We start from the raw sequence: 62646 nt of genomic DNA, 5'->3' as shown, positions 1-62646 counted from the left end.
CTTCCCGGCTTATCCTTTGTAGTGGCTGGGCGGCAGGGTTCACTAACCACAACTTCCCAGAATTTTCATAGCCACCCCTCACAACAAGTTTCCTTCAGGGTAAAGAGGTACAAGACAAGTAGTGCCACACATCATGCCCGTGTTTGTGTCAGTTCGCGCAGTGACAACAAATATCGATGTATATTCTGCGGTAGAATGAGGACAGATTGTTCTGTAAATTGTCGACAAAAATAACGTACAATTATGTATATAAGTTACAGCCTTTATTTGCAAGCAAGTTCGACGGAGGTTGAATGATACCTACCCCGCACTATTTTCGACAGCGCCTGTAAACTGAAACTGCTGTGTTCTCAGTCAGCTTTTTTTCTCACTGCACCCACGTGCATGGTACTGCGCGCATGATCCTGACGAAGCTTCTTTTCGTGCCTGTCATTTGTCATTCTGCCGGGATGGTGCGCCCTAAAATTGTGATGCCGAGCAAGTGATCAGTTCCGCGAAATTACACACCAGAGTGTAAAGTGCCGGTGTTTCGGTTTCCTCAAGAGGACGAGTTGCGACGAAAATGGATACGTGCGATACGCCGAGAAGACTTTCAACCTACACTGAACTCCTGGGTGAGCTCCTACTGAAGCATGTGCTGTGGTGCAGTACAAACATTCTGCTTAAGAACTTCTGTAGCCGACTGAATGACAAGATCGCGGACGCTAGCGCAAAAACAAAAGAAAGAAAGCTTCAAACGCTGAGCAAGTGAGTCACTGTGTTCACAGCAGGACTGGTGTTCTTTTAGTGCAATAAATCCGTTTAAAGTCATCATAAATGCATTTGTAGTGTTCGATCTACATGCTTTTAAAAGATAGCTGGCATCATTTGGATGTTTCGCTCCAAAAAAAAGGTTGCTTACCGAGAAGTCACAAAGACAGCCCTAATAACACATGTTTCACTAATCTAGACGTATTAATTCCCCTATAAATACTTTTACGCGCGGTAGCAAAAAGTAAATGGCGCAGGATTGACGTGAACTGGTTCATAAAAAAAGTTCGAGTAATTTTGTGGTGATACTTTTATCTGAATGTGGAGCAACATGCCTTCAAATTTAAGATAAGCGTAATAGTTCAACATGGTCGCATCGTTTCCTGCGAAATACGATAAATAGTCCTGACCCCTTCGAGTTTCAGCGTAGTGTGTGAAAAACTGCTTAATTCTAATGGATTAAAAAAAATTAGAAGTCGTTATTGAGGTGAAAACTTTTTAGAAAGTATAAAGGAGGCTATGGCACAATAGAACATTTTTCATTATCCTTATAATGGCGTCCACGAATGATTAGCCAGTTAGTCATATAATATGTAATGCTATTTTTCGGTCTTGCTTTTCATTACGCTCTCACAGCGCTTTTTGGCACATGGCAGTGACCTTGAATATGGTGTGGATGTTACAACAAAATATTCGTAATGATGCTGTTCGTACGTGACAAAAAAACATATTTAAAATAAGAACAGGTAAAATTCAAATTTAGCTTTACGTTGAGTCTTTTAGCATGTATTGCATTGTACTGCCCAAAAACTATCCAAAACGAGCTCGTGTGCTTCGTGTGTTAATGTTTTGTGCTTATAACTTCACTTCAAACCTGTCTAACTTCTCCTCGTTTGGGATTGTAGCTTAACAACGTTAGAGTTAGTTGCAAGTGCAGCACATTTAAATCCCACGTATACACTACAATGTAATGAATGAGCAGTCTCCTATTGTCTGATGGATTTATAGTTAGTGCGGTTAATGGTTAGACAAGAAAGTATTCGCGAGCAACAGCGCAAACAATTTTTGTGGCCACCGATATGTTTACTCAAACAACACAGCTTGGCGTTACATGGTCGGCTGACTATGGGGTCATGTCCAAGCACGGGAACAGAAACAGAATGCTACGACCCCACAATTTTCGCCGTGACACGGCACTAAACCTGTTCAGTGCCTCCGATTCCGTCCTCTGCGGGCGGCGCGCGGCCGCCCCAGCCGTGTGACGTCACGGCGGCACTCCGCAGGCCTTGAAAGTCTAGGTGGTGTTGGCTGATGCCACACTCTCTCCTCCCTCTCCCGCTCATCGGCTGATGTGGGTATAGGCCTGAGTGTCAATCTTGTTTTTTTCTTTTTCTCGCGGATGCGTTCTGTAGGCGGACGTTTCCCAGCTTGGGTACCCCCCCCCCCCCTCCCCCAGGAACGCATACGGAGGATGCATACAGGTTTTCACAAATTCTTAAATTGAGCTTGTGGCAGTAAAGCCTTGCTAAATGAACGTCGTCTCAGAACTGCGATCAAAGGCATCTCTTTTACACATCCAGCATAGTAAATTTCTCACGATTCTACATTAATTGTAGTGGTGGAAAACGAAATTTGTTTTTATGAAGGCGCAATAAAATGAGTGGGAATGAAATGGGAGACATGAATAGCAGTCAGCTGCTTTATTAAAACAGAACTTTTCACTCTAAATACAAACCGATTAATTATTGAGTTTGCAGGATATTCGTTTTCAGAGAAAATACATAAGGGTGATGCACTGTGCGAGTGGCAAGCACAACGTGCACATCGGCTTAGTAATGTGGGCATGCATTCGGTTTGGGGGATGTTGCCTGTCCTGCGTGGCAGAGGCAACGGGAGGGTGAGATGGCAGGCAAAGCCATAAAAAATGACATAATTTATAATATTGGCAACCTGGCGCATGCGACCTAATACAATTTACGTGTGTCATTCGTTATCAAAGTAGACGCACTTCGGTAGTAGAGCCCTTCGCGAAAAACGAAGCGCAGAGCTTTCTGTAGTGAGATTTACATAGAGCATCCACTTCCACTTCGAAGGGGGCTGAAAACCCACAAGCTCGACGCATCCCCCCCCCCCCCCCTTTCGGACAACGTCCCTGTGGCTTCAGGCGACTGTGTAGCCACCGTCAATCGGAAGGATTACTCCTGTCACCATTGACGCCATGTCACTCAGGAGGAAGAGGACGACGTCTGAAATATTTTTGGGTTCTGCAAAGAAAAAAAAAGAGAAGAAAATGAAGAGGAGCAAGAAGGAATAGGAATAATAGAGCTACTACGCGATGTGTTGTTACGCTGAGCTTACCAGGCACGTCACAAAATTATGAAGATTGTTTCTCTGCAACAAGTTTTTGCTACCAGAACTTTTTGGGGCTTTTAGTTTCACTTGGGTGCCCCCAGAGTTCTTAGTACGTGACATTAAGAAGTTCATGTACTATCGTGATAAATTGAAATACGAATAACGGAGCGCGTGGCTTTCAGTGCATGCCGCCGCGCATCCTGGCGACGGGCCGCGTATGCGCAGTGCAAACAAGCTACGAGAGTTCGTGACCAACCTTGATAGGGAAAGACCATCACATTTCCATCGTCCGTTGGACGCTCCGCACGAAATAAGAAATAAAGGAATATAGCTGCGTGCGCCGTTTTCACTCATCGCGGCCACCAGGGGCCGAATTCTCTAAAACGACGGGGCGTCGCTTTGAAGCGACGGGTTAGCGCCATTGAAATGCATGTGTTGTGGGGTCGGGGCCGTCGCTTTGCGGTGCTCCTCGTGAGGAGTGATCCTGAGAAAAGCACTGTGGCAAGGGCGCGAAGTGACAAGCGAAACGACGGGGGGCAGTGGGTGTCGCTTCGCGCCCTTGCCACACTGCTTTTCTCAGGATCACTCCTCACGAGGAGCACCGCAAAGCGACGGCCCCGACCCCACAACACATGCATTTCAATGGCGCTAACCCGTCGCTTCAAAGCGACGCCCGTTTTTTAGAGAATCTGGCCCCAGGTTAGATCACGCTTTAGTGAGCGGGCGCCGAACGCGGTGGGAAGACAAACCAAAAGGCTCACACGCCGAACGACGGTGTTTCCTTATCAACGTTGGACACAAACTCTCGTAACTTGTTCGAACTGCGCATACGCGGTCCGTCGTTAGGATGCGCGGCATGTACTATTATGAGCAATATGAAAGAAAACACAGGAACGCGCAGAAAACACCCTTACACCCAGTGATACGCAGCGGCCGCCGTCGGAAACAAAGTGCAAAGGGCGACGCTGTTCTAATAACTGTTCCCATTCCCGCCGTGCGTCTTATCGGCTGTCAAACGATACCGTATTATTGGCGAAATGACGTATGCTGCGGCTTTGTAGAATTGCCAGCGTCGCGGGAGTGCCAATAGCTCGTGGAACAGCGCCCTCCTTTCCCTCTTTGTTTTTCACAGCGCCATCCGCGTTTCGCTCCGAGTGTGTTCAACACTAGGTGGTGTTGGTCTGTTTCGAGGCTGTTTGCCATGCGTTCCTGTGTTCCCTTTCATATTGCTCATAATAGTACTGAAAGCCACGCGCTCCGTTGTTCGTATTCCAATTTATCACGATAGTACTTGTGTGGACTTCCCCGTGCATGGTTGCAGACTCAAGTACCAGTTGCGTTTCTGTCCTAAGAGTTCTCAGCGGAAAAAAAAAAGAGTAGTTTTGCAAGGAGAGATACACAAGCCTTCACCAAGAGTTCTTCTGGCTTACTTAATTTTTTTCTATGACAATTAGATCATGCCACTTCAAAACTGGCCTTATTAAAACACCGTTGTCTCTCTCCCTCTCTTAATCTCTCTCAATTGGTTCACCTGGGGAGCAAGCGATGCAGTCGTATTTGATGCCGATGTACAGGCTTTACTCGTTCTTCTGTGGGTCCCGGTAGTAAACTAGAGCTAGTCGTGCCCACGCACGAGCTTGTTTTCCGTGCGATGAGCAATGCCTCGGATGCCTCCTGCACCACGCTTGTATATATCCACAGCTCATAAAAAGCTGCTTAGGAATGTTTTTAAAAGCCAAAAACTCGAGGATTCACATCACTTCGTTCCAAATTGGATTGAACAATTCAAAGTAGTGCGCGTCCTTTATGTTGTCTGCAAAAGCATGCGCATCCGTTCGGTACATGCCATTTGGTTCACCCGAACACATACGAGCAGCATGCGTTTTCTTTTCTACTTTTACGTCTTCAGCCACTGCGGATCATGAGGATCGCGCACTATACTCATTGAGGGAGCGCTTACTTGCAGAATATTGCAGCGCAAGAATGTTGGACACTCAGCGCTCGTAATCAAGCAAGCGCCACCGGTACCCGCACCCTCAAAAGGACACTCTAAAAAAACATACGTGGATTTCCTTTGCCACATTTCACCGAGCTGACCAATTGAGGCGTCTGCACGAAAAAAATGGGCAAATAAAGAGACCCAAAAATATGATATGACTAGAAAAATGTGATCTGCGCTGTGGCATCATGCAATGCAAATCGTCATGCTTGCATTGCGCGACGTCCCAGCGGAGACCCCATTTTTTTTCGAGTTAAATTTTACGCTGGGTGTCGTCGTTGGCCTATTTCACTGCTCTGATAGCAGTGACTGGCCTCCTCTATGCATTGTGGGGAAGAAGTGCAGCTTGGTGGGCCAGTTGGTAGGTTTTGAAGGTTAAGAAAACCAGCCAAAAAACAACAACAACGCAAACATGAAGAGAACAGCCAACACATACACTCAGCGTGTGTGTTACCTCATCTCTTTGTGTTCGCGTCTTTTTTTTTATGCTGGTTTTCCCAACCTACATAGTGAGGAAGCAGGCTGGCGGACCTTCTTTTAGAGTGATATTAAGCCGAGCGTTATAATTTTGCGCGTATTTTACAAGCCCTCATGCCGTGGTGTGCGGACATCAAGTGTGCAACTACAAACTAAAAAGTGATAATAGGAGCTAGGGGGCACGAAAGCAGCACCGTAGTATTGTGTACTCCACCTGCGAAACGGCCGAGCGGAATCTTGGCCATCATGGCGGCCGCCTTTCCCGGCTCTTGCTCCCAGACGGCGGCTCCCATGGCTGTGTTCGTCACGGTCGGGTTCACCGAGTTCACTCGAATCTGCAGAGCGTGCCTAATCTTATCATAACGACCAGCAGGGCCGGAGAGCAACAAATATCAATACAAACACGCACGCACGCACGCACACACACGCACACGCACACGCGCACACACAAGAACGCACGCACACACGCACACTCACACGCACATGCGCGCACGCACACACAGCACTGCAGGCAAGTTTGGGTTGGGCACTGTTAGAGGATTTTTATGTCCAAAAACACATTGGAAGCATTATATCTGGACATGCAGAGAAAGACAATGTTGGTATAACTGGGCGCTATTAATGTCGTGCTATCCAGGAGGGCGTTGCTGCAACCTTGTAACTTAGAAGTTAGCATGGAGCGAGCAACATCGAGAAGCTTCACTTATTCTAACAAAGGCGAGCGTGGTTTTTATGCAGGGTGTTAGATAACTGAAGCCAGCCAAGAGGGGAAAAAATGAAACTCACGTTGTAAGGGCCCAACTCGAGCGCCATGACCTTGGTGATCATGTCGAGAGCTGCTTTGCTGCCGCAATACACAGCGTGCTCCGGTAGGGCTACAATTCCAGACTGGCTAGAGATGTTCACCACCGATCCCGGCACACCTCGGGACTTCATGGACTGGACGCAGATCTGCGCAAGGTAGGCACACTCTAATAGTTCCTACACACAGTAAGCTGTCCCATAAAACACCGTCTTAGTTTTGAAACCCGAAGCGTATGATGAACGCCGACAGTTTTCTCTTTTGCTTCAGTATTTTAGGCACATTGGCTCTTTTTTTAAATTTTTGGGCGCCTCAGTAATACTAAGACTTCAAACGGCATTGAACTCTCGTTTTAAAGCAACACTATACTTAAAGGGGCCAGGCAGACAAAATACAAGTTTGTTTTATTCGAAAGATTTCGTGCTTTATAGTTCCCCCAGCGCTTGTCCGGAAGCAAACGATGCTTTGTTCACTGAGAAATTAATCAACTTTACTTAAAATTTGGATTCTCCCACCAAATCGTGTGTTTTCTGGACGTGTGCATTGACATCACAAAAATAGGTCTTCAAGCTGCTGCGGAGCCTTGTTTACCAGTATTCAACCTAAGGGACCTTAATTCAACTTAGATATGGCGCCACCATACCACGAAGGGCCGTTTGTTTTTTGCCGTATCTGTACCTGGCTTGTTTTAAAGCAAAGCTTTACACCTCTAACAGCCAACGGTTCTTCCGCGGCGTGCGGGACAATAAACTCCCCACGCGGCGGAGGCAGCGGCGGGTGGAGGGGGTGGGGAGGTTTTAACTAACGGAGCACATTGTAGATGACGCGGCGAATTTACCCAGCGTTCCCCGCACGGAGGTGCCTACTCGCCGGCGGGCGCGTCGGCAGTACGGCTTTGTCCTCTGCTTTAGCGACGGTTGCTTTGGGCATCTTTTGGCGCAGCTTCGCGTCCGTTACCCACTTCCTTCGAACGGCTTGATTAACTTGTTCGACAGCACTTCCTGGGTAACCCGGACCCGACGGAATTAAGTGGTCGTACGGCAAAGATACGTTAAGGATTGGTTTGCAGGGCGGGAAAACAAAATGTAGAGACCACTTACAGACATATGGCTGCTAGAGAAACGCCACCTTTTGGGCACTGCTTGTCACAAATAGGACTCTGTTTTCTATATTGGAGAATACCAATTCGGTTGTGTTTTAAGAGGTATTACAAAAGGTGAAAGGAGCAACTGGTTATGATAAATAGCGATTATAAAAGTTCCCTCAGCTGTCTCGCAATTCTCAAACTTACTAAATTAGATAGTTTAAATCGGCATAAATGGGAATCACTAAGCTCACATGCCGAATTTTTTAGGTGTCCGCGCTTGTGTCGCGTGGTGGTGTAGCCCCGAGCTAGCTCATCAGGATGGCTAGGTTCCGCTGTCTCACACGTCGAAAGACGCTCCTCCCGTTTTCTTTCTGCCGACGCACGGCCGGGCTACAGCGGCGGCGTCCGCCGCCCTAGCCCGGCCGTGGCCGACGCTGCTGCGTTCGGTACGCCGCCCCCGCGAATTTCAGGTAACGGATGGCAGAATCTCTGGTTTCACTCTTTGTAGAGCCACGTGTGGGAATTCAAGTTACGTCGCATGGGCAATTGTCGTGGGTGTCGTTTAAAGCTTTACTTTCCAATCACCTTCACAGCGTGGATTGGAGCCAATTTTTTTAAATGAGGATTTGGCGGTTTTTCTTGGCACAGACCATAGAAAATGGAAGAAAAACCGACGACCAATCACAGTGGGCAGCGGAGAAAACCTGGTAATTGAGGACGCCCAGCAAACGAGTTGCCTCACAAATGGTCTTTCTTGATACTACTGCGCAGAGGTAACTGTTAACTCGAATAGTAAGCTGGACCAGCAATTTGCCTAATTCACTGCTTTGGCCTGTGTTATTGGTCCTTTGAGCGTTCTGCCACCAAGAAGTTATACGGTAGGCTGTATAATTAAAGTCAGGCATTCACTGTTCAAAATTGGCACTTTTGGAGCTTCGCATAATCTCGCTGGTGCATATCACAAACAAATATGGAAATTATGGGAGACAGAGAGGCGTAAAATGCAATAAGGTATGTTTTATCAAGTTTACTTGTTTCAAAATAAATCGAATAAAAAATTACAGCCTTCAGGGTACCGTCTTAAAGAAAGCCGGTGTTTACGCACCTGAGATATGTTGACTGCAGCCTTGTAGTTGACAGCAAAAATTCTGCATATAGGTAAGGAGACGTGTTGAGTTAGCAGACCTGCTATGCGCGTATTTTTCCCTTTCGGGTTGTCGAGCTAACACTCCAATCAATCAATCAATCAATCAATCAATCAATCAATCAATCAATCAATCAATCAATCAATCAATCAATCAATCAATCAATCAATCAATCAATCAATCAATCAATCAATCAATCAATCAATCAATCAATCAATTAATCAATCAACGGGAGGAACAGCCTCCGATACATGCGGCGTCATCTGGCTGACAAATTCGGAAGCACCGCGCATACGCTGTTCTTCCAGACGTTCGAGAGGTGCTGGTTGGCGGCCTGGGCAACGCGCGCTTCCTAGCAGAAAGGGGGTGCTTAGATTCGACGCAAACTTTTTTAGTGCGCAGACCTTTGGCGGCCGCTACTGTGGTTTGTCATTGGCGTCGGCGTCATAACCGAGCGAGCGAAGTCAGAAAGAAAGCGGTGGAGAAAAGTGTGCCGGATGTGTGAGGGGGAAGACAGTATATGCTGAGCCCGCACGAGACGCCCCTCGGCGGCGACGCATGGCGGAAGTGTGGGGGGGGAGGCATTGAGACATGCAGGACGGTGGCGACGCTCTGTGAAGTGACGCCATAGCAGTGCGTGCCATCGTGCGCTCGGCGATGATGTGCGTTCACTTCCTGAGATGGAGTTCGCGGTCCCTTCCTGAGACTCAGTTCGCGCCGCTGACGCACAGGCTTACCATCGCTGCCGTCGAGAGAACCCACGAGTGAGTGCTGCCTCAGCGCACTGCAGCACTCAGGAATGATCGATCTAATGTTACTCCTCCGTCTGAAGTAGCAAGCCCCGCCGTTTGTGGGGCTAACCTCTGCAGTATTCATTAAAGCTTTCTCTCAGGAGTAAGTGCTGAACAAAGAGTGAGGCAACCGGTGGATGTGCTTCGCGCCCTCCTCGTTACGTGGCTCACCCGAAACACGTAACATTTGCGCGGGAGGTTCAAACACGATTTGCAACAACATGCTCGGCAGCGGCGACGCGTTGCGAGATAATGGCAGAGTAGCGCGCGCTGCTGTGCGTTCGCTGATCACGCGATCACTTCCAGAGATGCAGCAGCTATGCGTCGGGACGGAGAAGACTGCAGTTCGCGCTGCGCAGACATTTCGCATTATGGAGTATAGTAATCATCAGCCATTTTTTTTTCTTTAATATTTGGAGAGATTGCGAAAAGTCGCGCTGGCCTCAAAGTGCCATCAAATATTAAACGCGGAGAAGTGAGCGTTAATGTTTCCAATTTCTTGTTTTTTTTTTTTTTTTTTGACAGTAGGGGATGGTGCTTAGAACCTGCGGGTGCTTAGAATTGAGTAAATACGGTAGGTCCGATGCTTGCTCAGTGAATTGGCGCTGTATATTTCTTAGGTTGCGCATTTTGCGCAGCTGCGCAAGGCAAGTTGCGGGGCCAATTGTCCGTCTGACAACGTCCGTTTTGCTTGGGCCGCTAAGTATGACTGTCCCGTCGTTCTCGATATATGAGGCGCTCACGCATGCTGTCATGATGACGCAAGTTTATTCAAAAATGGAATGGGAAGTTGAGCGCCAAGGCTATGGTATACGTCCTTTATCTTCCCTCAAATACAAATAAAACTTGCGTTCATAAAAAGAATGAGTTTGACGTGATGCGTGTTGCATGCCGAAATACGAACAACCGACCACCGGGCGCTCGGTTGTGTTCGTGTTTCTTTGCATTCCCCTGTATCGCCAGTTTCTGCACCTGCTAAGCACGTTTTTTTCTTTTTCTTTACTGACTGGCTAAGCGTGGTAGACTACGCAAATACGCCAACAAAGTCGAAGTACAGGGGAGAGAGAGAGAGAGAGAGAGAGAGAGAGAGAGAGAGAGATAGATAGATAGAGAGAGAGAGAGAGAGAGAGAGAGAGAGAGAGAGAGAGAGAGAGAGAGAGAGAGAGAGAGAGAGAGAGAGAGAGAGAGAGAGAGAGAGAAACTGCGAGGGGGGTGGGGGGGAGAGCCAAAATACGAAGAAAGGGAAGCGAAGAAAGTGGCACAAACACGATGTAGCAGTAGGGAAGTCTTTGATAAGTATCGCCAGGGGAAAAAATGAAGGGTTTTGTGTTCACACCACGTAAGCAGACTTAAGTGCCTCGAGGAATTTTTACGTCTAGCTTTTTGAGGACTACAATTGTTTCCCCCAGTAGACTTTAATTACTGCAAGAAGCTCGCGTTGTTCTTCACTATGTGACTACGTGACTATACGTGCATGTAATATTGATTACAATGGAGTCTGGACATTCGGGCTGTCGGCACAATTAAAAGATGCGGAATACCCACGAATCACCCCTAACGCATGCATCAGGAATTCAGAGCAGGATCACGAGGTTGAACTTGCTTGTCAATGGTCTCCGGTGCAATGTTTCCGAACAAGTCCAGTTCAGTGATGCCAGCGTTGTTCACGAGCAAGTCGACATCGCCGACGTCGGCCAGGGCGCGCTTGGTTGCGTTCCAATCGGCCAGGTCTACCGCCACCGGTATAACGTTGGGCACCTGAGAAACACAAAGGAGGTGCGAATTCATGCTTACCCGAGGGCGAAAGCGTGTTACTTTCCTTCCTCCAATAAAAGACTCAATCAATCAACTTTTCTGCATAGGTTCTGGTACCCCTCTCGTTTTCGCCTTCCTCCCTTGCACTTGAAAGATGACAGACTGCATTCGCAGCTAGATTGTTGATGAAAACTGAAGATCTATGTAGCTAGTGCATAATAAACTCCAGGTCGCGATCATACTGCACAGCCCACAGATGTCAAAGTTTGTAAGCAAAACGGACAAAATTTTTAACTGGTAAAGATTGATTGATTGATTGTAGGGTTTCATGCGCCGACGCAACGCGGGCGATGAGGCGCGCCGTAGTGGAGGGCTCCGGATTAATTTTGACCACCTGGGGATCTTTAACGTGTGCTGAAATCTCGTACACACGGGCTTTTGTTATTTTCGCCTCCATCAGAAAAGCGGCCGTCGCGGCCGGGAATGGAACCCGCGACCTCGTGCTCAGCAGCGCAACAACGCCTTAGCCACTGAGCCACCGCGGGGGGTAACTGGTAAAGAACAGGCAATGATAACTGCTGTTAAGCTGTGGCTTGTGACATTATGTTCTTCTCAAAGCGTAGAAGTTGAAATTATTGTTCGTCTCTGATTGATTGATTGATTGATTGATTGATTGATTGATTGATTGATTGATTGATTGATTGATTGATTGATTGATTGATTGATTGATTGATTGATTGATTGATTGATTGATTGTAGAGTTTAACGCGCCAACGCAACGCAGGCGATGGGGCGCGCCGTAGTGGAGGGCTCCGGATTGATTTTGACTACCTGGGGATCTTTAACAAGCGCCGAAATCTCGTACACAGGGGCGTTTTTGCTTTTCGCCTCCACCAGAAAAGCGGCCGCCGCGGCCAGGAATCGAACCTGCGTCCTCGTGCTTAGCAGCACAACGCCTTAGCCACTGAGCCACCGCGGCGGGTGATCTTTCGTCTCGATCAGTGAGTACAGCAGTCTTATAGGTACGCACACAAACGCCTACTGCTACTGGTAGATGTAAGAATAGCATTATTCTAAGTTTCAAAAAGTACAAATAAAATTCGGCTTAGCACAAACAATGCTAGACTTGTCGGGTCATACTTTACACTGAACGACTTGAGAGCGCAAGTTATGCACATTGACATGTAAGCAACGGACGAGCGTGCAAGTAAAGTTGATTAAGCACAGGCTTTACACTGAAAGCACCCGAGACAGCTTTGGCTATAAAATATGCAAATCCGCACCAGTCTTTCCAGATGCAACTTGGGTGAAAAAAATTGCTGGTTTGGGCACCTGACCTCAAAGGTGGAGCCCTTATGTATACATGTAGCTCGAGAATATGATGAGTGATCGGATTTGGGTTCTAGTATTCTATTTTTTTTGTGGGGGTGTTAGGGTGGTTACTTCTCGGTGCAAAGTAAATCGCACACAATTTAAAGACGTAGCGATATTGGAAACATGTAGTAGTAGTAATGAACATTTATTGACATAAACCAGAGGTTGAAGCTAACTCAGGTTCGCTAGCCTTATTTATGCTGAACATATTCCTGTTTTAAGCATTCGCCTTCATTTTTTTCTTAGTCAGGTAATGGCATTAACCGCTAATACGTATATAGCCGCACCGGTCTGTGATGCATTTTACGTGGCTTGTTCTGCATGTTCACGCTGTTGGGATGTTCCAAATGAATCGTGTTGATATTGCGAGGTGTAGGGGTATAAGCGATTATTACCACCACCACTACCGAAGGATTACCCTCCCGACGTCACCGGCACCGTACTCAAAGACGACCATGATGACGATTACGAAATGCCTGCCAAAATTATAATGATGGTGACGACTGTGATCATAACGTACATACCTAAATAATGGTTGCTTTACGCACGATGCCCTACATTGGCTTCTGCGCTGAGTGGAGTGTGCACTCCTCATTAGTTAATTGCGGATGCGGAAGAATCTCGCGGAAGGATTAGACACGGAAGGAACTCGAGCATCGCTCTAAAAAAGGAGGCGCACATGCTATAGGAAGTGTCGTGCCTTCGAGGAAAAACTTATCGCCCTGCGGAGGCCATATGTGGACGGAGAAATGCACGATTCTATTTCGAGTTCGAGCCCTGGACCGGGCCGGGCCGTTTCGATTTATCGATCCAGGAATATCGAAGGGCAGCCTGTCTATCCACAGAAAGCAGATGCTATAGTAATCCACAGCAAATATACGCCTCGAGCGCGGCCTGTAGAGGCGCCACTGAAATCCCCCTAGCGGCCCGTTTCGAAAGCAGCCGCGGGAGTCCGCGCCCCATTCCCCAGTGCTGCCGCTGCTTTTGCGGCACGTTCACGACTGAGCTTTACCATTTGCGGGCGCTTGAAATCCATGTTTATGTGGAGCAGTCACTCTGTTCGCAAATAGCGTGTGTTTACGAGTGTGTAAATGTTTCTGACGCGATCTTAGTGTGGTATATTCGGTCTGTATAAGCGCCAGGTGTGTGTCACAGGCCAGCGTCGCGGAACCGGCGTATGATGGAGCCGATTGTAGTTACACTGACCTGAATTTAGTAGCCGTGTCTCCGTAACCACCGGTTCCTCACATGTCCATGCTACGTCTATACACTACGATTTAAATCGGTTTTGTGCGCTTACAAATCAGCGGACCACTCATACCTGACAGCACGCCATACGTTTGCCAATATTATACCTCATATATTGATCACCACCATTTACAAGCCAGTCTGTGTTAATTTCGGGAATATTCAACAAACGTACGATGGACAATGCATAATTATACTCGGGGATCAGCACACGACAGAGTCGTCTTGTCGTGAGGTGAGCGCCTGCAAACACTCATCTGCTACATATATCCTCTGCGAGCAGCGCGGAGACGGGCTTAGAATATAATTCGCGTCCGCGACTAAATGCTTCTTTGAAATATCGTCATACAGCACAGGGAGCCTGCAGAATAAACCAGAAACTGAAATCAGAGGGCCTTATCACATACTACACTCTTCCGACGACACCTTTCATCGTTTGTTGAACAGCCTACCCTGTAACTTCTAAAAATGCGTCCGCCATACGATCAGCTCTTCGTTGAAGTAGAAAAACAAAAGGAAAGTGAACGAGAGATTTGTGTGTGGGATTACTAAAACGTTCATTGCTTGATTCCGCTCCGCATTTGTACACAGCGTCCCCCTCCCCCTCCCCCCCCCCCCCCCCCCCGCAATGTATCGCGGAATAGCAGCGCATTTCGCGTATAGTTGGTCTTGTGAACCCTACCTGGCTTATGTTTCGACGAATGTCTTTAGCATGTCAGAAGTTGCACTGTTTTTTTTTTATTTCCGTTAGAGCTATGTTTCTTAATTCAGCACTTGCACAGCATTTATTTTTCCGCGGTTTCATTAACTTGCCTTGGTTCTTGCTATATGGCGTGTGTGGGCACATATTTAATGACGCACAGGCTTGGAATATACTTTACATTTTTGCATGGTTTATATTCTTATAAAAGGCATAAGTTATTATGCGGCATTGGGTAATCACATCCCCGAAACATATTTTTCTGCGACGTATATATTCGAAACGAAGCTGCATTCGTTGTCCACGCTGCAAAATGAAGCCAACCTCTCATTGTGCCAGTATCAGGTCTAAACGAAGCGATAGTATAATTCGATTGTGCCTGATGTTTTGGAGATGTCATGGGTGATATCTTGCTGCCGTCGCCGACGCCCGGAAGAGCGGCGACGAAGCGCGCAGAACCGCGTCCCCGGGTAGCTCTTGCAGGCGATCGCGTACTCTACGAAGACGCAACTGCTTTTTAAGTGACCTAAACATACTCTTCGCCAATAGACGTCACCATAACAAGTTTTTTTTGGGGGCGCGGAAAGGCGAAAAGAAGCGAAACAGAACCAAAACACTGCACGAGCCCCTATCAGCCACGGCCCACGCATCGCAAATCCCGTCAACGCCGCGGAGAAGCGGCGGCAGGCGGCGCAGCGATCGCGAAGCTCGAGGCGTATAGGAGAGCGCCCTGCGCAGCTTGCGAACACTGTGTGGCTGATAATAAAACAGTTTCAATATTTCGCGAATTAACGGCACCGCGTGCACTTATATTATGTACCATGCGCGGGGGCTTTCGGGTGCGACAGCTCAGTTCCTGGCAATGCACTGCAGCCCATTCTATCGCACGTGTCGCGCGTGGTCAGTGGCCGCTGTCAACAAAGCTCCTGGGGGACTGATCGACGTTTCGGGAGCGGATACAATCTTTGCTCTATCTTCCAGTTGTCACAGTCTTCAGTGTTTTCCATCTTCGTCCATAATGTTTTACGCCTCTGGCCTTCCCCCCAAACCAATTTATACGCTCCCTTCCGTGAACCATACGGACAATTATGGACGTGTGGACTGAGAGAACGCCATCTAAAAGGCGGGGAGGTTAGCCAGATAACTGCGTTTCACGCACGCTCGCGCGCGCACACACAAACGCACGCACACGCACACGAACGCACGCACACACACACGCACAAACACGCACACACACTCACACGCACACACACACGCGCACACACACGCACGCACGCACTCTCTCACACACAAAATTCGTCACACTGTGAATTTGAAAAGCAAAAGATGCAGAATAGTGCGTGCCGCGTGACACCTGAATGGGATGGCACGGGAGTAGAACAGATGCACACCAGCCTCACAGAACACCGATTCTAGGGAGGCTGTTGCGTGTGCCACGCTGCTTGCTGACGTAGTTCATTAAGAGATAAAAGAGAACAAACTGACGCAAACATGGTATAGCAGAAGAGAAGCCAGTCGAAGTGATTCGTGCCAAAATACAAAGAAATGAAAGTGAGGAGAAAGACGCAAGTACAATGATTTAGTAAAAAACTTTGTTAATAAGCATCTCCAAGGTTTCGCCCTCAAAGCGCGTAAGCAGACTTTTTTGTATCGAAAAGCAGACGAAGGATTTCGATAACGTAACACCGAGCAGTAATTAGTTTTGAATGTGGCGCGTTTCCACCATCCACTTTCTTTTTTTTTTGCCAGTCAGCCTTAGTCACGTGATTGCATTGCCTGCCACCGACGGTAGAAATGGGCAGAAACTGCTTCTTAGGATGAAAAATGTCAAATAAAAATCTCTTATGAATGCCTTAAATTAAAAAAAAAATGTGGTTGATCTTTCTTTCATACGAATCGGTAAAACACGAAAGTGAAATGTGCCTTCACAGGAGCATTTGAATGTTTATTGTGCATCGGTATGAACTTGCAAATCGCTTAGTCTGTATGGCACCGTTAAACGCATCAACGTTAAATAGTGTATTACACGCGCCGGAGCATTGCGTAAATCCGATCGAAACCCCCGGCGCTCGCAAACCGTGCGAATGAAACCGACCGGTTTGTCAGCGGATGGTTTGGAGAAGTCACGGTCCGCTACAGCGAAATGAGCATGATTTTCGGGTCGGCCGCAGTCTTGTGGGTCTGCTTGGCGAGCGACGTCCTGTTGGCGGGTCGCTTCTGCAAAGGTGCGACCACATTGGTCCTGCTCCGTGGCGTGTACGCCAGACGCTTGCGCTGCAACGAGCTCAGCTTGTGGAACGTGGCGGCGCGGCGTTCCACAGGCTGAGCGGCGTTCTACATAAGCGGCGGACGAATAAACACAGCGTCTTCCGCTGTTACAAGCTGCCCTATGGAGGCGTCAACTATCGGCGCTCATTAGCGTCATGAAGCACTACTTCGCTTCATCTCTCCGAGACGGCAGCACCATATATAGTTAGAGGGAAGCATAGAGTTTCTTAGTAAGTATACTAGAGAGGAAACTGCAGCTGGGAATCCATGTCGTCGGGAGTGGGGGGGGGGGGAGTTATGGGAAGACCCCCCTTTCTGGCTTGGGCTTGGCATGACAACTGGATTATTTAGCGGTTTTTTTTTTTTGGATTTGCTTCCTTTACTATGCTTTAACACGTCTACGATGTATACAAGGTAGCCGAAATGCTCCCTGTTCTGTCGAAGCCGTGAGCCGTGCAACTGAGGGCTTTTTGAAAGAACAGGCAGTGCGTCATCGTAGCTAACGTTGGTCATGTCGGAGTAGAAGGAACCTATGACTGAGCGGGTAATATGTCACCGCGAAAGTTGTAGCTGACGAAAAAAAAGAAACCAAATGTACTTCGATGAAGACCAGATATGACAGATACGGGCGCCTGCGGCCGTCTATATCTTGTCTTCGATCACGACTGATTAACGACATGTTTTCCTTTTTCTTCAAGTATGAACCAACTCGCCCAGCAGTAAGTTTCGTTTAACTGTAGCTGGAGGTCGGTGCACCGGTTCACCACGAAAGCGACGTTTTCATACGCACGCTCAAAAACGTTTCCAAGCTTATCAAACAACTTATTTTTTGAAATAATGGGAAAATTATTAAAATGAGAGTCTCTAATGGGATTCTCACAAAATGTTAACGTTGTTAACTACCAGCTTGGCCTGCAGAATAGCAGGCACAACCATTCCGGCAAAAATACGCTTTACTTCCTTTTTTCTTACCTTTAAAACAGCGTGTTTTTTTTCCACTTATATAATAACACACCATTATTTGTGTTTTTGTGGCACTGTGTTCGAATATACGGCAACTAAAATGTTTCAATCCAAGCCAATGATGAAACCAAGGCGAGCGCATGATCTAATGGCGGCCCATGACGACACAGACGGCCTTGATGTGAGCCGCATAGACGCTAGCGCCAGATTCCTCTCACTGCTATTCCTGACTGCAAGGTTGCCGAGTCCCTTAACGCCACATTCTGCTCAGTATTCACCCGCGAGCCAGAGGACGGCCCTGTGTCCCTTTCTACTAAATTGCCCTCCATCATGCCGAGCATTACATTCCAACCACACGGCATTTCAAACTTCATTGACTCCCTGAAGCTATCTTCGGCCTCAGGCGTCGACGACATCAATGCAAAAATTCTTAAAAACACCAAACACCTCACTAGCATCATTCTTAGCCATATTTTCCAGCAGTCCCTCTCAACAGGTTCCGTTCCCCAAGATTGGAAAACAGGAAAAGTTGTACCTGTCCCCAAGAAAGCCTCAGATAACGCCTTTCGTCCAATCTCTCTTACATGTGTTTGCTCTAAAATAATGGAACATATCATTTACACGCACATAGCTAGCTTTCTTAAATCTGCGAAGTTCTTTCATCCGAATCAACATGGCTTCCAAAAAGGTCCCTCCTGCGACACTCAAATGGCACTCTTCCTAAGTGACATAAATTCTAAATTAGACATTAACGTCCCCGTCGATGCTATTTTCATAGATTTCGAGAAGGCCTTCGACAAAGTTCCTCACAAGCGTTTGCTATCTAAACTTTCACATTTAAACCTTGATGAACATGTATTTGTATGGCTTTCAAACTTTTTAACTAACCGACAGCAGTTCGTCTACGCTAACAACAGTTCTTCCTCCTTATCCCCTGTCATCTCAGGTGTTCCTCAAGGGACGGTCCTCGGGCCCTTACTTTTTCTCATATACATCAACGACCTACCAGATAATATTTCTTCAAGCATTCGGTTGTTCGCGGACGACTGCGTCATTTAAATTATCACCCCATTATCGATCCCGCTGATAACGTAGCACTCCAGCAAGACCTAAGGAAGATAGATGAATGGTGCAACAAATGGCTCATGGTTCTAAACGTTCACAAAACATCCATCATTTCATTCCACAGGCGTCCCTCCTATTCCACGTACTGGAATAGGAGGGACGCTTTCTTAAGTGGCTCCGCTATATCTCCTGTCTCGTCCACTAAATATCTAGGTCTTCTTATTTCTCATGACCTTACATGGACATCCCACATAAATCGCATTACCAGTGACGCGAATCGCGCGCTGGGCTTCCTCCGACGTAACATAAACCTGGCTCCGTCCACAGTTAAATTATTGGCCTACGAAACGCTTGTTCGCCCTAAGCTGGAATTCGCGTGTGCAGTCTGGGACTTACCGCAAGCTAACTAATGTACCATCCTTGAATCCGTCCAGAACCGTGCGGCCAGATTCATCTTTTCCGATTACTCATACCACACAAGCGTAACACATCTTAAACGTAAAGCTAAATTGCCAAGTCTCAAAACACGACGTACAGTAGCCCGATTTTGCCTCTTCCACAAATTCTACAACTCGTTACCATGCGAAAGCTTCTCTATAAAAACTGCTCACCACCCATCGAATCGCCTCAACCACTCAAAAGCAGTATACCCACCTCACGCACGCACGACCGCCTATCTAAATTCATTTCCTGTTTTGACAGCCATCGAATGGAACAGCCTTCCCGAAAGTGTCGTCACCCAAATAAACCCGACTCAGTTCAAAGCTGCCGTAGAAAAACTTTTGCACTGATTATTTTTGTGTCGTGTATGCGATTATCTTTAGTGGTGTTATCTACTTCGTTGGTTGGCATTGTATGCTTTTTTATCAACAGAGCGTGCTTGATACCCTCTGTATTCGTGATGCGCTTGTTCGGTTGTATTTTTTTCTGTTTGTTGTTCGGTTGTTGTGTAATTTTCGTGCTTCAACACCCCTCATGTAAAACCCCACCCATTGGGGTCTTTGAGGTATCTGTAAATAAATAAATAAATAAATAAATAAATAAATAAATAAATAAATAAATAAATAAATAAATAAATAAATAAATAAATAAATAAATAAATAAATAAATAAATAAATAAATAAATAAATAAATAAATAAATAAATAAATAAATAAATAAATAAATAAATAAATAAATAAATAAATAAATAAATAAATAAATAAATAAATAAATAAATAAATAAATAAATAAATAAATAAATAAATAAATAAATAAATAAATAAATAAATAAATAAATAAATAAATAAATAAATAAATAAATAAATAAATAAATAAATAAATAAATAAATAAATAAATAAATAAATAAATAAATAAATAAATAAATAAATAAATAAATAAATAAATAAATAAATAAATAAATAAATAAATAAATAAATAAATAAATAAATAAATAAATAAATAAATAAATAAATAAATAAATAAATAAATAAATAAATAAATAAATAAATAAATAAATAAATAAATAAATAAATAAATAAATAAATAAATAGTGTATATTGTAAGAAACTCTATGGAGGGAAGGACATAAGGCGCGTTCGTACAGCTCTCCGGGCATGACTTCATGGCTCAGTTGGCAGAGCATTTCACAGCTCCCGTTGCAGCCAGGCTGACCGTGGGCTCGAATCCTAGTTTCGCGCGCCAATAGAACGTTTTCTGGTTATGTCATTTCCGTGATGGATATGACGTCGGTGAGGTTTGTGTACCCACATAAAACTCTTTCGTGTTAATACATGACCTATGTAGTGAAATACAGATTAATAAAATAAAAGCGCGATAAAGTAGAGTAGTTGGATTTACTTGCACCCAGTAGCCACCAGTGGAGCAGAGGAGCGAGAGAACGCACTGAAAAATGCGCCGCTCCCTAGTCGCGCCTGCTGCCCTGGACCGGTTACATCACCTCAATAATAAGCAGAAAGCATGAATCGCATATTTAAAGTGCTTGAACTCCGCCTCGAAATATCATGTTACGTGGGCGTCGCTAGAGCTCGTGTCTCCCGAGTTGCGCTCAATCTCGGGCCTTATGGAAGAGCCCCCCAGAGTGAAATTTTCGATGGTGTTTCACTTTTAAGTGAAACCGAAGCTCTGAGCCAACAGTACTATGCAGAATGGCTTGGCCAGCTTTCAGCGACTTTATTAGGTTACTTTACCCAACTGTAATAATTTCTTGCTTAATTCGGCCAAAAATGCGAACTACCTATCATGATCACTGCATACCATCACATCACTCCGTCTTTTGCACGACTATGAGGGCGCGTTCCGTAGTCAACACAATTCACAGTCATCCATTTTTAGGCTTCCCGGAGCCACTTACGGAAATAAAGGACAGATCGATTGTTGCCAGCGTGCTTATTGTGAACTTTAAACAAGGTGTCAGTTGACTAAGCGAATTCAAAAAGTGGCGTGGCTCTTGAATACAACATCGTCTAAGCTGGAAGGGGGCAGGACTCGACACGCAATTCGTTATTGGCTTGAAAAGCCAAAGTAGAGTTGCGTGTCAAATTCCGCCCAACTCTTCGCAACAACCGTTCAGCTACGACTCTGATGCACTGCACTGGCTCTGATGCACTGGTGGTGGTGGTGGTGGTTGCTGTGTGCGATCAGGCGGTGTTAGCCTGGCTGGATACGCCGGCAATTGCTCCGCCCGAGCTCATCCTAATTGTTTCACTGCGTTTCACAAATTTTCACATGTGACCCCTAACGTCGTAAAATGTGAAAATTTGTAAAAAAAAAAAAGCTTCTGATAAACGAAACAATACCTTGACTGCCTTCTAAGCGGAGTCCACCCTATGTGCAGAAATGAGCCGACATATCTCGGTAAACGTACCTCTTTTTGCAGCTCGGCCAACTTGTCAGCTTTAACATCAACAGCGATGACAGTAGCGCCGTATCTTGCCAAATCAGCTGCGATACGGGCGCCCATTCCTGGAAGTCAGTAAAGGGGGAATAATAAAGGAAAAGTACCCTGTGTAAAATTTAAAATGTTCACGACAGTTAGTTTACTCAGCCTGTAATGAGACAAAATATATCGTAGGGTATGAAGTTTTACTCCAGTACTAATGTAACAATAAAATATACTTTTTTCGCAAGTTTTCTGTATAACAGACATGAAAAAAAGCATGGTGCAGAAAGCATAATATAGTAAACCAGGTAATAAATTATTACAGATTGTCGTTGTGTTGTGTGAAATTTATGTGTGTTTGATTTGTGTTAGTAGGCTTTAGGTGTTTTGCAATGATTAAGCATGGTAAAACTTTGCCCAAGGTAATGCCTGCATTCGTGAGCCACCTGAACTCCGTATGGCCTTGCCTTTAACGCTGACCGCGAGATGTAACCTGCTCGCCGCCTCATTTGCTACAAAAATTACTCTCATGACCCGACTATTCCCCTTGGTCGTGATTGCTGTCGCGAACGACGTCGAGCGAGAATTCTTGCCGACTGAGAAATATAATTACGGCGCCCAGCAAAGGCAGAGTAAACCGATAACCCGACGTTTCGGAACAATTTCCGTTCCTTCCTCAGGGGTGACTGGCAGCACGCTGCAGTGGAGCGCAGCCTGTGAGCGTGTACAGACGGGATACCTAGCTCCCTTGGAACTCTCCCGTCTGTATACATGCACTGGCCGCGCTCGCAGAGAATAGCTTTGTAAGAGACCGACCGCGCTGAACAACAAAGTTTCATAGTAAAATTAAGGGAGTGCCAGTGAGCTCAGATGATTCATTTTTTCTATCTCACAAACTGTTTTAACTGTCTAGAGCAGTTCTTGGTAGTAGAAGAGGCTTATTAGTTATAAGATATAGTTCTCACAGAATAGGCATTAACAGTAGGCATTGCAGGCAGTTCACCTGAACGGTAAATTAAAAAAGAAAAAAACCTTCTCACACGCACACCGTGTGGCGTGTGAACGACGCCTTTTTTCCTGGCCTCCTTGTTTCGCCGTGCTACACATTTACGTCTCAAACGAAGCACGAGCTAAAAAATACGTTCGTTTCCCGCCATTGAGTTACCGTAAAAAAAGAGCGTTTCTTTCCTGCCGAGCGAGGCAGAGGCTACTTTTAGACCACGCATGAAGCCGCGAAAGACACACCGATCGACTATAAAGAAGTTCAACTGCACCAAAAATGGCTTCGAGTCAGCGCAGAAGCATACCTTGTGCAGCGCCCGTAACCACGGCCCGCTTTCCGGAGAAAAAAGCCTCCATGTCGCCTCCGTGCCCTTAAACCACTTCTGTTCTTGTTCGTCCGAAAGCAGGTACCGCGAGATTGTCTGGAAGAAGAACGATTCCCAGTTGCTGCACGCGAGGGGTTTCTCTTCCTGCTATCTGCGCTCAAACGAGTGCTGCCGAGAGCAGGTCTTTACAAAAACAAAGCGTGGCCTTGCTTATCGCCTGCGCTTGTTTTTAAAAGCGTGCGCCGTACACGTGTTGAAGTTGGCGTAGTGTGGGAGCCTGACCCCGACCGACGATAACGGCGTTGGCTCTGCATGCGGTGCGTCCTTGCCGCGACAGTGCCGCGTCGCGGCGCGCCGAATGGAGTGCTTTTGCGAGCCCAACGCCAGACGGGAATGCGGTAGATTACGGGAAAACGAGTGTTTACGTTTCGCGACGAAGAGTGTTATGGCTACTACGCCTCGCGCATGTTGCGGCAATAAGGGAGAAAATCAGGTCTAACTCATCTTTAGAACGAATTAGTAAGAGCATAAAATATGAGGGGGGGAAGGTAGTAGGGGTGGGGGGGGGGGCTACTGCTTCCAGCGTTCACTGCTCACGTCAGTGAGCCGCAGATATGACATGTCCTTCCGGAGGAGACTGCAGGTTACGATTCCGTGCCTTGTCCCGTTGTATGATGCATCACCGTCGGTCGCGACGCCGTTCCTTAGCAGGGAACTGAGGTATCATACTGGGGCTCTTCGATGTAGAGTATGGGACTCATCATGGACTCCCTGAGAAGCGATCCAGCATTCGTTCGACCCGCCGCGGTGGCTCAGTGGCGAAGGCGTTGTGCTGCTGCGCACGAGGACGCGGGTTCGATTCCCGGCCGCGGCGGCCGCGTCTCTGATGGAGGCGAAAACCAAAAACGCCCGTGTGTACGAGATTTCGGCGTACGTTAAAGATCCGGAGCACTCCACTACGGCGCGCCTCATCGCCTGCGTTGCGTCGGCGCGTTAAACCTTTCAATCAATCAATGATCCAACATTCGTTTTTCGCACACATTCCTACGGCGCGGGAAACCTTCGGACTATCCTCGGTGAGTCCGAAACTAAATCGAAGAGCCGCACTGTCGTCCCGTCCGCCTCCGTAACTCATAAGGATCAGGATTACGCAAAGATAACCCTGACGATGACGATGTGCCGTGACACGCGTACTTAGAAAAAAAGTGTTTGGTTGTAGTCAATCATATGTCCTGCTTCGCGATAAAAAAGAAAAACATGCCCTGCTGCAAAACTGCGTTCCACGAGTTTGCCCCAAATTAGGAGGGCTTATATTTTTAGCCGAAATCGAGTACTTTTGTCTTTTTTAATGGAACATATTATTGGCAATATTTATTTAAACTGCACGAATTTCAAATTTCGGTTTAAGCAAGCTAACCTGGCTCAAGGGGCGCGTGTATTAGCTGAGGGTATTGGGTTGTAGATTGATTCGAGCAACCTGTAATTTTCAAAAACAAAAACAAAAATCGTCCATGAGTACGTTCCCTTTACCAATGAGATCACCATAATCGGTACTGCCGGTTTCCGAACTTTCTATTTATAATATACTAGTACGAAGTGCGGAGGCGATCCCCCAGGGCCCTCCCCCCCCCCTTCACACACACACACACACACACACACACACACACACACACACACACACACACACACACACACACACACACACACACACACACACACACACACACACACACACACGCGCACACGCACACGCACACGCACACGCACACGCACACGCACACGCACACACACACACGCACACGCACACGCACACGCACACGCACACGCACACACACACACACACACTTAGACAATCCTGTTGTTCAGCTTCCCCCCAGATGCACTCGAGCGAACAATCCATACCGACAACAACACAACTTCAGAGAATGACGATGGCAAGCATACTCGAAACTATACTTTCCATCGATTTGACTCAGAAGTTCTATGCGTTGTGGTTTCCCGCAATGCAAGAATGACATTCTGCAGTGCATAGTGTCCCAGCGCGGATTACATGTTTGAGTCAAGTGGCATGCACGTTATTGTCATTCGCCGATATGGCTTCATTGGCGGTATGGGTTGTTCCCTCGAGTGCATTGTGGAGTCACAAGGGCTGATCGGGGATAAGTGTGTTAGTTCTCCTTCGCTGGCTCTCAATGACACAGAAGTCACCTCATAAGCTTATGTTTTTGAAAGAAAAAAAAACAATGCTTCTGCAGCTTGTTGGGGTCCTCCAACGTTGCTTTCTGCGGGCCGGGTGCGTGGTGGTCGCGACCGGCCACCTACTTTTTTTGCGTAAGTTTGCTAATCAGCACAACAAAAGCTACATATACATGCAGACTCCGGATTCCCGAAGAAACCGGAGGAGAAACCGGATTTTCTCCGCAACGACTTCCTCTACACCGGTGATTATCGGAAATGCTTTCGAACCTGCCCTGGACCTCACTAATACGTCTTCAGTGCCGATACCTGTTGGTCTGGTGGTACATGTATCTGCCGATTCACCAGCTAGCCACTGTTGCGTACGGGAAGGTGTTCGGTCGGTTGTAGGGTTTAACTCACCGACGCAACGCAGGCGATGAGGCGCGCCGTAGTGGAGGGCTCCGGATTAATTTTGACCACCTGGGGATCTTTAACGTCCGCCGAAATCTCGTACACACGGGTGTTTTCACTTTTAGCCTCCATCAGAAAAGCGGCCGCCGCGGCTGGGAATCGAACCCGCGACCTCGTGCTTAGTAGCGCAACGCCTTAGCCACTGAGCCACCGCGGCGGGTACGGGAAGGCGTACCCGAGCCGAGCTCCATCGCCTCCGACATGCGTGTGGTAGCGTGGTGAAGCGAGCGGCCAGCCAATGTTGCTGCTTTGAAGAAGACCAGAACCCGAAGGCAAACTTAACTTGTTTACTGCATGGCGAGAGATGAGCCGAAGCCAGGCAAGAACAATGCCCCGACGGGCGAGGTTACAGTACAGGACTCGAGAAGAGTGACAGCATTGATTCACTGCTCCAACAGGAATGGACTACAGCGCTTGGGAGGCCTTATTTATACCCAAAGCTCTAGCGGTCAAACAAGCGTTTCGTCTAGATTGTGCACACGACACGAACGGTGCAGACACACACAGCACTTTTTCCAGAGTTCGTGAGCGGCCGGTAGTAGCGGCGCACGCTGAGTTCGAGAGAGGGGAGAGAGGAGGTCTCCGCACCGGCCTCCGCGTCCTTCGGACAAGTCTGCGTGTTGCGTCGGCCGCCACCGAAGTTTGAATCACGCCGGTAGCGAGGCGCCAGCGATCCGACTTTTCCAGACATGTAGCGTCGTGTTTGGATGCGTCGGCTGCAAGCGTGAGTCACTGACAGGGAGGCCTGCTCGAAAGGAGCATGTAGTGGAGGCTTCGCCACAGAGTAGAGGAGTGCGGCACAAAGCACTGCGGCGGGCTGATTCGTAACACCACCCTCTGCGGGATGGTGATGATGCATTCTGTGACATATCGGATACGTCTGCTACCACAGTAATGTCTACTGAAGAAGCCCATGGGACTGCGAAGGCCTCCTCGGGCTATCAGTTCGTGCTTCCCCGCAAGCGCCTCCGTGAATCCAAGAAGCTGCAGTTGAATGGAGATAGCTACTCCGCAATGCAACCTCCGAAGCATGACCTTACAGTTATCTTCAAGCCCACCAAAGAATCTCAAATCACAACTAAATTGAATCCGCTTGCAATGAAAGGTCTCGAGTCCATGTCCCCTGGAGGAGTTCTCCAGATACGCCTGAATCATCGTCTCAACTTCTTAGCCGTGGGGAAGCGGAACATGGACTCTCACAAGGGTCTTCTGAAAGTGTCCAGCATTGACGGCATCCCGGTTAAAACGTATGAGCCTCGTCCTACCAGTTGTGGTGCGGGCGTCGTAAAAGGAATACCGGTAGGTCTCACCGATGTCGATATTTCGAATGCCCTACTCCAGAGAATATCCGTGAAATCTGCTCGGAGGCTAGGCGAAAAATCTGAGGATGTGAGAGTTGTTTTCGCCACTGAAATGGCCTTTGAGCACGTCACCCTAGGTTATACGCGATACCGCGTCTTTCCATACGTTGAAAAACCACGACAGTGCGCAGGTGCCACCGATATGGACATGTGGCTAGCCCATGCAACATACCCGAGCGGTGCCCTCGTTGTGGTGGTCGCATGACTGTTCAGCCCGTACTACAGAAAAGCTCCGATGCCCCAAATGCGGCAAGAAGCGCGAGTCCACGCTCGCACACTGTAAGCTTCTTCAGAAGGAGAAGGCTATCTGCAAGCTGAAGAGCATCCATAACACTGATTACAAGTCCGCGAAAGCTGCCTTCGAAGAACAGCGTGAGAACAAGTCTATTGTTGCTAGGACACATGATCGTAAAAAAGAGCCTCATCTTCCGCCGTTGATGAATCGGAAACGCCTGTCAAGCCTCCTCCTTGTGTGAATATGGACAAGGACTTCCCACCACTGGTAGCGGAAGTAGATCCTCAAGAACCAACACCGACACCTGTTCCTCTGTCTGCGATCACACCTGCAGCCGCCACTTCACGTTATAAGCCATCAGCGAAACGACAGCGTGAGCGCCCGCCAGCAACAAACTCGGTAAATCTCTGTTCAGTTATATCCTAACTTGTAGACACTCTGTGTGCCTTTGTTACCCCCTTTTCTTCCCCCATCACTCAGGCCATCATGACAATCCTGGACTTTGGCACCCTACTTCTGCAGCTAGTGGCGGTAGAATGCAAGAGGTTCGAAACAAGGCCACCATTTTTCAGTGTAACGTTTGTGGACTCTGCCAGTGCCTTTCAGACTTCCGCTACTTTGTGTATAAGCACCGCTTACCAGTGATTGCAATTTCTGAATCACGGCTGCTTGATGGCATTCGGATTTCCGGCTACACAGTATTTCGATCATCTACTGGTGTGGAATTCACAAGAGTTCTTCTTGCCGTCAGAAACGACCTGACCTTCTTACAGCATAATCTGCCTCCGGATGCCTGAAATGAGTACGTGGCAGTGGAAATGAGCATTACTTGCCTTTCATTTACCGTCATCGCTGCGGACGTTCCTCCTCGAGCGGGCTTAGGCATTTACCGCCTCGAAGACATTATCCAGGCTACGCCGCCCCACATATCCTGACTGGTGATTTCAACGCACACAATCTATCTTGGGGAAGCCTGAAAATATCAGTGAAAGTAAGGCGCCTCTTTCAGCTTTGTCATATCAGAACGGACTGGCGGCAATTAACACCGGTGACCACACCTTCTATCGAGGAAAAACATCGAGTGCTCTTGATGTTGCCTTTGTGTCCCTTCAGTTGCTGCCCGCGGCGCATTGGCACGTAGAAGGGGAGGCACATGGGACCGATCATGCAACAACATACATTATTCTTGAGTGTGTCAGGTAGCCATCGAATGCGGGCAGTCAGCTGCATTAATAGGGGGACGTATGCTGCCGCCATTGATGAATCGGAATCATCTCTCACGTCGAATGAAAATCTCACAAACGAGATGAAGCGTGTTCGAAGTTCCTCCACCAGAGTTCTACAGCTGCCAAAACCGCCCTCTGTGGCTGGCGCGGAGTACGAGAAACTCTGCGCGTTATGTCGTAGAGCAGAGGGACGGGCCGGGAAAACGATCTCATAAGAAGACACGCGGGCTTCCAGGCGTTTGCAGAAGAACATTCAAAGACACCTACTGTAAGGGTTCCAGGCACCAGCGACGCAGGATGTGTCGAACGCGGAGGGAGCGGCGGTTCCGAGCAGTGGGAATGAATGACTTTATGGCAGCCAGCTCGTTAAGAGCAAGCGGTCTCTGGGTCATGCCGCTCGCGGGAGGACACATTGTCTGGGGCCTCAGCTGCGCTGTCGGGTTGTTTTGGCCAGAGTGCGTGGTGTAACCGAGGGAAAACATTGGTAGCCTGGCGATTCAAATGGCATCCCGGGGGCATGGCGGAAGCTGGCTCGGGACCCACCGCGGTTTCCATTAGCAGGTTGTAAAACCATTTGGTCCGTCGAGCGGCTGGAGACGGGGAGCGTGGAGCTGTCAACTGTGGTTAGACAGTGACCGATTTATGGCGATAGCTTTCCTTGTGTTGGCCCGTGCGCACGCGGAGTGGAGGCGTGCGAGGGTGCGCGCGTTGCGGCCCGGCATGGGCGCGGCAGAGGCGACGCCTGAGCCGGCCGCCGTGTCCTTTTGTCCCTACGCGCTGTTTCTGGCCCACGGTCCAATTAACGGGGCATCGCCTGTCAACGGCGGGGAATCTTGGGGACGCGCCGGGTCGTTAAGACGGATGTTTATGGGTTTCAGCTGGCTTGGGTGGCTGTCCGGTCTTGGACGGGAATCGTGGGAACGGGTGGCGCAGGCCGCATTCGTAGAGGCTTGTTCCCGGCCGCTTGCACGTGTCTCAGCGGGTTTTTGAGTGTTTGTTGTGTTTGTTGGTTTGCTTTTGATATTTTCCTTCTTCCTGTCGTGAGAGAGGGTGACCGATGTCTCAGGGTTACGGGGGGTGTTGCCCACCGCGGTTTAAACCCGGATGTGGTAACCCGCCCAATAAGATCGCCAAGGGATGCTGATTGGCCTGTGTATTGGGGGTGAAGACTAGGTGACCCATTAAAACCACGAGACACGAGGTCTCGGGGTCGAATCCTCAGGGTTTTAATGTGCTATGCACGGCCGGCGTATTGCCGGGCTAGCCAGGTCAGGCTAGGGAGGATCTCACCACTTGGGTATTCTTAGGTCAGGGTCCGTCGCTGACGGGCGTGCCGCGTGCACAAAGTCTTAGCTGACCAGTAATCCCACTTCATTTCTTACTCTGTCTACTTCAGTTTGTAAACATCCTGCATATGTCTCTCGCTTAAATACACACTTTTAAAAACCCTCAACAAATCTCATCGTCGTCGTGTCATCAGTGCCGTCACCATCAGGCACCAACGCAGACCATCGGAAGTATTCTACACGCCACAACGTCGGCGCATCGAAGCAAGAAACAACGAACCAAACCTTTACTCCTACAAAAACTGACTAGACGGGAATGGCAGAAATTCCGCTCCAAACTGGACCCTTGAAGGCCTCTTTTTCGAATATGGAGCCTGATTCAAACCCTTCGCATACAGCCGATACAGCGGCGTACCTTTCAGCCAATAGCCCTCAAGCGGCGTGTTAGTGCTATTAATGTAGGAGAAGAATTTTGGCCCCAAAATCACCACCTACCCGCCGCGGTGGCTCAGTGGCTAAGGCGTTGCGCTGCTGAGCACGAGGTCGCGGGTTCGATTCCCGGCCGCGGCGGCCGCTTTTCTGATGGAGGCGAAAAGCAAAAACGCCCGTGTGTACGAGATTTCGGCGCATGTTAAAGATCCCCAGGTGGTCAAAATTAATCCGGAGCCCTCCACTACGGCGCGCCTCATCGCCTACGTTGCGTCGGCGCGTTAAACCCCACAATCAATCAATCAATCAATCAATCAATCACTTCAGCACCAACAACCACTTCAACACTTGATCCACGTTGCATTGACACTTCACAATGTAATGCTGCTAGCCCGGACGTTCCGTTCACAATGGCCGAACGGTTAGCTGCGCTTAGGTCGGTTAACCGAGATTCGGCTCCTGGCCCTGATGGCATTACATACGTAGCATTATCTCACCTTGGAAACAACGCCAAAACATTTCTACTTGCCATTTTCAATCGTTCCTGGGAGTGCGGTTGTTTAGACGCCAGTTGGAATTTGGGTCTCATAGTACCTGTTCTGAAACTCGGAAAGGTACACACGGACATAAACTCTTACCGACCGATTTGTGTCGGCAAGCTCATAAAGAAAATGGTGCACCTATGCCTTAATTGAAACTTGACGAAGAGACACATATACCCTTAGCAGATGTCTGGTTTCCGAAAAGGCAGTAGTAGCATTGATAATGTTCTTGCCCTCGTGAGCCGTGTCAAGTGAGCCAAAGCCTTGCGTCGCATGACCATTTCGGTGTTTATCGATGTTGAAGCAGCGTTTGATTCTGTGTCGCATGAAGCCATCCAGATAGCCTTGAAGTCCATCGGAGTTCGCGGCCGAATGTATGAATGGCTCTGCAATTATCTATTTGGCAGGCTATTGTACATGTCCACCAAAGATGGTGACACAGGACTTCACAATGTGCGTAGAGGTGTCCCCGAGGGAGAAATTTTAAGCTCGACGTTATTCAACGTTTGCCTAATTGGAATCGAAGAGTGTTTGCCGCCATCCGTTTGAATTTGCCTTTATGCTGACCACATATGCATTTGGGGCTCAGGAAGCAACCGACGATTCTGCGCGCCAAGCTTCAAAGGGCCATTAACTCAATCGCAACCTCTCTGGCAGCACGTGGCCTCGAAGTATCGGCTGAGAAATCTGCTGCGATAGCCTTCACCAGGCGTGATCTCTCCCGGTATCTCCTTAACCTCGGTGGCGTTCCTATTACGTACGTTGACAGTAACAAATTTCTAGAAGTGACCTTTGACCAGAACATGACGTGGTCATGACATATACGGCCACTGGGGCACAAGCTCGTGGCGTATGCATCGATAGTCCTCATGATTGCCTGCAGCGCGGGAGGAAGCTCGGTGCCGTCTCTCATCAGGCTCTACAATGTACTTGGCGAGGGATTGCTTCGCTACAGCCTGCCTGCACTAGAGCCTCCCACAAAAACCAATTCATGGCTTCTAGAAGGCTTACAAGCCAAAGTGCTTCGTGTTTGCCTTGGGGTACCTAGAAATACTTCAACCCTTTTTGTTAACCTCCTTCGTGCACGCCTGCGGTTTGTGACCGGGACTGTCAATCACCCGCTGGCTCGTGACTCGGAAGCCAAGGTACGTGGTTTATTACCAACAGTGTACCAGAGTCCACCAGAGCATAACAAGCCACCATGGACATTTTCCTCCTAAAAATAGCGCTTACTGTTCCCGGCATCCAAAGCAAAGCTAAGTTGCCTCTGCCTGCTCTGAAATTCTTTAGATTGGAGCACATTACCACTACCCACCAAAATTACACTCACATTTTCATAGACGGATCGGTGATGGATACATAATCTGCCATAGGAATATGGATCCTGTCATCCCGCACAAAAATTACCGCAAAACGTGGTCACAAAACTTCGTTGATGGTCACTGAACTTACTGCCCTGCGTGCTGCATTGCAACACATCTTAACTGCTCCAGTTCATGCATGAGAAATGTTTACCGACTCTCGAGTAGCCCTTCAGCACCTGATGGTGCTGCCGGAAGAGCAGCTTGCTGAAGGAATTAATGACCTGCACACGCGGGCATTAAATAACCACCCCGTTTTCGTTCTGCAGTGGCTTCCATCTCCCTGCGGTGTGGCTGGCAATGACGAAGCCGATAGAGCGGCTGCATCCGCGCATTTCAGATCAATTATTACTGCAGTGGCTTTCACAAGGCGCAACGGGGTGGCTCTGGTTTCATCGGTTGCCAAGAGCTCGCAGCGATTGCTGTGGACTGACCGCAATAAGACCTACGTGCCTTTGCATACAATAGACCCAGAGTGCCGATTTCGGATGAAAAGCGGCCTGTGCAAGTAAGGAGCAGTTCCAATGAGCATTTTTTAAAAACTTGGCCAGGTTTCCTCACCTTTGTGACCGACTTCTACAGCTCGCGAGGACCTGCAGCACATTCTCTGCGCATGTCTTCGCTACGAACTTCAGCGTACAACAGCTAAACTTTCTCTGGGCCCCGACGTGTCCTCCCAGATCTCTTCGAGGCACCTCCTTAACCCGTGGCTTACAACAGGCATGGCATGTCGTGCAAAAAAGGCGCCCTTAATGTTCCTCCGGAACACTGCACTTGACATTGAGGTTTCAACTATCGGACAAATGACTGTATCGTCTGATTGCGTGTGTGCTTTTCGTGTGCGTTTGTCTGTTTGAGAATTCATGTGCAAGTGAGAGTTCTTTTCATATATTTTCATCTCACTTTCACCCCCATTTGGTGTAGCAAATCGAGCGCCTAGCCTGGGTGGCCTCGCCTGCCCATTAAAGATCTCTCTCTCTCTCTCTCTCTCTCTCTCTAGTGCTGGCATGAAATACCCATTTCGGGGACTATCATTTACACACGATAGAAACTCTTCGAAGGTTCAAATCTGTTTGTGGCGTCTTTGTGGCTTTTAAGCAAGCTTTTCTCTCCACGTTCGCGTAGAGTATGAGAACGTTCTTATGGAATTATTACGGAGGCACTTCGGTCCTATAACGCCGTCTGCCGTCGCAATCGCAGCCGGTATCCGAGCACGTAGAAACGTTCACGGCTCATTGTTATTCACAGAGAAGGCTTGGAAAATGAGGCCGCGTCGTCGCAATAGCGCCCTAGGAGCTCTTGCGTACAGGGGCCGCCCATACGTGCTGCTGCCAACGTTGTAGAAATGTGGCCATACGTTCGAATTCACAGCCAGTTCTCAGGGGGAGGTGGTGTATACCTGTAAGCCGACGGTATGGACGAGTAGTTTTTCAGGAACCAGCCCAGGATTTTTGTTTTGTTTTGCGGGTAAGGATTCGCCCCCCTTTTTCTCTGCGGCGGTGTCCATGCATATGAAGGCGGTGGTGCCCCTCAGTCAGGAACCATACGGTTTAGCTTCAGAGGTGCTGCCGATGCAGTGCACTGCGCAACCTGCTGACGAGAACATGGCAGAGCGTAGCCTCGGGGCGGTCTACCATCCGAGGGCATGGCTGGAAGGGGACGTTTATCATAAACGTGGGTAAATATCGGGACCAGTCGACCGCAGTGCGGTGCTATCGCTAGATCAAGTCCCGCAGAAACCGGAAGTTTTGAGAATCAGTGAGCAAACAGCACACAAGTATGATGATTACAAATCGTTCTGAGGCACCGGGTGTCCCATGGTTATGATCTAGATTTTCTAACCAACCTCGCTCCTTCCGGCAGTATCAGCTGAAATAATCGGCTAGTATGGTGGCTGTGCTAGCATTTCATGCCTTTTCTCGACTGAGATCGTTGGTCGAAGAAACGACCCTGTCATGAGTAGTCGCTATCATGTCATTTGTATTAGACGAGTGTGAAAAATGCTAAATTTGATGCTCCCGAGTGGTTGCAAAGGGAAGCTCATTATTATTGCGCTTTTCAATGATTTCGGTGGGGTTTTCAAGACAACTTCGCTGTACTACCGAGGAATTAGTTCCTAGAAGGAACTACAGAGCAAATTTGCCCATCATCCAGCAGTTCATTTCTGCCGTGAGCAAGAGTTCATTGGCCTCACATGTGCGGTCTGTGCTTAGAGCCATTGAGAACATGGCTGATGTGATGCAAAATCCGTCCAAGGCTGATCAGGGCATGGTGAAACAATTACTGACAGCTGACAGGTGTCGACCAAAAAGCTTACCCATTGAGGGGTCCGTTGTGGTCTGAGACGCTGTTTTAGGTTCCTTCCCTTCTGAATACCGTAGCTGGAAGTTAGACGCTGTTCGTCTTTGTGTTTCATCTGTCTTTGGTTGCACTTAATCTAAAATGAATCTCCAGCTACACGGATTTGAGCACTGTTAAGCACCAACAAAATATTGCCCACTGAGTGTTCGCTACTTCCGGTAAAAAGTAAATGTTATGTTTATATCAAATAGGCCAAAACCCAACTAAAAAGATTCAAATTTTAACTTTATCACTCCATAGCTACACGTCGGCTCAAGGCGTATACTGGAGCTCAGGGTTTATGTATTAATAGCGGTTCATTTCTCTATGATTTTGTCGGCTTATGAAGAGGAAGATAATTTTTAACAAAATGGGGCAAATTACAGAGGACAAGACGTGCCGCATTTGGTGAGGGGTTTCGACTAGTCTGAGTTTTAGCGTTGAAGTTAGAAGCCGTCGGGAAAGAATGTTTCGTATCATCGTGATCCGGGATCGTTATTTCGTTTTGCTCCGCTTTTTGTGTTCTTTTAAAAGGGGAAAATTATAGCCCGTTGATAATCAAATTAGGCTCGGCAGTCAACCATTGTCCAAAACATTTTCCCGGATATAGTTAGGACAATGTTACAGCCAACTATAGGGACATTCAAGTCTATTTAACCAGCGGTGCTCGCCCAAGGCGGCCCACATGTTCGACCGAATAAGGAAGTACATTTTAATGCAATCTTTCTGGTATCAAGCCCGAATTCGGTATGAATCCCGAACTTGGGCCCGATATTTTATCACCCCGGACGCGTAACCGAGAGAAAAAATGAGGAGGCTTCATTCCTGCGGTGATGATTTTTACGCAGGCTATGCGCCTACGTCAGCAAACAAGCAATTAACAGGAGGTGGCGGCTGACCCTGATCCCCGCAACTTTTCTTATAGACGTTGGGTGGAGCCTGATTTGTCTCAATCAAATTAAACGGGTTTCTGCCGCGTAGAGTGCCAGGACTGCATGAGCTGAAGACGTTGCCCTTATGATAAGCGCACACCACACTTCAAGTGAGCAAGCGTACATTGTCCTCGCATGCCTGATTTGTGTTGCGCGCCAATGAGAAATGGCTGATGTTATTAGGAAATCCGTCCAAGGTGAACCAGCCAGCGGTGATCCAGTTTCTAACAGCTGGAAGGGGCCAACCAACCGAAATTCATCGCAGAGTGTGGGCTGTGTACGGTAGCGCAACAGGGACAGAATGTGTGGGAAGGTTTCAGGAAGGAAACGAAGTAGCTCTCGCAGCCGGCTCAAACGCATGTTGCTGCAACGCGACCGACGAACCCATCACTACGACTGAGGCTGGAATACGCGGAGGCCGTCTGCAGTGCTTGTGGTCGCTAGGCCTGGAGTTAGTTATTTAGTGTGGGACTGTACAAGCGATTGTTGCGAAAGAACTGAACACTGGAAAGTGTGTTCACACAATTCTATTCCGATGAAGATGTCATGGTTGCGGTGGCCTAAAGGTTCGATGAACAACCACCGTGGTTTATAGCGGACAGGATCAGCTACCTTCCCGAGCAGCAGAATCCGCCTCTGAATGCTTTCGGCAATTTCTTTTAACGAAACCTCTTAAATCTGGCTTCCTGATATATTGCTTTATCTGGTCCTGTCGCGTCCGCAGGTATACTGTTTGTTCGTATTATAAAGGTACTTGAACGGGTTTTTCGAGCGCCAATTTCATCTGCCTTGAGAGGAGCTAAAGCTATAATTAACTTAATTTCATACTGTAGTCATAATTAAGACAACGTTATAAAGAGGACCAAGTTTCCGGCACCCACTGAATATATTAAAAAGCACAAAAACGACGACACATATTTACACTTTCGCGTAAAATTTGAGGCAAGTGACTCAAGCTTGGCTATCAAGCACTTTGTGATACTTTTAAACCCTACCTACATACCCTTATTATCCACAAACCACCAAAAAAGGATTGATATATCATGCTTAGCATTTCATGTTGAATTTGAAGTATTTTTCAAAGAGGTAAGCGCAGGGAATATTGTCTGGTATATGACATTTTATGGCCATTTCGAAATCTCATTTATCGCAGAACCCTGAAGTAGATGCATCACCTTGTTGCAACGGACAAATTCCAGCCCTACAAATGTTGGAGACTGCGATGTGAACTCCACCTCGGAGCACTAAATTTGGACAACTGTTTATCCTTTATTAGCGGCTGTTCGTTATTTCGAGTTCAGAAGATGGTTGGAATTTGTTGCATAGCGGAGTACAGCGACCTCTGTGACACTGAGTTGCTTTGTTAGACTAGGACCAGTGCTGATTTTTATAACAAATATTTCATTTTTATTAACGAAAATATTTACAACAGGCAGAAGACAGTGGGGAATGCGACAGAGTACGAACGTGAAAAAATGATTAGGTGAGGGCAGTTAGGTGGCTTGGACGCGTAAAGCCATGTGAGTTTTGGTTTAGGCGCTAACAAAAACAAATCAGTTACATCAGTTTCAGACTTCAGTCATGGGGCGCACACTCCAAACGAAATTCACTCAGGTCATCGCAGGCATGCTGACTCTCATGATCTGGAAAAGAAGAGCAAAACGAAAATGAAGCGACAGCCCAACAATAAATTTGCGCAGTCGTTTACAAGCAGAGTTCTTCAATATATACCAGTTGCGAAACTCCCCTTCAGGATCCGGGCCATGCGTACCCCCCTGCTCCGTTGAAGCCGAGGGGCAGGTGTACTGGCGCGCCCCTATAGGACCAAAAGTGAACTTCGATTAAGTTTCACAATTTTTTTAAAATAAAGCTTGCTTTTTAAATAAGAAGACATTAATTAGGAAAATTTACCCGTTTTTTTATGGTTTTTATATTTATGACTTACAGCAGCAGCCGCAAGCATTTAAGCACTTCAACTTTCTGCCGACAGACGACAGGCTAGTCAACTTTCCCCGTGAATGCCCCAGCGCAGGGGGTAGGGGGGGGGGGGGGGGAGGGGAGGGTGGGGGGGTCAACCGAAGACCGTCTTTGGATGCACGGGGCCTATGGGGAGTTTCGCAACTGGTATATATCCAGTAACTCTGGTTACAAGTTTATCACCAATGAAAGTAAGGTAGGTAAGGTAGGGAAAGAAGCCTTTATTTCGATTTGCAGTCGTAAGGGATTGAGATAGAAGGGAATGCGGCCGAAATAGTGCCAGTCGAACATAAAGGTGAATACTCGTGTGCTCAAAACGTTTATTGAGAACCCACAAAACAGAGTACAACTGCCTCCATAAGTAACTGGAACAAGGATTTGTGAATATAACAAAATATTTGTCTTACTAGCTTTATAGCAGCCATTTCCGATTTACAGGAAATTTTTTATATCAGAGACGACTCCCTTGGACCCGCACTAATGCAGCCAGGCAGTTTCCGGAAGAAGATATTCCTGTAAATATAGGAGATTGTGTTCCAATTACTTTTGACGGCACCTGTACATTTAGAAAATGACCTGTATGGTACTAAGTTTAAAATACCCCAAAATGAGAAGGGAGGTTTGTAAAAATTACGTTGACATACGATTAGTATGGAGCTAGAGATACAGTGTGGGCGAAACAGTGACAACGTCACGAGCATCGAATAAAAAAAAACTAATGTGTTTGCAATCTTCTAATTGATTAAAAAATTAATATGTTTTTTTTATCCAAATTTCCGAGAAAGAAGTATTTTGGGCTGCTGAGTCCAATGACGAGGGTTCGATTCCCTGCCCCGGCGGCCGCTTTTCTGATGGAGGTGAAAAGCGAAAACGCCCGTGTGTCTGAGATTTCGTCGCACGTTAAAGATCCCCGGGTGGTGAAAATTAATCCGGACCCCTCCACTACGGCACGCTTCATCGCCTGTGTAGCGTCGGCTCGTTAAACCTCTCAATCAATTAATCAAGAAAGAAATATTTCTGCTGTTGGTAAATATGTCGGTGCTGTATTGTCGCAAGTAAGTCTGAAAGCTGAAGCTGAAATGTTTATTGAAACTTTAGTATACACGTTGTTCATTCCAGGGCATGCAGAGTATTCCAACTGAAAATAGGGTTGCCCGTAAATTGCGTGATGAGACATCGCTGTAGGGGCACAAAGCCGATAGGTGACTGCATGGTTCCATGAAGGACATAAATGAAGCACTTATAACAGTATATGTTAGTGAATAATAAGCTTTGCAAAATAGAAGCATAATTTTTATTACCCATCAAATTCGTTTGGATGTCGCCAGTGCTTTGATCATGCCCAGACTTCAGGAATTGGTACGCGATCTTTCATATTATTTTGGGACCTTTATTATGCGACCTTTCAAATGTCTAGCAAATGGTAAATTTGGGTCCAATTGTACTACATTTTCTTTCCAGCGCTTGAAACAATGACATTACTGTCCCTAACTTTCCACTGTGCGTGGCTAAAAACCACTGGCCGCTCTGCTGAGCTCGTTTATTAAGTGACTGCGTCCGTAACACGTTATTTTCCGCTGAAACTTTACGGTTCTTTGTGTGCCCTTTTTGAGTGGTAGGAAAACCAATATGTTCCGGTACTTTTGGGGCATATTAGCATTTTATTCTTCTTTATACGTTCTGCTAGTAGGAAAACAATCAGAGAGAGTTATTCACTTCTTAGGAAGTTTCCGTATTCAAGTTCACTGGGTCTTATTTTGGTGAAAGCGTAAAAAAGTGTTGCTTTGTGCACAAAGCCACGGAGGCAAACGATTTATTTAGCATGAAAAATTTCCTTTTACGAAATTATACAATTAATTGTAAACCTGTATAGCTTAATCTGAAAATGGGGGGATTGTTCCCTATAATGTTTTAGAAAATGAGCAAGCGACAACTATTTTGGAGTTCTACGTGCAGTTTCTGCGCCAATATCTGTGACCGCGCGTAGGACTGAGAATCTCATCGATCAGGAAGAAATACCAGGGAAGAGACAAGGGACGCGCCACATCCGTTCGGCCTTCTGGCCGACCATGGAACAATTTACGAACAGGCACCAGTAGCGCGAGCGAGAGTTTCGCCCGTAGCTGCCAGCGCGCACCTTGATCATCAGAATCACCTTTATTCGCGGTACTATATACAATGCACGTTGCTACGGTCATAGAGATTACGCAGCTAAGAACGTCATTGTGCCAATGTTTCGTTTCCCCCTTGCTTATTATTGGGCCCTGGATTCGCTTACTGGATTCGCCGCTTGGTTCCTGCTGTTGAGTTAATAGGAATACTCTCATTAAAGCCCCCCCTTCTTGAACTCTCACTCTTTCAATCCCTGCGCATGCAAGCACAGGTATAGAGAGAATTCCAAAACCAATATTAAAAAGACGGTGACGTGTTTGGAAATGGTGCCGGTTACGAGCACGGTTATTAAATCGAAAGCATCATGCAGTTAACTATATAGATCGAAAATCCCGCGTCGTCGGCGTCATAACCGAGAGATGGCAGACAAAATGGCAGACGGAGCGAAGAGAGTAAAACTGAAGTAACTGAATTGAAAAGAAAATTGGTAAATTTGGGTCATGATGGGAATTCAACCCGGGGCATCTGGAATACTAGACGTGCGCGCACGCATCTCCAACACCGCCACAGCTTGATGTCTCTAGGCTTAACGAATGCGTCGTGGCCTTCGACTTAAAAATGCGCGTTAGAAACGTATACACACTGGCGTGCATGAGTAATTCGAGCATGCTGATATTAAAGAAGTAGTAATTCCGGGAGTAGCAAAGTACACCCTCTGGGCTTGGTGACGCGAAGGCGGGTATGTGCCGGCTTGATGGCATGCGGCATCCACGGAAACCTGCGATGGTACGGCGCTGCCCCAACCCATGGCGCGCGAGTAGTGCCAACTTGGGCATGTGCCTGCGTTATGTTAGGCCTAACTTTACAGGCACCCGCAGCTAGAGGTCCAATGAGTTTGACACTGCTTGGAACGTCGTAAGGCTCAGAGTTCCGAATACTTAACATTAAGCCTAGATATTGGTTATAGAATGGCAACTAGCCTAAGCTCTGTCATATCAACCGAAGGAAGACGCAAAAGGAAAGTGATGGTGATAATAACGAGAGGACATTTTCGGCTATTGAAAACTGATACTTTCACATTCAGCGCACCACAAGGAGCGTTTAGGTGTCCTCGTAATTTTTCGCCACATTAAGTACAACAACAAAACATCACGAAATACTTAACTGCCACGTAACGGAGAGCGTACACAGCTGCCTGGATTTGTTTGAAGACCACGCACAAACTGGGAAGCTTGAGGTGTTCAACTCAGCCACTTTCGTAAAGTCCATGCCCATTTGTAACGTGTCACACGAACTGTTTTGTATTAGAATGCCCTGCTAGCAATAAATACATGACAATTACGCAAGTGTGCACACTGTAGAGGGAGATGTCATAGAGAAGAAAAGCGGGAGTTCTCATTGACCAATTCAAGTGCTGTTTTCGTGAACGTCGTATTGAGAACAATATTATTCAAATATTTGTTGATAGTTCTGAATTGCATTTAATAATTTAATTATTTTATATATTCATTATGCAATTTATTATTCATATAAAACAAATGAGTATAATAGTCGCATTGCTCAATGATGCATAGGTAACTAACTAAATATATAAATAAATAAAACGATGATTGGGTAGTTATGTAGCGCATGCCTACCTTAACGCAGTAATTATCAGCTAGAGAATAAGCCACATAACCTTTCTTGTTGCTCATCGCATGTCCTGTCAGAACTGACCAAACTGCGACAACCCCTTACAAATATTTTACAGGTGGTAGCGCGTGCTGCTGTGTATGAGAATGCATGCCTGAAGTGCTCCCTTCCTCCCGCTTTTTTTTTTTTTTTTTTTTGCCGCAGAATTTCGAGAGGTTGAGGCGTATTATTGGTCAGCCGGCTGAAACAAACTCAACAGAAAATAATGTCGGAAGTCGCAATAAAGAGGCTAGGGTTATGGAAGCAACAAACATACTTAGAACATCATAGGCGCAAATAAAACAGACGAGGGACAATGCCGTGTCAACACTCCCCCCCCCCCCCCCCCCCCTTCGTAACAAATGTGAGGGGGTATTCAGGAGGAGTGACAATCACCCTGCCTTTCTCTAGCGTCGTCATTCTTACTGTTATTTTGAGGAGAGGCATCACAGCCACTCCCATCAAGACGTGAGAAGAGGGCTGAGGATATTTTACACTGGTGGCAATGACGGCGACAAGGGAACGGAAGATTCCGACGAACGTACCGCTACCTGCAGCGTCTCTGTACAAACCCCGCTAATCCTTTCTAAGACTCTACCTGCTTCTCCCGCTTCGTTTTCGCTTCGCGCTTTCTTTGGCTGCTATCCCAGCGAATCTGCCCAACTACGAAAATGTAGGGATCCCGCGATCATCCCGAAGAAATGTGTGGGAAAACAGAGACAGGCGCGGTGCAATGTCGGCGCATGGGTTAGGGGTCAGGACACTAGCGCGTTACTCACCTAAGAAGGAACACGCGGAGATCCTAGCGATGGTAGCCAGGCTTGCCAACAAAGCCTGGGTGAATCTTCTTAACATACTGTTCCGTGCTCACAAAATATGTGGGACCCTTGACAGCCTCGAGTCCGTGGTAGCCGTGGCCGTATCCGCCGGGTCCCTTGACGAAAAAGAGGCCGCTGGAACCGAAGCCGTGGCCGCCGTGGCCGTATCCGTGGCCGTAACCGTGGCCGTGTCCACCTCCGTAATGGTAGAAGCCGCCGGCCAGGGCACTGGCCACTATGCAGGAAAGCGCCAGTGCGAGCACCTGCGGGCACGGCCAAGTGCGCAAAATTTAGTCAAATGTCGCTAATGGGGGCAACAACCAAATAAGGCGTCTCGCTTTTTTCACCAGCACTAAGTACGGCAAGCATTTGGTTCCCAACAGGCAAGATTTGAATATATGCATGAACGCAATGGCTGCATGTTCATCCACACATGTTTGATGATTTTCTAGGACGAAATTTCGTGATTTGGACCCTGTGAACGCTTTTGGCACCCAAAGAGGGCAAATGTCATCATTAGCTCTGGCCTTACTTCGAACTTAAATCACGCTTTCTTGGCCTCATCCACGACCCAACATTTCAGGTTGATGGGAACTGAGGCAAGGACTCAATATTGTCTGAACGCTATTTTCCTTATCTCACTCTTATCAACCTTTCAGTCTCCAGAAATCGAACCTCACTGTAACCCAAATACACCATTTGGTTGTTCCGGTAGTGTCGAGTTAACTGGAAACTTTATTTGAAGACCTAGGGTAGTGCATGCGAGTGAAACGGACCCTGTGCGTACTTGAAATTAGGCACCGCATCCACAAGTTTACAGCGAAATTTGCACCCGTCTTGTTGAGTGTTCTTGAGGTCCCCGGAAAGGGCTAACGGCCGTCACACATGGAAGCCATAGCGATAGCTGCCGCAGTATTACCGTGAGCATATTTGGCTCGTTTTGCCCTCTTGTAAGAAAGCAACGTCGCGTCTTTTACGGAACACGGAGTTTTCATATCAAGAATCATTTGCTCGTTAGATTATGTTAAAATCGTATACTTGTCACCAAAGCAGCGGGAGGCTTTATTCTGTTCTTTTCTATTCGACCAAATTCGTCCAATCGCGAAACACTCAAATTTATTGCCTCGCCTTCGATAAATTCTACAAATTGTCAAGGTCTCCCTTTTGAATATCAGCGTCCATACCTCATTTAAAAATACTTTTTTCAACCGAAGCGAGAATATGCAAGACTAACAAAAGTATAACTATATGTCGGGTTTGTAGATCAAACATGTAAAGCTTACAAAGAAAAGTTCGTTGAGATATCATGGGCGAGCATTACGAACCTTGTCACCGAAATTTAAAGGCAATTGTTTGATATGTATTTCATGGTTTGTTTGAGCTATAAAAAACTTCAACAGTGAGGGAGACGACTGTTCGTGCGGAAAATCAGCCGCTATTGTAGACATCATGTTAACTTAAGCTCGAACATTAAATTCCCTCAACCTCAAACTCGTCAACGGGGAGTAACGTCAAAACATTCCTCCTCGCTCGCTCAGAAGGCCACCGGATCTGACCTCACCTCAACTTCACATCATGCGGTGAGGTTGAAGGGCATTTAAGGTTGAGGCCACCCTCAGGAGGTCGAGAGCTTGTGAGGGTGTCAACATCTGACACTCGAATCAGGAAGAACGGTCTGAGAGATGCAGCTGAAGCTTACGTAATTGCTCCACTCTGTACTGTATGCCAAGCCTTCCGCGGCTAAGTGCTGTGTTTACAAGCCCGTTTCAACATGACAAGGAAGCAGCAGAGAGAACTTGGGACACTAGTGATAGGCACGCAGCTTCCGTACAGTGCTATTAGCGCGGACACAAATATTTTCGAACTTTAAGTTCCAAGAATTTGAGTTCCGAGGCCGATTTCGCTGAAAAAGGTGCTAGCCGGCTCGGGACACCCTGTGCTATGGCTTGGGCATGCAGATGGTGGGGAACAAGAACGTGAAGATTGCACCTAGCAGAGAAGAAGTGCTTAATTGGTCAGAAATGAGAAATAAGTGCTTCTTTTCACTAGGTGCCATCTTTTGCCATCCCGTCACACGTATCAGAGTGATTTACGCGAAGTAAACTCATCAGTTCGGAGCAGTAAAAGAAGTGGCAGTGTGATTATTCAAGGTCGCGGGAACGTACCAGGACCTTCATGACTTGTCCCTGAGGAACGACGGAGTATCTCCAGCAGCCAGCGTAGACGGTGCGCTCTTTTATAGATGTTTCCCTTCCCCGCCTTCGTTTTCAAAAGGGAGATGCAGCTCGGATTGACTGCAGGGCTTGTGTTGTTTTCTTCAGCCGGCGCCTTGATTCGCGGGCATTTTTCCCCGTCGTCTCGGCCTTCTTGGCCTGGATCGTCTCTCCTGCTGGAGGAGTATAAATAAATGAATAAGAGGGAAACGTTGCCTTGACCGGCAGCGCGCCGCTGGCCGTGAACAGGTGCAGCGTGGAGAGCGGTCAGCGAAGGAGAAAGTGCGAAAGACAAGAAAAGCCTTCATTAAGCGGAATGATCGGGGAAGAAGAAGAAGGCGCGAGCCGCGCAGAGCCCTATTTTTAAGCAGGCGCGTCTGTCTCCGGTTATCGGGATCAGAGCTGGAGGACGAGAAAGCAAAACTACTAGCGGCCGGGCATTGCCCTACATAGGGGGTCCCGCTTCACGCGGCTGCCCGGTGGGTGTAGCTGCTATCGAGGCCCGCTGATTCGTTTTGCCACCGCGACGAGTTTACGTGCCGGGAAGGCCGCATGCGCCGCAAAGCATTTTTTGCGGGGCTTGTTTGGCGTCGCCGTTTCCTTTACAGAAACCACTCCGGCGCTGTGTATTTTTGGGGCTGAGGAAGGACGTGCTCGATTGTTCAGCGCAACAGCGAGCATGCTAATACGTGAGCCGAGCCGTCGGCCTACAGGCGTGACGCGACTGCTGCCGGGGCCCCGAGCTGCTTCCTCTGCGGAGGCAAGAAACGTGCCGAGGCCAGTAGTGGCACGGCCAGACTAAAATCTCTCGAGGCCCGTATCTAGTGGCTTTAGGCTGACTCTGCCTACGCGCCACGAATAAGTCACATTGTTTACTCGCTGTCCGGCGTCCATTGAGAATGAAAAGCCAAGAAAGAGGGCGATTAAACCGCGCGTGAGCGAGGCCCTCCTTCCCCTGTCAGCCATAACTATGGCGCCACTGCGAGCTCAAGCGGACAGCTAATGAATATTACGTGCGCTCTCCGAACACTTTCCTCAAGACGCTTCGTGCACGCGGGGCAAGTAACGCACCAACGGCCGTGTGTAAAAGGATAGCCGGATTTAGTGTCCGAGGATATCCGAGGAAGTCCCTAGGCGAGTCTTTTCCGCCGGGGAAGCTGTGGCGGGAAACAGGGAGGCTTTAGTCGGACATTCCTTATAAAATGCTACAACAAGCAAACAGAAGATTGTGCCTAGAGCTCGGCTAAAAACAGTTTAATTACGAATGATAATTACATGCAAAATTTTAGCTCGACCAATATAGCGGCCCGGAAGAAGGAAGTATGTTTCCTGCACAGCCCATTAGTGTTTTGAACCACTGAGCCACACAGTTTTCCCAACTGGGCAATACCATTGTAATTTTAAAATTTACCGCTATCGTTCCGGAACTGCGGCGACATACTGACTGGATTGTACGCGTGTGCATGCACACAAAGCGGAAAACGCTGCAAGATATTTCTTGCAGCGTCTTGTTTATAAATTTAGCCAGGTCTTTGCCCCAGGGCTTCTTTAAACAACTCATTTGGCTCATGACCCACCCTAGCACTGGTGTACACAAAGGGGGAGGGGGGAGGCGAGGAGGCGCCACCCTCCGTCTTAAAATTTTGGAATTCAGATGAACAGGCGGCAGCCCACGAGGCCACTAACTCCGCTTGTCATCAAATAATGACCACTCATGTATATTTATTGTGGTCACGCGCAAGCTGCGCCCCAACCACAGCGGCTTCGATGTATGCTTTCACTACGACGACCAGTCATTTTGCAAAGTCACGGAAAAAACAACAACAAAATCACCGGAAAGTTGTGTAGTACGGCATTACCCAGAAGTTTTGATTGTAGGGTTTAACGCGCCGACGCAACGCAGGCGATGAGGCGCGTCGTAGTGGAGGTCTCGGGATTAATTTTGACCACTTAGGTACTTAGGTATCTTTAACGTGCGCCGAAATCTCGTACACACGGGCGTTTTTGCTCCATCAGAAAAGCGGCCGCCGCGGCCGGAAATCGAACTCGCGACCTCGTGCTCAGGAGCGCAACGCCTTAGCCACTGAGCCATCGCGGCGGGTACCCAGAAGTTTTTATACTTTAATTTGGATAAATTTTAATTGAATAAATTAAATAAATTTGCCATTTTGTGTGGGCGGAGTAGTTTTTGCTGGGACACTTCTCTTTAGTTCGAAATAGCCAAGATTGATGCGGGGAAAAGTAACGTGAAAGAGGAAAGAGGAGAGATGGAGGCAAAATACTGGTATACCAGTATTTGCTATACCAGCTGGCTTGCTTCACCAAACACATTATAGTGTGTTTGGTGAAGCAAGCCAGCCCATGGGTAGCTTAGGTATTGGTATTGTAACTACTACAGAATTTTTTTGACGCATACCAAAAGGTACGTATCTGAAGCATGTGAAGGTTGATGTAAAGCTCGTCACAGGGTAATCATCATGCGGACGCAGTAGCTGTTTCTTTATGCACAACTGATAGGCAAAACTATCCGCTCATTCATCGTATGCGTTTATCGCGTGATCATCTCTAAGCTGACAGGGCAGCTATGTCCCCATGGTGATCGCATCAGTAAGGACGTTTACGTTCTATATTTGACCATTTTTAGGCAGCCGATGACAAAATAATCACCTCATTCATATATCGTTGCGGGGTAGCAGACTTCCGAGCAGTGGTGAATAGAAGAAGCCATTACTTGCCGGAAGTCGCGACAAGCACTTGAAGCTGAGAATAAAATGGAAGGGAGAGAGAGAGAGAGAGAGAGAGAGAGAGAGAGAGAGAGAGAGAGAGAGAGAGAGAGAGAGAGAGAGAGAGAGAGAGAGAGAGAGAGAGAGAGAGAGAGAGAGAGACTCAAGAACGTTCATACAGGGAACGCGCGAGTGAGTGCTGGCCTCGAATATGTTCTGGCCATTCAACCTCAGGCATGCTACGCCGAGCACTTGCTTCGAGCGGGTTTGTGTGGGCCGGGTCAGCGCATACGAATGGCGCTTATTGCGAGCGGTTTCCCATTCTGCCCGCCAGTAAGCCTAGCGCCACCGCCTCGGTTTCTCGCCGCCTCCGTTTTCACGCTCGAGATCCCGTATAGGCTCCAGTATGCGTCGGACCTTTGCGCTCGCCGTCACTGAATATAGCGGTGGGTGTTCTCAGCGCACGCATGGCCACTCGGCGGTTATTAAAACATGCTTTTCTATTGTTAGGTGCAATTACGCAAGGATCTCGTTCTTCCCCAAAAATTCCAGCTGCAAGCTCTGAACCGCATCTGAGTTGCACAAGCTCTGAAGTGCAAAATATATTTATCGCAGAATAGGATGAAATCAAAGGCTGTTCAAAACAACGTAATACATGTTTTATTGTACTCAATAAGGTCGTACCAAATTTGTTCGCTAACGGCAAAAACATTACGCTGAATGGGGCTGCACTAACAGTTCCGCCGAAGTATGTTAAAGGGGCACTGACACAAAAATTTAGCATCTTGTTTTTTTCGTTGCGATAAGTAGCTAGTGACCTACTGATAACCTGTAGAAACCTCATTTGCTTCAGCGTGCGACGGTTGTTTAATTAGAGGGATTTTAAATGCGGCCAGTCGCAGTTTCGGTTTCAGCGAGTGCCGCGAAACGATGGATTTTGTGGATTTTGTGTGAACAAAGCTGACCACGTGACCGTCGGAGGGATATCACAGTTACAGAGCAGAGCCGCCGTAGCACTGTCGAATCCGCATCGACGGCAGTTTCTGCGAATGCCCCCACGTACTGATCTCGTGAGGCGCTTAATTAAAAAGCGACCGTGGATGTGACGCAGGCGCTGCGAGTGCAAATGCTACCGCGGTTAAAGAACGACGCGCGACGCTCGAGGCGGTGGGTGGCAAGACGCGCGCTGGGAGCAGCCGGCCGGTCTGCCTACAGGTCCGCCTACAGATGTGTTCGGCTCAGCACTGCGGCGAATATTCGAGTGCCGCTCTCGTAAGCGGTGCAGATGACAATTTTTAATGCAACCCGCCATCGCATCATTAACTCCTTTCTCATTTAAGCCACTATGGTCGGGACTTGGGGACAATTTCGTGCAGCGGTAACAAGCTATCACTCGAGCTACCTGCGCCGGCCTGGGCCACTTCGCGGCCGTGGCCGCCGCCTGCACAGCGACCGTGCGGCTAGCTCAGTGGGCTTTTCGTGCCTCCGGCGCGTTTTCGCATCCAATGGTAATAAACAGTAATAGAAACAGAGTGCCTGGAATCGCTGTAGAACTTTGGTCGCGGCCAGCTGCCCGATTAGCTGACGAAATCACGGCGCCTCCGCCGCCAACGAACGGGTCGTTCGTTCTCGAGAGCAGAAGCTCCGCCCTCCGGCCCTCCGATTGGAGCGGCGAGCCGGGCGAGCCCGCGTAAAACGCCGGTAGTGCGGAAGCGGCAAACACAAACTCGTGACGTGTTTGGATGTTGTTTATTTACAATTGCGCGTGGTCCTCTGCTGGCTGCTCAGTTGCGTTTCGCACACTTCAAAATTGATTTTAAATATGTTCTAGGCTGTATTCGCCGCTGATATTTTGCAGATGATGTATATGTGTTCCCACCAATCTATCTCCGACGTTATCTCGCCTTCAAAATTTTGTGTCAGTGCCCCTTTAAGATGGAACAGGGGACAACTATGCAAAGTACAGACTTGACACAAGCACATGGACGTAGATTACTGAAAGAAAACTGGGGAAATGTTTTTGCATAGAGGAACAAAGTAACGTAAAACTCATGGTCTGTAGCACCACGAACGCGAAAAAAGAAAACCTTGGCCTTTTTTCAAGGCTTGAGCCGGAAAGTCTTGCTGTAGTGCGGCTGTACTCTTACGCAATGTTTGAAAATCGCGTAAAAATCCGAAGCAGCACAGGAGCGCAATGGCTTAAAGGAGCCATGAAGAGAAAACACAAGTTTGGTTCATTCGAAAGATTGCCTCGTTAGAACCATAACGACACCACTTATAACGCAAACTTCGCTCAAATAAGCTACATAATTAGGAAAAACGGGAATGGTCATGCGACCCACCAGCTCATTTCCCGCAACAGAACCTATGCCGTCACATGGGCTAAGCTCTGCGATTGGCGGAGGCCGGCAAAAGCAAACGCATGTTAGGCAGGGCTTACAGTTTGCATAACGAGCTAAATGCCCGTGAAACATACTGCACATTCTTTTTATGACAAAGAACGGTGGAGTAAACGGTTGAAGTTCCGAACGAACACGCAAGCGTGTGCGCCAATGCGTACGAAACAACCGCCTGGCCGAGCTCGACATCTCGCCGTCGCGCAGACGAATTTTCGGGTTCGAGGCGCTCTGACCTTGGAGGAAAAATGCCGTAAACACCGCGCATTGACGCTCGTATCTTTCTGGTCGAAGCAGAGAGCTCGCGCGAACGGCTTTCCATACACGACACCGGCCAACTGGCATAAGCGATACTGCTACTGAAGTTGAACTATTATTAACCGTAATAAAAATACGGCACATACGTACCAGTCTGTATTCGTCCGTGGCGACGGCGCTGACGAGGCAGCGGTGCCGACGGCAGGGCGTTCGTCTGTTGTGGCTATCGCGGAATGGTCGCTTTCCCGTCCACCGCGTATCCCACAACTCTTGCCGCTCGTGCACTTAGAAGCGTTGAGCGTTCAAGTGGTGTGAGGTTGTTAAATGCAAGCCCGAGCTCCTCGGCGAGAGTTTTGTTCTCCGGATCAGGCGATTCCATGACTAGGGCTGCGGGTGCACTAGGTTTTACTAGCATTTTTAAAATGGCCGCCGTCTCGGTCGACTCCCGCGTGTGGGTGCTATATGGAGTCGACATACTAAGTATCTGTTTCATGGACCGGCCCGTGTGACACCATTGCTCACGTCACCAAATGTGCAATTTTAGCGGGAGATTTAAAATTTTGGCTTAAATTGCCTTATTTCTCAGTGAATAAAGCATCATTTGCTTCCGGGAAAGCGCTTGGGGTACTATGAAACACCTAATCTTTCGAATAAAACAAACTTCTGTTTTCTCTTCATGGCTCCTTTAACAGTCAGTCGGTGACGCCTGGAGGCTTGCCTGCATGCGCCACGGAGTATAAAAGTTTAGAACGTGATGTGAACGCCCAAACAAACTGCTGTAGTTAGAGACTTGACATTTCAGGAGTACATTCCTATCAAGGCGTAGGAGCTCAATACGCCTGAATTAAAAAAAAAAAACCCTAAGTGGGAGAAAAGGGCCAATTTTCCTTTCCAGAAATTCCCCATTATCTTCAGATATCGAACTTAAGATATCGAACTGTTTTTTGCTAAATATGTAACCCATATGAATTATCCGAAATGTTTTTTACAGAGTTTCCCAATAAGCAATCACTAATGGGGCAAATCTGGGTTTGGGATAAATTACGTGCCTTCACGGATTTCTCAATATCGGTTCATCATACTGATGTATGCCATTGCTTTTCATTTACGATAATTACCCATACAAATGCCCCCAAGAAACTCACTCACTCACTCACTCACTCACTCACTCACTCACTCACTCACTCACTCACTCACTCACTCACTCACTCACTCACTCACTCACTCACTCACTCACTCACTCACTCACTCACTCACTCACTCACTCACTCACTCACTCACTCACTCACTCACTCACTCACTCACTCACTCACTCACTCACTCACTCACTCACTCACTCACTCACTCACTCACTCACTCACTCACTCACTCACTCCTTTGCTACCCGGTTAGCCAGCGGTAGGCGAAGGAGAATCTCCGGGTTAAAAAGCGAGAAATACTAGCCTCAAAAGCTATTCTCTGCGAGCTAGTGCAACAGCGATGGCGTGCACTGTACGACAGGAGGGCTAAGCGCTAAACAAAATGGGAAAAGAGGCAGCGCAAGCAATTTACCATCCGTAATTAGTCTACGACCGCACATCGTGGGCGTATCTCATACCAGCGCGAGCAACGCGTATTTTACTGTTGTGATAAGAAGATATAGAGTATTTCAACAAGTACCCGCACCTGTCGGGATCTGTACCCGTCTATCGAAAACCGGTGTACGAAGAGTCAGACTAAAAGTGGGATTCTTGTCAAAAGGCGCGAATGCAAATTGCAACTCCAATTTCATGACGTAGTCTGGTAACAATGAGCAAAAAAAAAAAAAAAAGCAGTGGTGATTGGCATAAACAGATTCGAGGCGCAATTCCTCTTTGCTCCTGGGCTGAAGTTGCATTGAAGTGTCGAATCGCCGTGTGTCATCGATGCAGATTCGGAAAGGATCATAGATGACCAATCGCGAAAAAAAGAGAGAGACAAACATTTATTATACTGGTGAGCAGGAGGAAGGGTTGAATCAAATAGACTCTTCTATATCTACAGAATCAGGAAGCTGAAGGTCAGAGTGTAATTTCTATGATAACACCGAAGGGTATGCATTGCCTTTTCAAGCCCGGGCGGTGTGCTTGCGAACAGCAGGGTATTGCGGAAAAGAACGAAAAACTATGCGACATATTGTAACTGTGTGCAACAATATTGCACCTGTACTCAGCGGAAGAATCCAGCTTCCAGAAGTACTAGGGCTTCAGCTTAATGGAAACACGAATGGAAAACTAATAGGAGTTAGTAAAAGAACGTTAGAATGTTGTTGGGGGGAAAAGCAGAGAAGAACTGGGGAAGAAACCTTGAGATCACGAGGAAGAGTGGCATCAACGGTTGTAGCACTAAGCGGTGTTGTTATCTCGTTTTTCACCACTGGCACTGGAATCCACATTATTCACTAGAGCGAAGTGAGCGACGAGAAACGTCGCTCCCTTCACGAGCGAGAAATCGTGGTGTTTGTAGAGCTTGGGGACCCCGCCCATTAGTGACACGAATGGTGAAACCAGAAGCGGTACTTGCGGATTCATCTGGAGTATATAGGTGTGTATATGCATTAATGGCCTCAGTATAATGGCTATCGCATTACCTTTTGCTTTAAACGGACCCTGCAACGCTTTCGATAAGCGCTTTCACTCTTTCCTTCGCGTCTTGAACCACTGCGTTAGCTATATAGTTATCGCCACCACGGATCGGCACTGCGTGATTTGCTCATCGCACCAGATACGCCTTCCATTTCTGCTTTGTTTTTGTGGACCTTTTTTTAAGAGTTGCTATCGAAAAGCGTTCATTGCTGCAACTGAAGAAAAACCGGCCAACAGCCGCTACAAGGCCTTAGGGACGTAATTCAAGCCGTCGAAGAACACGAAGACCGGAAAAGAGAGAAAAATCTTTTGAGCGAGTTTACAAGTTATTTCATGGGCATAGAGCAGTAATGTTCGGCTGAGGTACTTTGCGACCCCTTAATCTAAGTAGTGGGTGTGTTGCGTGACTACGTTCTGCAAGCATTTGAGATTTCAAAAAAAGTTGACAAAAGTGTTGTAGGGGCCCTTTAAGCTGATACTTCCTTGCGGCTCGGTCAATCACCCGCCGCGGTGGCTCAGTGGCTAAGGCGTTGCGCTGCTGAGCACGAGGTCGCGGGTTCGATTCCCGGCCGCGGCGGCCGCTTTTTTGATGGAGGCGAAAAGCAAAAACGCCCGTGTGTACGAGATTTCAGCGCACGTTAAAGATCCCCAGGTGGTCAAAATTAATCCGGAGCCCTCCACTACGGCGCGCCTCATCGCCTGCGTTGCGTCGGCGCGTTAAACCCCACAAACAATCAATCAATCAATCAATCAATCAGCGTCTCGGTCAATCGCCTGCGTGCGCATGATCTGGGGCTGCTCGCCAACTTGAATTCCGCGCCTGGCGCGGTCATGAAATCACTTCGTCCACGTTCATAGCGAGCTGGGGACCATGTTACCCACGTCAACCGAGCTCGCAGCGAACATACGCCACCCCGCTTTGGCTGGCGCTGCTCTGAGGCTGCACACGTCTACGGTGAACACGTCGAAGTTCTTGAGGCTAGAGGCTCCCGCCTGGTGCACACGGCGCTTCGCATAAGTAGCGGCCATCGACACCACATAGGGGGACGCCAGTGACGTGCCCTCGGAACAGACGCCCACCACGGAAACGGCGCCCCCACGCACCCCAGTTAAGATGCACAGGGCGGATGTGAAGCTAGGCCTCATCGCCCCCCCCCCCTCTTTTCACATCACCTGAACTATTTGCTATCATGTAGCCAACCGTGCACTTCATTTGAAATATTTTGAAGAGCCAATTATTTGGACAGGGGACAAAAAGTACGCAGGCAAGCGCTCCGTCGTATGCGCAAAAAATGGGAAGGACGCCAGCTGGCGTTGTTTACCAGCGGTGAGCAGTGCACATGAGGTCGAACGCAATGCCGTTTATGACGTAACGTCGTCGCCTGAAACGCTGTGCCCCAAAAATGGGCCGTTACCTGAGGTACCTAGGCACAATTTCGGTTTGGGTTTTTTGTTCTTGATTGATTGATTGTAGGGTTTATACGCAACGGAGGCGATGAGGGGCGCCGTAGTGGAGGGCTCCGGATTAATTTTGACCACCTGGGGATCTTTAACGTGCACCGAAACCTCGTACACACGGGCGTTTTTGCTTTTCGCCTCCATCAGAAAAGCGGCCGCCGCGGCCGGGAATCGGACCCGCGACCTCGTGCTCAATAGCACAACGCCTTAGCCACTGAGCCACCGCGGCGGGTGGGTTTTTTGTTCTACAAAAAATGTCTTTCCTTTGCTGTTCAAAGAGAAATATGCATTGAATAGATGACAGGGAGACCTAGGTATTATGAATTGTCCATTTGTGTACGTTGTTCGATTTCGTTACACGACATTGTCTACCGGTTTTACTCTGTGATACCAACAAAGGTTGCTTCGGGGTTTTTAGTTTTTTTACATGATCGTGCCAATAGTATATAAGTATACGTTTCTGTAAAAAGATTTGCACCAAATTGCTATACGCGTTCGTTTGTACATTAAGACACGCGAACGAAGGAAAAAAAAAAACAGGAATGTTAAGCAGGCTATGGCCTAGTTTTCTATGTCGCGAGAGCGTCTGCAAGGGAGCTTGGGGGAACGAAGACGACGACGACGACGAACGGCTCTTCAGCGTGTTGCGTGGAGGAGAGATCCTGGAATGGCAAGCGCTGGAAAAAGTTCATTGGACATGAGCGGCGCCTCGCGTGAGGTGGTGCTGATTGGGCCTGAGCGGCACCTCGCGTGAGGCCACGCTTCTTTGGGTGCTCTCTTTCAGCAGTAGACACAAACTTCGCCGTAATAAATTATCCATCACCTTAAGTTGTAGCAGCAGAAATTTTAACTCAATGGAATGTCGCCCTGGAATAATCACGGAGTGCGAATGATGCAAATTGCAAGTGAACCGAAAAAGACCAGAAGCGAACCAAACCACCCGTGTATAAGATGCGATTAGTGATTACTAGAGGTAACTAATTATTGGTTAATGATTGATCGTAAGGTGGGATTAAGGTACCTTAAGACAGATCGAGGTGGGTTAGGATGAATTAGGATAGATTTAAGTGAGTCGAGATGGAATAATGCTTTATTGGTCATTGATAGTTTAACTAAGGTGGGATTAAGGTGGAATAATATGAATGATGGTGGAATATAATTTATAATACGCATTAAGGTGGATAATATGGGGTAAGGTAGAAGTTAAGGTGAATTAAGATAAATATAGGTGAATTAGTTCGATTGACGGGAAAGACTGACTGACTGACTGACTGATTGACTGACTGACTGACTGACTGACTGACTGACTGATTGATTGATTGATTGATTGATTGATTGATTGATTGATTGATTGATTGATTGATTGTGGGGTTTAACGCACCGAAGCTACATTTTTTTTAACGTGCGCCGAGATCTCGACACGTGGGAGTTTTCGCTTTTCGCCTTCATCAGAAACTTTCAGCCACCGCGGCCGAGATCAAACCTAGGTTTGATCTCGGACGCAGCTGCGTCCGAGATCAAGGTGCGTCCAAAATCAAGCTGCGTCTGAGTCTAAGGACGCAGCTGCGTCCTTGGCCTCAGCAGCACAACGCTTTAGCCACTGAGCCACTGCGGTGGGTCATTAAGGGATAAAGATGAATTAATGTGCATTGAAATCAATTAAGGTGCATTAAGGTGGATTAGGATGGGTTAAGCTGAATGAAGGTGCCCCCAGTGCCCCCTAGTGCCCCCAGCGCTTGTCGGGAAGCAAACGATGCTTTATTCTGCGAAATTAATGAATTTAAGCTAAAATTTTGATTCTCGCGCCAAACATATGTTTGAACGACGTTTGCAATGAAATCATAAGAACAGGTCTTTCAACTAAACTTGGTGCGGAGCGAAGACTTGCTTACTGTTAGTCAACCTAGATGGCGCCACCACATCACGGCTAGCCGTTTTCTGCCGTTGGTTTGTTTGGGACCGTATTTAAACCTGACTTGTTTTTGTTCATGCAGAAAATAATCGTTTCGGGAAACATGGTGCTCGCTCGACAAACATGGTCACGGAAGACACCGTCGCTCGTCTGAGGCAACCCCAAAGCCCCACAGTGCTGTGCTTCTAAACGAAGCATAGGGCGCGCAGTACCAACAGCACTACGCATCGGTACTTCTATGTTTAAGCGTGCGTTCGTAACTTCCACTGTTTGTCCCACCATTCTTATTGTTTAAAAAGAATGTGCCCTAAATTTAAGCGCGAGTAGCTCGTTCGGCAAGCTTATAAGTTCTTCCTAATTTGCGTTTGCTTTTTCCGGCCTCCGCCAATCGCAGAGCTGGCTGGTATGACGTCATAGGTTCTGTTGCGGGAAAGGAGCGAGTGGGTCGCATGGCCATTCCATTTTTGCCTAAGTACGTAGCTTATTTGAGCGAATTGTACGTCAAAAGTGGTGTCCGCATGATTTTAACGAGGCAATCTTTTGAATGAAACAAACTTGCATTTTGTCTTCATGGCCCCCATAAGGTGGATTAAGACGGGTAAGGTAGATCAATGTGGATTACGGTGGAACTAAGGTAGATTATGGACGGTCAAATAGCGTCGCTGCTGTGTTGACGTGTGGACTTGCATATGAAAGGAAACCGCCAGTAGGCCAGCCTTTCGCCTTCGAAGCACGTAATAAGGCAGATTTTACTGTAATTTCAGGGTGGTCTATTGAAGACACACATCATTTTATTGAGCTGCGGTGGCTCTTCATTCTCAAGAGCGGGACATTCGCCAAATATAGACTCAAAGATATTCCCTTCTCTGCCTCCCAGCTTGTCCCCGACGTCCGCGACGTTCCTTATCGCTTTGCTTAGCAGGCGGCATGTCACCTTCGCGTAAGCAGTGCTAGAATGACACAACACTCCGATGAACGTCATCCCTCACCGCGTCAGTGTGACCGCACAGCCTACCCTCCTGTTCGGTAATATAGCTGCAGTTAGGCTAGGCATCACGGGGCGCCGCCACCGCCGCCGCTTGTCGCGTCCCGTCACACTCGTGTTCTATTTGTTCTATTTAAATTCTGAAGCGCATCTCACGGGACGGATCGCTTTGACGGCGACAGCGTGCAAACAGCACGTACCCGGTCGTTCATTTTCCAGTTGTGATCCCGGGTGAATGCTTGCTGATGCGACAGCTTACCATTGAGAGTTGAGGGTTGCGGTCATGTTGTTTAGTTGGACCACGAAATGGGGCTACTGAGGTGCTAGCTTTAAAAAAAAATGGAGATTAGAGGCGCCATTTCGCAGTATTGAGCACGCTGATTCCAATGTCATGAATTTTATTGAGAAATTTTGATAATTGAGTGGCATATCAGGCAAATCAAATGATCGGTGTTACCGCCTATCGCTTCCAAGGCAGAGCACCTCTTGCCTCCCTAGTTCATGCATTTGCCCGCTTCCCAGGAAGAGTAGGAGGAGGAGGAGGAGGAAACTTTTCATAGAGCAAAAAGGGTGAGGAAATGGGATAGTGGTCAGCATACAAAGAGAATTATTACAGAATGTCCTTAAGTCTCCGTTGAATTGCGTCACTTGAATATTGGAATGCATTTAGCACAAAACTTTCCGCTTCGCAGCAATACGAAAGTGACGTCATTTTTGCGCAATTGGCAGGAAATTTGGAAGTTCGTCATTATTCATGATTTTTTCGAAGAAAGTAACATGCTTTGGTGCCGGATAGGAATCGAACGAGTTAGCAAAGACAAATTTTCATCAAATACATAAAAGAAAAGACCAAACTATTTCAATGTCACTTTAAAATGGAAAAGAAACTCGCTTTTCGTACAAGGTGTGTGAAGTCAAAAGCAAGAGCTTAACTCCGGTGGCACAACACCGGTGAAATTCATAGGCTGCCTATCTTATTTCGGTCCAACTGGTGCCAGATGCTAAAGTGTCCTTTGAAGTCGTTTGCAGTGAAGCCGATACAAGAGTACTTAGTCTTAAAATGTTCGTGTTGCTGATGGGAAACCTTGTAAATTCCGAACAGGAAGAAGGCGGCTTCACCCCCTAGCAATTCTAATTCTGTTTTTTGTAAACAGAGAGAAAAACGCTTTTATTGGGGCACGGCGGGCTCTAGGCCTGTTGGGGTAATGGGGTTTAAAGGATGGGGTAAGTTGAAGTGGCCTCTAAGAGATGATGTGGGCTCTAAGAAGTGGGCTCCAGGATATAGTGGGCTCTAGTATTTTGGGTGCGGCGTCCCGAACGCAGCAGCAGCGTCGGCCACGGCCGGGCTAGAGCGGCGGATGCCGCCGCTGTAGCCCGGCCGTGAGTTGGGAGAGAGAAAACGGAGAGTAGCGCCTTTCGAAGGGTGAGACAGCGGAACCTAGCCATCCTGATGTGGTAGCTTGGGGCTACACCTCCGCGCGACGCAAGCGCAGACACCGAAACAAGGCGGCATGTGAGCTTAGTGATTCCCATTTATACCGATTTAAACTAGTTAGCTTAGTAAGCTTGAGAATTGCGAGAAAGTTGAGGGAACTTGTATAATTCGCTATTTGTCAGAACCTGTTGCTACTTTCGCCTTTTGTAATACCTCTTAAAATACCACCGGATTGGTAATCACCAATTTAGAAAACGGAGTCCCATTCGTGGCAAGCAGTGCGCAAAAGCTAGCGTTTCTGCAGCGGCCAGATGTGTGTATGGGGGTTGTACATTTTGTTTTCCCGCCCTGCAAACCAATACGTAACGTATGTTTGCCGTACGACCACTTAATTCCATCGGGTGCGTGTTACCCTGGAGGCGCTGTCGAACAAGTTATTTAAGCCGTGCGAAGGCACCCCGCAATGGACGCGAAGCTGCACCGAAACAGGACCAAAACAACCGCCGCTGAAGCAGAGGACAAAGTCGCACCGCCGACGCCGCCGCTGGCGAGCAGGCACTCCCGCACGGGGAACGCTGGGTAAATTCGCGGCGCTATCTCTAGTGTGCTCCCCAAGTGAAACCCTCCGCCCCCCTCCCTCCCCCCGCCACCTCCGACGCTTTAAGAGTTTGTTGTGCCGCACGCCACGAAAGGACCCTTGGCTGATAGAGATAGAAAGGTTTGCTGTAAAAAAAGTTGAGAAAAGTGTTGCAGGGTCCCTTTGAAGGCTGGAGAGAAGCAGGCAGGTGAACGCGCGCAGTGGAAAATTTCGGTCTGCGTATGCGGAATAGCCGACAATATGTACTCGTTATATTTGCGAACAGAAATATCCTGGAGACGTCTCCTATAGTTTATTGCATTGAAGTGCTTGGTATGCACCACCGGAAGTGGAAACTGCATTCCTCACCTTCACAAGGCGCACGTCTTGAATCATCTTGTAGAAAAAATGAAGGCAGAAAGGCCAGAAATTAACCACAGTTAAAATGCTCAAAAATACTGTGTGCGTGCACGTTGAATAGCATATAAAAAACAACACTACGAAACAGTGCGTATATCAATTCTATCATTTTTATCCTTTGACAGAGCGAGCATGCCTTAAATATTTCATAAGGGCTGTTTGAGGCATGTCTATCTTGTGCCCAAAAAACGAAGAGCTGTTAGCATACATTTCGCCCTTTTATTTGTGTTCGTTCAAAGGTTTATGTATGTTCAGCACGGCAAAGTAAAACGAACTGAAAACTGGCCATTTTGAACATTCACGTCTTTTTTTCTGAGGCCAAAATTAATAGGAACATTGTGGTCACTTGTTTGAACCCACAAAACTTTAGGAGCACAATTCTCCCAGAATAATTCCTAAAAAAAGCGAACCCAACCAGTATTTCTAACAGGGGGAGCACTTGTGCTGTGTTTTTCTTCCACCCTGTTCTCTCGGGCGCTGAGTAATAACGATTAAGGGGAAATACGTTCATTAAAAGGCAAATTCCCCATCCACTTGAAATGCCGGCCAAAACGGCTACAAAGAAAAACTGACAGCCTTCGTAGCAAACATCGCAATTTCGTTCTGGTTAGGCATCCCAATCACCCCCACCTATATAAAACAGTCGCTCTACAAACTAAGCTGATCGGAACGATAGCAGTTTGTAACGCGAGTGTTCAATAATCGACATCTTAAAGTGAGCTACAAGTTTACAAGTATCAGATGACAGGTGTAGGGGAAGCCCCAAAGATGAAGTAACTTTGAAAATGCCGAAAGCATGCAAACAATTATCGCCACCCAATACGATTTCCCGCACTGCATATTGCGACATCACGCATCTGGAATTGTGATGTTCGCGATTGGTAAAGCTTTCGTAAACGCTCTTCTGAGGCAGAGACTAGCGCTGAGGCAGGGACGTCTAAATGCATAGTAAATGTATTCGAGGACATTTGCTCATCATCTGCTTTTAAGAAGACACAAAGGTTGAAAACATTAAAAATAGGGTAACTTTGCCCAGGTGAAAGGCTTTGTTTGAGTTTCGATACCTTGCAAATGTTTCATCCCGTGTGCAAGCGCTTACAAAATCTTGCGTAGTCAAGAGTTCGACGAAAGTTCGTCTGGTCAGGTATCATGATGAGGACGAAATGCGGTCACTGACCAAGTCAAGGTGAAAACACAGAGACGTTTCGGAATCCGTACGGGTTCCGAAATACGGGTTCAGTGTACGGGTTCAGTGTGATCAAGGAACCCGTACGGGTTCCGAAACGTCTCTGTGTTTTCACCTTGACTTGGTCAGTGACCGCATTTCGTCCTCCAGAAATTTTGCGTACAAGAGCCTGCAGCTACGCACGTACCGCTAGCACATATACACTCATCAGACCGTGTCAAAATCAACGACTTTGAGAGCAATCGACTTGAAAAAAGACGGCTGCGAACTTCACCGGGGAATTGCAATCGTGTGTTCTGTGTACACCTGCTGCCAAGGGGCAGCACCAACGGTGAAACCATCACCATGGGCTGCATAGAGGGGCGAGGCCTGATAACCGACTTCGCTTGGGAGCAACCTGCAGACCAAGAAGCTGTGAAAAACCCATTCCTCGGAAATTAAGGCTTCTTTGGTGAAGGCCACTCTACTTCATTGGCTTTCAAAGTGAAACAAATAGAGGCAGGAAACGTGTGATCTTTCGGTAAAAACAAAAGGTTATTCAAACCTTAATGCCCCTCCACAGCTTTGCCGTATACAGATAGTGCTAGCTGAGAAATTGCACGCTTTCACAAAATCAGCTTGTTACGTCAATCACAGCTGCGACGACGGCTTCGACACCACATGCCCGCCGCCGCACCTCCTGTCCCTCCGATACTAAACGTACTACTGGACACGCACGCCCCTTAATCCGGCACTTCAGAGATAATCCCTGGACTTCCGATCCCTTCGAGAGCTTCACACTCATCCCCGAGATATACGGAGAGAGGGTTAGTGCGAAGCACGAAGAATACAGGAGGGGAAACGAGGCTCCCTAGCGCTGCCAGAAATGTCACAATGGTTCGTCATAGGTTAAGCTAGCAGCATCTGCCGCGGGTGAAGAAACTGCGACTGCGGGGCGGCCGCGATCGGCATTTCACTGCGGAGCCACGGAATGAATTGCGGCCGCTATCATTTCGTCCATCAGGTGCCGCTACCCTCTCCTTCACCGTCGCAGCGACGAAGCTTTGCAGTCCGCCTTAGTTTTCATTGTGACGTTATCTGGTCGTTCGCCCGCGCTTATCTCGATTGGCCGTTTCGCCTCGTGCGAAGGAAGCAAGTCTGGTGAAGAAGAGTGTGTGGGCTCACGTAATGGGCGCAACCACGGCGTTCGCAAGAGAAGACCCACCGAGGATGGGCAATCCCAGCACCTGCCTTTGTCCAAAGAGAGGGTGGGAAGCCAGCTAACGGTTCACATCGCGCAAGCACTTCGTCTCGAGAAGCAAGAACCATAGAGTTTCATACAATAATAACTAGAGAGGAATCTGGCGCTGTGATCCGCCACCGCGATGGACGTGATGTGTACTTGTGGATTCGGATTGGCCCTCGATGGCTTCGCGAAAAATGTCTTGTATGATCATCTCAGTCTATGTGGGGTGTTATAAGAAGGGTTAAAAATACGTTTCTTCTTGAACTGAAAGTCGCACGCGCGCTGACAGCGCCCTGGGTGGAAATGTTCTATAACAAAGTTGCGAATCGGGTGGGTTATCAATTTATTGAATTTATTGCCGGCACAGCGAGCACGAAACTACAAATGCGGCGAAGTTGCCTGCGAATTAGGAGTTGCAGCGCCACTCATTCGGAAGAGAAATGTATTTTCGAAGCTGACGAAGGTTGAGAAGTGCTTGGAACAGCCACACCTTTCATGCGAACGCCGGCTACTACGGTGTACACTAGCCAGACCTGCGGCCGATGGGAACGCAGCTTGATGAATGTCACTAATTCAGGTTAAAAATTTTCCAAAGGTAAGCGGTTCCTTTCTTTTTTTAGCAGCATCAGTCCTTTTCTTAATAATGAAGACTACAAGCACCGAAATTTTACAGTTAGTTTTTACAGAAGTTTGCGTCCCGCTGTAGTTGGTCGCAAATGGCAGACGTACTCCGCAAACCTCCTCGACCCCGCGTCTACTTTTTATCTAAATGCCCCGTGTTGCGAGTTAGGCCAGATTGCAGACCGGTGACGATGAAATGGACGTTTATTCTTGGCTACATCCTAACAAACGAGGCCCCATGGGCCTCTCGTCGTCCGGACGAGCGTTCCGTGGACAGCCGATCTCTACCGCTGCCCAAATACGACTCTCCCGTTTCTCTCTCCTCCGGAGGTCTCGAGTCGCGCGCACCGCCACGGCCACGCGGTTCCGAGAAGCCGCGACCCGCTGTCCCCACGATTCCGCCGGGGCGCACAGATGTTCCTGTCTTACCGACCGGACACACAGCCGGTGGTCTAAATCACTTGCCTCCGTTCGGCCTTGGCTCCCCTCCCAATGTGTTTACGAAGAGACAGAGGTGCGCAGGCGCGCCAGAGTTAATGGCCGCAGAGGTCCCCCTCAGAGTCCCGCACGCAACACCCGTTTTATTTTCTTCAACACCAAATTTTGGAAATAAATGTTTGCTGCACAGAGTAATTTATAAATAGTGAACCACGCAGTAAATGTTTTCTGGTAGAAAAAACTCAATATGCGCAGCCGTAGCCACGTTTCGA

General features: G+C 47.7%; 2 protein-coding genes across 2 annotated transcripts; both read right to left on the bottom strand.

The window, feature by feature from the left end:
• Nucleotides 1–2500: 2500 nt before the first annotated feature.
• LOC144149926 (L-xylulose reductase-like) lies at nt 2501–23269 on the bottom strand. Its single transcript, XM_077681672.1, has 7 exons — nt 22965–23269; nt 21643–21740; nt 11007–11161; nt 8573–8615; nt 6365–6529; nt 5793–5913; nt 2501–3014 (listed from the first exon to the last, which is right to left on the bottom strand). Exons 1-7 carry the CDS (start codon nt 23014–23016, stop codon nt 2911–2913), a joined length of 738 nt encoding a protein of 245 aa, XP_077537798.1. The 5' UTR covers nt 23017–23269; the 3' UTR covers nt 2501–2910.
• A 13515-nt stretch (nt 23270–36784) lies between these two features.
• LOC144170214 (uncharacterized) lies at nt 36785–44307 on the bottom strand. The gene is made up of 3 exons (XM_077699868.1): nt 44090–44307; nt 41886–42187; nt 36785–36989 (listed from the first exon to the last, which is right to left on the bottom strand). Exons 1-2 carry the CDS (start codon nt 44099–44101, stop codon nt 41909–41911), a joined length of 291 nt encoding a protein of 96 aa, XP_077555994.1. The 5' UTR covers nt 44102–44307; the 3' UTR covers nt 36785–36989; nt 41886–41908.
• Between the last annotated feature and the right edge of the window lie 18339 nt (nt 44308–62646).

This window comes from Haemaphysalis longicornis, unplaced genomic scaffold (assembly GCF_048455015.1).
Source record: "Haemaphysalis longicornis isolate Haplotype H1 unplaced genomic scaffold, Haemaphysalis longicornis Haplotype H1 scaffold_1, whole genome shotgun sequence".
In the NCBI taxonomy this organism is placed as follows: domain Eukaryota; kingdom Metazoa; phylum Arthropoda; class Arachnida; order Ixodida; family Ixodidae; genus Haemaphysalis; species Haemaphysalis longicornis.
This window is presented reverse-complemented; position numbering and strand designations above follow the sequence as displayed.

Bases quoted from the DNA above. Each gene is read 5' to 3' on its own strand.
- LOC144149926 (XM_077681672.1), bottom strand. From the start codon at position 23,016: ATGGAGGCTTTTTTCTCCGGAAAGCGGGCCGTGGTTACGGGCGCTGCA. The intron at 21,741-22,964 runs GTATGCTTCTGC...ACTGACTTCCAG, and splicing joins GGTTACGGGCGCTGCACAAG to GAATGGGCGCCCGTATCGCA. The intron at 6,530-8,572 runs GTGCGTAAACAC...TACCTTGCGCAG, and splicing joins CTGCAGTCAACATATCTCAG to ATCTGCGTCCAGTCCATGAA.